Genomic DNA, 72,089 nt, shown 5'->3' on the forward strand with positions numbered 1-72,089 from the left:
AATATTTCGGCTTCTAGCAGTGTGTGGGACTTGTTCTATTAGTCCATCTATACTAACCTTCATCAGGTTGCAAATTCAATATAATTTTTTTCTGCATCTAGCTCTGAAAAAATATTTCAGCTTGTAGCAGTGTGTGGGACTTGTTCTATTAGTCCATCTATACTAACCTCCATCATGTTGCAAATTCAATATAATTTTTTTCTGCATCTTGCGCTGAAAAAATATTTAGGCTTCTAGCAGTGTGTGGGACTTGTTCTATTAGTCCATCTATACTGACCTCCATCAGGTTGCAAATTCAATATAATCTTTTTCTGCATCTAGCTCTGAAAAAATATTTAGGCTTCTAGCAGTGTGTGGGACTTGTTCTATTAGTCCATCTATACTAACCTCCATCAGGTTGCAAATTCAATATAATTTTTTTCTGCATCTAGCTCTGAAAAAATATTTCGGCTTCTAGCTGTGTGTGGGACTTGTTCTATTAGTCCATCTATACTAACCTCCATCAGGTTGCAAATTCAATATAATTTTTTTCTGCATCCAGCTCTGAAAAAATATTTCGGCTTCTAGCAGTGTGTGGCACATGTTCTATTAGTCCATCTATACTAACCTCCATCAGGTTGCAAATTCAATATAATTTTTTTCTGCATCTAACGCTGAAAAAATATTTAAGCTTGTAGCAGTTTGTGGGACTTGTTCTATTAGTCCATCTATACTGACCTCCATCAGGTTGCAAATTCAATATATTTTTTTCTGCATCTAGCTCTGAAAAAATATTTCGGCATCTAGCAGTTTGTGTGACTTATTCTATTAGTCTATCTATACTAACCTCCATCAGGTTGCAAATTCAATATAATTTTTTTCTGCATCTAGCTCTGAAAAAATATTTCAGCTTGTAGCAGTGTGTGGGACTTGTTCTATTAGTCCATCTATACTGACCTCCATCACGTTGCAAATTCAATATAATTTTTTTCTGCATCGAGCTCTGAAAAAATATTTAAGCTTCTAGCAGTGTGTGTGACTTATTCTATTAGTCTATCTATACTAACCTCCATCAGGTTGCATATTCAATATAATTTTTTTCTGCATCTAGGTCTGAAGAAATATTTCGTCTTCTAGCAGTGTGTGGTACTTGTTCTATTAGTCCATCTATACTAACCTCCATCAGGTTGCAAATTCAATATAATTTTTTTCTGCATCTTGCGCTGAAAAAATATATCAGCTTGTAGCAGTGAGTGGGACTTGTTCTATTAGTCCATCTATACTAACCTCCATCAGGTTGCAAATTCAATATAATTTTTTACTGCATCTAGCTCTGAAAAAATATTTAGGCTTCTAGTAGTGTGTGTGACTTGTTCTATTAGTCCATCTATACTGACCTCCATCAGGTTGCAAATTCAATATAATTTTTTTCTGCATCTAGCTCTGAAAAAATATTTCAGCTTGTAGCAGTGTGTGGGACTTGTTCTATTAGTCCATCTATACTGACCTCCATCAGGTTGCAAATTCAATATAATTTTTTTCTGCATCTAGCACTGAAAAAATATTTCGGCTTCTAGCAGTGTGTGGGACTTGTTCTATTAGTATATCTATACTAACCTCCATCAGGTTGCAAATTCAATATAATTTTTTTCTGCATCTAGCTCTGAAAAAATATTTCAGCTTGTAGCAGTGTGTGGGACTTGTTCTATTAGTCCATCTATACTGACCTCCATCAGGTTGCAAATTCAATATAATTTTTTTCTGCATCTAGCTCTGAAAAAATATTTCGGCTTCTAGCAGTGTGGTACTTGTTCTATTATTCCATCTATACTAACCTCCATCAGGTTGCAAATTCAATATAATTTTTTTCTGCATCTAGCGCTGAAAAAATATTTTAGCTTGTAGCAGTGTGTGGGACTTGTTCTATTAGTCCATCTATACTGACCTCCATCAGGTTGCAAATTCAATATATTTTTTTCTGCATCTAGCTCTGAAAAAATATTTCGGCATCTAGCAGTGTGTGTGACTTATTCTATTAGTCTATCTATACTAACCTCCATCAGGTTGCAAATTCAATATAATTTTTTTCTGCATCTAGCTCTGAAAAAATATTTCAGCTTGTAGCAGTGTGTGGGACTTGTTCTATTAGTCCATCTATACTGACCTCCATCAGGTTGCATATTCAATATAATTTTTTTCTGCATCTAGGTTTGAAGAAATATTTTGGCTTCTAGCAATGTGTGGTACTTGTTCTATTAGTCCATCTATACTAACCTACATCAGGTTGCAAATTCAATATAATTTTTTTCTGCATCTTGCGCTGAAAAAATATATCAGCTTGTAGCAGTGAGTGGGAATTCTTCTTTGAGTCCATCTATACTAACCTCCATCAGGTTGCAAATTCAATATAATTTTTTTCTGCATCTAGCTCTGAAAAAATATTTCGGCTTCTAGCAGTGTGTGGGACTTGTTCTATTAGTATATCTATACTAACCTCCATCAGGTTGCAAATTCAATATAATTTTTTTCTGCATGTAGCTCTGAAAAAATATTTCAGCTGGTAGCAGTGTGTTGGACTTGCTCTATTAGTCCATCTATACTGACCTCCATCAGGTTGCAAATTCAATATAATTTTTTTCTGCATCTAGCTCTGAAAAAATATTTCGGCTTCTAGCAGTGTGTGGGACTTGTTCTATTAGTCCATCTATACTAACCTTCATCAGGTTGCAAATTCAATATAATTTTTTTCTGCATCTAGCTCTGAAAAAATATTTCAGCTTGTAGCAGTGTGTGGGACTTGTTCTATTAGTCCATCTATACTAACCTCCATCATGTTGCAAATTCAATATAATTTTTTTCTGCATCTTGCGCTGAAAAAATATTTAGGCTTCTAGCAGTGTGTGGGACTTGTTCTATTAGTCCATCTATACTGACCTCCATCAGGTTGCAAATTCAATATAATCTTTTTCTGCATCTAGCTCTGAAAAAATATTTAGGCTTCTAGCAGTGTGTGGGACTTGTTCTATTAGTCCATCTATACTAACCTCCATCAGGTTGCAAATTCAATATAATTTTTTTCTGCATCTAGCTCTGAAAAAATATTTCGGCTTCTAGCTGTGTGTGGGACTTGTTCTATTAGTCCATCTATACTAACCTCCATCAGGTTGCAAATTCAATATAATTTTTTTCTGCATCCAGCTCTGAAAAAATATTTCGGCTTCTAGCAGTGTGTGGCACATGTTCTATTAGTCCATCTATACTAACCTCCATCAGGTTGCAAATTCAATATAATTTTTTTCTGCATCTAACGCTGAAAAAATATTTAAGCTTGTAGCAGTTTGTGGGACTTGTTCTATTAGTCCATCTATACTGACCTCCATCAGGTTGCAAATTCAATATATTTTTTTCTGCATCTAGCTCTGAAAAAATATTTCGGCATCTAGCAGTTTGTGTGACTTATTCTATTAGTCTATCTATACTAACCTCCATCAGGTTGCAAATTCAATATAATTTTTTTCTGCATCTAGCTCTGAAAAAATATTTCAGCTTGTAGCAGTGTGTGGGACTTGTTCTATTAGTCCATCTATACTGACCTCCATCACGTTGCAAATTCAATATAATTTTTTTCTGCATCGAGCTCTGAAAAAATATTTAAGCTTCTAGCAGTGTGTGTGACTTATTCTATTAGTCTATCTATACTAACCTCCATCAGGTTGCATATTCAATATAATTTTTTTCTGCATCTAGGTCTGAAGAAATATTTCGTCTTCTAGCAGTGTGTGGTACTTGTTCTATTAGTCCATCTATACTAACCTCCATCAGGTTGCAAATTCAATATAATTTTTTTCTGCATCTTGCGCTGAAAAAATATATCAGCTTGTAGCAGTGAGTGGGACTTGTTCTATTAGTCCATCTATACTAACCTCCATCAGGTTGCAAATTCAATATAATTTTTTACTGCATCTAGCTCTGAAAAAATATTTAGGCTTCTAGTAGTGTGTGTGACTTGTTCTATTAGTCCATCTATACTGACCTCCATCAGGTTGCAAATTCAATATAATTTTTTTCTGCATCTAGCTCTGAAAAAATATTTCAGCTTGTAGCAGTGTGTGGGACTTGTTCTATTAGTCCATCTATACTGACCTCCATCAGGTTGCAAATTCAATATAATTTTTTTCTGCATCTAGCACTGAAAAAATATTTCGGCTTCTAGCAGTGTGTGGGACTTGTTCTATTAGTATATCTATACTAACCTCCATCAGGTTGCAAATTCAATATAATTTTTTTCTGCATGTAGCTCTGAAAAAATTTTTCAGCTGGTAGCAGTGTGTTGGACTTGCTTTATTAGTCCATCTATACTGACCTCCATCAGGTTGCAAATTCAATATAATTTTTTTCTGCATCTAGCTCTGAAAAAATATTTCGGCTTCTAGCAGTGTGTGGGTCTTGTTCTATTAGTCCATCTATACTGACCTCCATCAGGTTGCAAATTCAATATAATTTTTTTCTGCATCTAGCTCTGAAAAAATATTTCAGCTTGTAGCAGTGTTTGGGACTTGTTCTATTAGTGCATCTATACTAACCTCCATCAGGTTGCAAATTCAATATAATTTTTTTCTGCATCTAGCTCTGAAAAAATATTTAGGCTTCTAGCAGTGTGTGGGACTTGTTCTATTAGTCCATCTATACTGACCTCCATCAGGTTGCAAATTCAGTATAATCTTTTTCTGCATCTATCTCTGAAAAAATATTTAGGCTTCTAGCAGTGTGTGGGACTTGTTCTATTAGTCTATCTATACTAACCTCCATCAGGTTGCAAATTCAATATAATTTTTTTCTGCATCTAGCTTTAAAAAAATATTTCGGCTTCTAGCTGTGTGTGGGACTTGTTCTATTAGTCCATCTATACTAACCTCCATCAGGTTGCAAATTCAATATAATTTTTTTCTGCATCTAGCTCTGAAAAAATATTTCGGCTTCTAGCAGTGTGTGGGAATTGTTCTATTAGTCCATCTATACTAACCTCCATCAGGTTGCAAATTCAATATAATTTTTTTCTGCATCTAACGCTGAAAAAATATTTAAGCTTGTAGCAGTTTGTGGGAATTGTTCTATTAGTCCATCTATACTGACCTCCATCAGGTTGCAAATTCAATATATTTTTTTCTGCATCTAGCTCTGAAAAAATATTTCGGCATCTAGCAGTTTGTGTGACTTATTCTATTAGTCTATCTATACTAACCTCCATCATATTGCAAATTCAATATAATTTTTTTCTGCATCTAGCTCTGAAAAAATATTTCAGCTTGTAGCAGTGTGTGGGACTTGTTCTATTAGTCCATCTATACTGACCTCCATCACGTTGCAAATTCAATATAATTTTTTTCTGCATCGAGCTCTGAAAAAATATTTAAGCTTCTAGCAGTGTGTGTGACTTATTCTATTAGTCTATCTATACTAACCTCCATCAGGTTGCATATTCAATATAATTTTTTTCTGCATCTAGGTCTGAAGAAATATTTCGTCTTCTAGCAGTGTGTGGTACTTGTTCTATTAGTCCATCTATACTAACCTCCATCAGGTTGCAAATTCAATATAATTTTTTTCTGCATCTTGCGCTGAAAAAATATATCAGCTTGTAGCAGTGAGTGGGACTTGTTCTATTAGTCCATCTATACTAACCTCCATCAGGTTGCAAATTCAATATAATTTTTTACTGCATCTATCTCTGAAAAAATATTTAGGCTTCTAGTAGTGTGTGTGACTTGTTCTATTAGTCCATCTATACTGACCTCCATCAGGTTGCAAATTCAATATAATTTTTTTCTGCATCTAGCTCTGAAAAAATATTTCAGCTTGTAGCAGTGTGTGGGACTTGTTCTATTAGTCCATCTATACTGACCTCCATCAGGTTGCAAATTCAATATAATTTTTTTCTGCATCTAGCACTGAAAAAATATTTCGGCTTCTAGCAGTGTGTGGGACTTGTTCTATTAGTATATCTATACTAACCTCCATCAGGTTGCAAATTCAATATAATTTTTTTCTGCATGTAGCTCTGAAAAAATTTTTCAGCTGGTAGCAGTGTGTTGGACTTGCTTTATTAGTCCATCTATACTGACCTCCATCAGGTTGCAAATTCAATATAATTTTTTTCTGCATCTAGCTCTGAAAAAATATTTCGGCTTCTAGCAGTGTGTGGGTCTTGTTCTATTAGTCCATCTATACTAACCTTCATCAGGTTGCAAATTCAATATAATTTTTTTCTGCATCTAGCTCTGAAAAAATATTTCAGCTTGTAGCAGTGTTTGGGACTTGTTCTATTAGTGCATCTATACTAACCTCCATCAGGTTGCAAATTCAATATAATTTTTTTCTGCATCTAGCTCTGAAAAAATATTTAGGCTTCTAGCAGTGTGTGGGACTTGTTCTATTAGTCCATCTATACTGACCTCCATCAGGTTGCAAATTCAGTATAATCTTTTTCTGCATCTATCTCTGAAAAAATATTTAGGCTTCTAGCAGTGTGTGGGACTTGTTCTATTAGTCTATCTATACTAACCTCCATCAGGTTGCAAATTCAATATAATTTTTTTCTGCATCTAGCTTTAAAAAAATATTTCGGCTTCTAGCTGTGTGTGGGACTTGTTCTATTAGTCCATCTATACTAACCTCCATCAGGTTGCAAATTCAATATAATTTTTTTCTGCATCTAGCTCTGAAAAAATATTTCGGCTTCTAGCAGTGTGTGGGAATTGTTCTATTAGTCCATCTATACTAACCTCCATCAGGTTGCAAATTCAATATAATTTTTTTCTGCATCTAACGCTGAAAAAATATTTAAGCTTGTAGCAGTTTGTGGGACTTGTTCTATTAGTCCATCTATACTGACCTCCATCAGGTTGCAAATTCAATATATTTTTTTCTGCATCTAGCTCTGAAAAAATATTTCGGCATCTAGCAGTTTGTGTGACTTATTCTATTAGTCTATCTATACTAACCTCCATCAGGTTGCAAATTCAATATAATTTTTTTCTGCATCTAGCTCTGAAAAAATATTTCAGCTTGTAGCAGTGTGTGGGACTTGTTCTATTAGTCCATCTATACTGACCTCCATCACGTTGCAAATTCAATATAATTTTTTTCTGCATCGAGCTCTGAAAAAATATTTAAGCTTCTAGCAGTGTGTGTGACTTATTCTATTAGTCTATCTATACTAACCTCCATCAGGTTGCATATTCAATATAATTTTTTTCTGCATCTAGGTCTGAAGAAATATTTCGTCTTCTAGCAGTGTGTGGTACTTGTTCTATTAGTCCATCTATACTAACCTCCATCAGGTTGCAAATTCAATATAATTTTTTTCTGCATCTTGCGCTGAAAAAATATATCAGCTTGTAGCAGTGAGTGGGACTTGTTCTATTAGTCCATCTATACTAACCTCCATCAGGTTGCAAATTCAATATAATTTTTTACTGCATCTATCTCTGAAAAAATATTTAGGCTTCTAGTAGTGTGTGTGACTTGTTCTATTAGTCCATCTATACTGACCTCCATCAGGTTGCAAATTCAATATAATTTTTTTCTGCATCTAGCTCTGAAAAAATATTTCAGCTTGTAGCAGTGTGTGGGACTTGTTCTATTAGTCCATCTATACTGACCTCCATCAGGTTGCAAATTCAATATAATTTTTTTCTGCATCTAGCACTGAAAAAATATTTCGGCTTCTAGCAGTGTGTGGGACTTGTTCTATTAGTATATCTATACTAACCTCCATCAGGTTGCAAATTCAATATAATTTTTTTCTGCATGTAGCTCTGAAAAAATTTTTCAGCTGGTAGCAGTGTGTTGGACTTGCTTTATTAGTCCATCTATACTGACCTCCATCAGGTTGCAAATTCAATATAATTTTTTTCTGCATCTAGCTCTGAAAAAATATTTCGGCTTCTAGCAGTGTGTGGGTCTTGTTCTATTAGTCCATCTATACTAACCTTCATCAGGTTGCAAATTCAATATAATTTTTTTCTGCATCTAGCTCTGAAAAAATATTTCAGCTTGTAGCAGTGTTTGGGACTTGTTCTATTAGTCCATCTATACTAACCTCCATCAGGTTGCAAATTCAATATAATTTTTTTCTGCATCTAGCTCTGAAAAAATATTTAGGCTTCTAGCAGTGTGTGGGACTTGTTCTATTAGTCCATCTATACTGACCTCCATCAGGTTGCAAATTCAGTATAATCTTTTTCTGCATCTATCTCTGAAAAAATATTTAGGCTTCTAGCAGTGTGTGGGACTTGTTCTATTAGTCTATCTATACTAACCTCCATCAGGTTGCAAATTCAATATAATTTTTTTCTGCATCTAGCTTTAAAAAAATATTTCGGCTTCTAGCTGTGTGTGGGACTTGTTCTATTAGTCCATCTATACTAACCTCCATCAGGTTGCAAATTCAATATAATTTTTTTCTGCATCTAGCTCTGAAAAAATATTTCGGCTTCTAGCAGTGTGTGGGACTTGTTCTATTAGTCCATCTATACTAACCTCCATCAGGTTGCAAATTCAATATAATTTTTTTCTGCATCTAGCGCTGAAAAAATATTTTAGCTTGTAGCAGTGTGTGGGACTTGTTCTATTAGTCCATCTAAACTGACCTCCATCAGGTTGCAAATTCAATGTATTTTTTTCTGCATCTAGCTCTGAAAAAATATTTCGGCATCTAGCAGTGTGTGTGACTTATTCTATTAGTCTATCTATACTAACCTCCATCAGGTTGCAAATTCAATATAATTTTTTTCTGCATATAGCTCTGAAAAAATATTTCAGCTTGTAGCAGTGTGTGGGACTTGTTCTATTAGTCCATCTATACTGACCTCCATCACGTTGCAAATTCAATATAATTTTTTTCTGCATCGAGCTCTGAAAAAATATTTAAGCTTCTAGCAGTGTGTGTGACTTATTCTATTAGTCTATCTATACTAACCTCCATCAGGTTGCAAATTCAATATAATTTTTTTCTGCATCTAGCTCTGAATAAATTTTTCAGCTTGTAGCAGTGTGTGGGACTTGTTCTATTAGTCCATCTATACTGACCTCCATCAGGTTGCAAATTCAATATAATTTTTTTCTGCATCTAGCTCTGAAAAAATATTTCGGCTTCTAGCAGTGTGTGGTACTTGTTCTATTATTCCATCTATACTAACCTCCATCAGGTTGCAAATTCAATATAATTTTTTTCTGCATCTAGCGCTGAAAAAATATTTTAGCTTGTAGCAGTGTGTGGGACTTGTTCTATTAGTCCATCTATACTGACCTCCATCAGGTTGCAAATTCAATATATTTTTTTCTGCATCTAGCTCTGAAAAAATATTTCGGCATCTAGCAGTGTGTGTGACTTATTCTATTAGTCTATCTATACTAACCTCCATCAGGTTGCAAATTCAATATAATTTTTTTCTGCATCTAGCTCTGAAAAAATATTTCAGCTTGTAGCAGTGTGTGGGACTTGTTCTATTAGTCCATCTATACTGACCTCCATCAGGTTGCATATTCAATATAATTTTTTTCTGCATCTAGGTTTGAAGAAATATTTTGGCTTCTAGCAATGTGTGGTACTTGTTCTATTAGTCCATCTATACTAACCTACATCAGGTTGCAAATTCAATATAATTTTTTTCTGCATCTTGCGCTGAAAAAATATATCAGCTTGTAGCAGTGAGTGGGAATTCTTCTATGAGTCCATCTATACTAACCTCCATCAGGTTGCAAATTCAATATAATTTTTTTCTGCATCTAGCTCTGAAAAAATATTTCGGCTTCTAGCAGTGTGTGGGACTTGTTCTATTAGTATATCTATACTAACCTCCATCAGGTTGCAAATTCAATATAATTTTTTTCTGCATGTAGCTCTGAAAAAATATTTCAGCTGGTAGCAGTGTGCTGGACTTGCTCTATTAGTCCATCTATACTGACCTCCATCAGGTTGCAAATTCAATATAATTTTTTTCTGCATCTAGCTCTGAAAAAATATTTCGGCTTCTAGCAGTGTGTGGGACTTGTTCTATTAGTCCATCTATACTAACCTTCATCAGGTTGCAAATTCAATATAATTTTTTTCTGCATCTAGCTCTGAAAATATATTTCAGCTTGTAGCAGTGTGTGGGACTTGTTCTATTTGTCCATCTATACTAACCTCCATCATGTTGCAAATTCAATATAATTTTTTTCTGCATCTTGCGCTGAAAAAATATTTAGGCTTCTAGCAGTGTGTGGGACTTGTTCTATTAGTCCATCTATACTGACCTCCATCAGGTTGCAAATTCAATATAATCTTTTTCTGCATCTAGCTCTGAAAAAATATTTAGGCTTCTAGCAGTGTGTGGGACTTGTTCTATTAGTCCATCTATACTAACCTCCATCAGGTTGCAAATTCAATATAATTTTTTTCTGCATCTAGCTCTGAAAAAATATTTCGGCTTCTAGCTGTGTGTGGGACTTGTTCTATTAGTCCATCTATACTAACCTCCATCAGGTTGCAAATTCAATATAATTTTTTTCTGCATCCAGCTCTGAAAAAATATTTCGGCTTCTAGCAGTGTGTGGGACTTGTTCTATTAGTCCATCTATACTAACCTCCATCAGGTTGCAAATTCAATATCATTTTTTTCTGCATCTAACGCTGAAAAAATATTTAAGCTTATAGCAGTTTGTGGGACTTGTTCTATTAGTCCATCTATACTGACCTCCATCAGGTTGCAAATTCAATATATTTTTTTCTGCATCTAGCTCTGAAAAAATATTTCGGCATCTAGCAGTTTGTGTGACTTATTCTATTAGTCTATCTATACTAACCTCCATCAGGTTGCAAATTCAATATAATTTTTTTCTGCATCTAGCTCTGAAAAAATATTTCAGCTTGTAGCAGTGTGTGGGACTTGTTCTATTAGTCCATCTATACTGACCTCCATCACGTTGCAAATTCAATATAATTTTTTTCTGCATCGAGCTCTGAAAAAATATTTAAGCTTCTAGCAGTGTGTGTGACTTATTCTATTAGTCTATCTATACTAACCTCCATCAGGTTGCATATTCAATATAATTTTTTTCTGCATCTAGCTCTGAAAAAATATTTCAGCTTGTAGCAGTGTGTGGGACTTGTTCTATTAGTCCATCTATACTGACCTCCATCAGGTTGCAAATTCAATATAATTTTTTTCTGCATCTAGGTCTGAAGAAATATTTCGTCTTCTAGCAGTGTGTGGTACTTGTTCTATTAGTCCATCTATACTAACCTCCATCAGGTTGCAAATTCAATATAATTTTTTTCTGCATCTTGCGCTGAAAAAATATATCAGCTTGTAGCAGTGAGTGGGACTTGTTCTATTAGTCCATCTATACTAACCTCCAACAGGTTGCAAATTCAATATAATTTTTTACTGCATCTAGCTCTGAAAAAATATTTAGGCTTCTAGTAGTGTGTGTGACTTGTTCTATTAGTCCATCTATACTGACCTCCATCAGGTTGCAAATTCAATATAATTTTTTTCTGCATCTAGCTCTGAAAAAATATTTCAGCTTGTAGCAGTGTGTGGGACTTGTTCTATTAGTCCATCTATACTAACCTCCATCATGTTGCAAATTCAATATAATTTTTTTCTGCATTTAGCTCTGAAAAAATATTTAGGCTTCTAGCAGTGTGTGGGACTTGTTCTATTAGTCCATCTATACTGACCTCCATCAGGTTGCAAATTCAATATAATTTTTTTCTGCATCTAGCTCTGAAAAAATATTTCAGCTTGTAGCAGTGTGTGGGACTTGTTCTATTAGTCCATCTATACTAACCTCCATCAGGTTGCAAATTCAATATAATTTTTTTCTGCATCTAGCTCTGAAAAAATATTTCGGCTTCTAGCAGTGTGTGGGACTTGTTCTATTAGTCCATTTATACTAACCTCCATCAGGTTGAAAATTCAATATAATTTTTTTCAGCATCTAGCTCTGAAAAAATATTTAGGCTTCTAGTAGTGTGTGTGACTTGTTCTATTAGTCCATCTATACTGACCTCCATCAGGTTGCAAATTCAATATAATTTTTTTCTGCATCTAGCTCTGAAAAAATATTTCGGCTTCTATCAGTGTGTGGGACTTGTTCTATTAGTATATCTATACTAACCTCCATCAGGTTGCAAATTCAATATAATTTTTTTCTGCATGTAGCTCTGAAAAAATATTTCAGCTTGTAGCAGTGTGTGGGACTTGCTCTATTAGTCCATCTATACTGACCTCCATCAGGTTGCAAATTCAATATAATCTTTTTCTGCATCTATCTCTGAAAAAATATTTAGGCTTCTAGCAGTGTGTGGAACTTGTTCTATTAGTCCATCTATACTAACCTCCATCAGGTTGCAAATTCAATATAATTTTTTTCTGCATCTAGCTCTGAAAAAATATTTCGGCTTCTAGCTGTGTGTGGGACTTGTTCTATTAGTCCATCTCTACTAACCTCCATCAGGTTGCAAATTCAATATAATTTTTTTCTGCATCCAGCTCTGAAAAAATATTTCGGCTTCTAGCAGTGTGTGGGACTTGTTCTATTAGTCCATCTATACTAACCTCCATCAGGTTGCAAATTCAATATAATTTTTTTCTGCATCTAGCGCTGAAAAAATATTTCAGCTTGTAGCAGTGTGTGGGACTTGTTCTATTAGTCCATCTATACTGACCTCCATCAGGTTGCAAATTCAATATATTTTTTTCTGCATCTAGCTCTGAAAAAATATTTCGGCATCTAGCAGTGTGTGTGACTTATTCTATTAGTCTATCTATACTAACCTCCATCAGGTTGCAAATTCAATATAATTTTTTTCTGCATCTAGCTCTGAAAAAATATTTCAGCTTGTAGCAGTGTGTGGGACTTGTTCTATTAGTCCATCTATACTGATCTCCATCACGTTGCAAATTCAATATAATTTTTTTCTGCATCGAGCTCTGAAAAAATATTTAAGCTTCTAGCAGTGTGTGACTTATTCTATTAGTCTATCTATACTAACCTCCATCAGGTTGCAAATTCAATATAATTTTTTTCTGCACCTAGCTCTGAAAAAATATTTCAGCTTGTAGCAGTGTGTGGGACTTGTTCTATTAGTCCATCTATACTGACCTCCATCAGGTTGCAAATTCAATATAATTTTTTTCTGCATCTAGGTCTGAAGAAATATTTCGTCTTCTAGCAGTGTGTGGTACTTGTTCTATTAGTCCATCTATACTAACCTCCATCAGGTTGCAAATTCAATATAATTTTTTCTGCATCTTGCTCTGAAAAAATATATCAGCTTGTAGCAGTGAGTGGGACTTGTTCTATTAGTCCATCTATACTAACCTCCATCAGGTTGCAAATTCAATATAATTTTTTACTGCATCTAGCTCTGAAAAAATATTTACACTTCTAGTAGTGTGTGTGACTTGTTCTATTAGTCCATCTATACTGACCTCCATCAGTTTGCAAATTCAATATAATTTTTTTCTGCATCTAGCTCTGAAAAAATATTTAGGCTTCTAGCAGTGTGTGGGACTTGTTCTATTAGTCCATCTATACTGACCTCCATCAGGTTGCAAATTCAATATAATTTTTTTCTGCATCTAGCTCTGAAAAAATATTTCAGCTTGTAGCAGTGTGTGGGACTTGTTCTATTAGTCCATCTATACTAACCTCCATCAGGTTGCAAATTCAATATAATTTTTTTCTCCATCTAGCTCTGAAAAAATATTTCGGCTTCTAGCAGTGTGTGGGACTTGTTCTATTAGTCCATCTATACTAACCTCCATTAGGTTGCAAATTCAATATAATTTTTTTCTGCATCTAGCTCTAAAAAAATATTTCGGCTTCTAGCTGTGTGTGGGACTTGTTCTATTAGTCCATCTATACTAACCTCCATCAGGTTGCAAATTCAATATAATTTTTTTCTCCATCTAGCTCTGAAAAAATATTTCGGCTTCTAGCAGTGTGTGGGACTTGTTCTATTAGTCCATCTATACTAACCTCCATCAGGTTGCAAATTCAATATAATTTTTTTCAGCATCTAGCTCTAAAAAAATATTTCGGCTTCTAGCTGTGTGTGGGACTTGTTCTATTAGTCCATCTATACTAACCTCCATCAGGTTGCAAATTCAATATAATTTTTTTCTGCATCTTGCTCTAAAAAAATATTACAGCTTATAGCAGTGTGTGGGACTTGTTCTATTAGTCCATCTATACTAACCTCCATCAGGTTGCAAATTCAATATAATTTTTTTCTGCTTCTAGCTCTGAAAAAATATTACAGCTTATAGCAGTGTGTGGGACTTGTTCTATTAGTCCATCTATACTGACCTCCATCAGGTTGCAAATTCAATATAATTTTTTTCTGCATCTAGCTCTGAAAAAATATTTAGGATTCTAGCAGTGTGTGGCACTTGTTCTATTAGTCCATCTATACTAACCTGCATCAGGTTGCAAATTCAATATAATTTTTTTCTGCATCTAGCTCTGAAAAAATATTTCGGCTTCTAGCTGTGTGTAGGACTTGTTCTATTAGTCCATCTATACTAACCTCCATCAGGTTGCAAATTCAATATAATGTTTTTCTGCATCTAGCTCTAAAAAAATATTTCAGCTTATAGCAGTGTGTGGGACTTGTTCTATTAGTCCATCTATACTGACCTCCATCAGGTTGCAAATTCAATATAATTTTTTTCTGCATCTAGCTCTGAAAAAATATTTCTGCTTCCAGCAGTGTGTGGGATTTGTTCTATTAGTCCATCTATACTAACCTCCATCAGGTTTCAAATTCAATATGACTTTTTTCTGCATCTAGCTCTGAAAAAATATTTCAGCTTGTAGCAGTGTGTTGGACTTGTTCTATTAGTCCATCTATACTGACCTCCATCAGATTGCAAATTCAATATAATTTTTTTCTGCATCTAGCTCTGAAAAAATATTTTGGCTTCTAGCAGTGTGTGGGACTTGTTCTATTAGTCCATCTATACTAACCTCCATCAGGTTGCAAATTCAATATAATTTTTTTCTGCATGTAGCTCTGAAAATATATTTCAGCTTGCAGCAGTGAGTTGGACTTATTCTATTATTCCATCTATACTGACCTCCATCAGGTTGCAAATTCAATATAATTTTTTCTGCATCTAGCTCTGAAAAAATATTTCAGCTTCTAGCAGTGTGTGGGACTTGTTCTATTAGTCCATCTATACCAGACTTGGGCAAAATGCGGCCCGCGGGCCACATTCGGCCCTCTGGCTGTTCCAGTCCGGCCTGTGGACCAAGACTGCCAAGGGGCTGATAACAGTGGCCCACGGGCCGCACTATGCCCTTCCCAGCTCACACACTTGCCGTCACTGCCCGCCGTCACTGCCCGCCCACACGCCGTCACCGCTGTCTCAATCCGCGGTCTCAATCCGCTGTGAATGCATTGGTGGAGGAGGGGCGGCTACCTCGCTCTTCCATCAATCAGCATTAGAAACAGCTGACGCGATGGCGTCAGCCTGTGCACTGCGGAGAGTCAGTGCTTCTCAGACAGGAGCGCCAGGGGAACAGGGAGTGAGGTAAGTATATGCTGGACCTACGGGGGGCTTTAATGATGGACACAGGGGGGGCACTCTCATACTGGACGAAGGGGGGGCTTTAATGCTGGACACAGGGGGGGTACTCTCAGGCTGAACACAGGGGGGCTCTCATGCTGGACACAGGGAGGCTCTCATGCTGGACACAGTGGGGGGCTCTCATGCTGGACACAGGGGGGCTCTCTCATGCTGGACACAGAGGGGCTCTCATGCTGGACACAGGAGGGGCTGTCATGCTGGACACAGGGGGGGCTGTCATGCTGGACACTGGGGAGGGCTGTCAGGCTGGACACTGGGGAGGGCTGTCATGCTGGAGACACTGGGGGGCTCTCATGCTGGACAATAAGGAGGGCTGTCATGCTGGACACAGGGGTGCTCTCATACTGGAAACTGGGGGGCTTTAATGCTGGGCACTGGGAGGCTTTAATGCTGGACACTAAGGAGGGCTGTCATACTGGAAACTAGGGAGGGCTGTCATGCTGGACACTGGGGAGGGCTGTCATGCTGGACACTGGGGAGGCTCTTGGGCTCTCATACTGGACATGAGGGGGCTGTGTGAGGCTCATGCTGGACATGAGGGGGCTGTGTGGGGCTAATGCTGGACACGGGAGGGATGTGTGGGGCTCATGCTGGCCATGGGGGGGCTGTGTGGGGCTCATGCTGGACATGGGGGGGCTGTGTGGGGCTCATGCTGGACACAGTGGGGCTGTGTGGGGATCATGCTGGACACGGGTTGGCTGTGTGGAGCTCATGCTGAACACGGGCGGGGCTGTGTGGGGCTCATGCTGAACATGGGGGGGCTGTGTGGGGCTCATGCTGGCCTTGTGGGGCTGTGTGGGACTCATAATGGACATGGGGGGCTGTGTAGGGCTCATGCTGTATATAGAGAGGCTGTGTGGGGGCTCAAGCTGTATATAGGGGGATGTCAGCACACTTAATTCTGCTCAATATTAAGTTACACAATTCATATTTATGTAATCATTAATAATAATAATTAGAATTAATATGTTAATATTAATATTGAGCAGAATTAATTTCAGCCTATTGGTTCGGCCCTCCCCAACAGTCACAGTCTCTCATGTGGCCCCTCGGGAAAATTAATTGCCCACTCCTGATCTATACTAACCTCCATCAGGTTGCAAATTCAATATAATTTTTTTCTGCATCTAGCTCTGAAAAAATATTTCAGCTTGTAGCAGTGTGTGGGACTTGTTCTATTAGTCCATCTATACTGACCTCCATCACGTAGCAAATTCAATATAATTTTTTTCTGCATCGAGCTCTGAAAAAATATTTAAGCTTCTAGCAGTGTGTGGGACTTGTTCTATTAGTCCATCTATACTAACCTCCATCAGGTTGCAAATTCAATATAATTTTTTTCTGCATGTGGCTCTGAAAAAATATTTCAGCTTGTAGCACTGTGTGGGACTTGTTCTATTAGTCCATCTATACTGACCTCCATCAGGTTGCAAATTCAATATAATTTTTTTCTGCATCTAGCTCTGAAGAAATATTTAAGCTTCTAGCAGTGTGTGGGACTTGTTCTATTAGTCCATCTATACTAACCTCCATCAGGTTGCAAATTCAATATAATTTTTTCTGCATCTTGCGCTGAAAAAATATTTCAGCTTGTAGCAGAGAGTGGGACTTGTTCTATTAGTCCATCTACACTAACCTCCATCAGGTTGCAAATTCAATATAATTTTTTACTGCATCTAGCTCTGAAAAAATATTTAGGCTTCTAGTAGTGTGTGTGACTTGTTCTATTAGTCCATCTATACTGACCTCCATCAGGTTGCAAATTAAAATATTTTTTTTCTGCATCTAGCTCTGAAAAAATATTTCGGCTTCTAGCAGTGTGTGGGACTTGTTCTATTAGTCCATCTATACTAACCTTCATCAGGTTGCAAATTCAATATAATTTTTTTCTGCATCTAGCTCTGAAAAAAAATTTCAGCTTGTAGCAGTGTGTGGGACTTGTTCTATTAGTCCATCTATACTAACCTCCATCAGGTTGCAAATTCAATATAATTTTTTTCTGCATCTAGCTCTGAAAAAATATTTAGGCTTCTTGCAGTGTGTGGGACTTGTTCTATTAGTCCATCTATACTGACCTCCATCAGGTTGCAAATTCAATATAATCTTTTTCTGCATCTATCTCTGAAAAAATATTTAGGCTTCTAGCAGTGTGTGGGACTTGTTCTATTAGTCCATCTATACTAACCTCCATCAGGTTGCAAATTCAATATAATTTTTTTCTGCATCTAGCTCTGAAAAAATATTTCGGCTTCTAGCTGTGTGTGGGACTTGTTCTATTAGTCCATCTATACTAACCTCCATCAGGTTGCAAATTCAATATAATTTTTTTCTGCATCTAGCTCTGAAAAAATATTTCAGCTTCTAGCAGTGTGTGGGACTTGTTCTATTAGTCCATCTATACTGACCTCCATCAGGTTGCAAATTCAATATAATTTTTTTCTGCATCTAGCTCTGAAAAAATATTTTGGCTTCTAGAAGTGTGTGGGACTTGTTCTATTAGTCCATCTATACTAACCTCCATCAGGTTGCAAATTCAATATAATTTTTTTCTGCATCTAGCGCTGAAAAAATATTTCAGCTTGTAGCAGTGTGTGGGACTTGTGCTATTAGTCCATCTATACTAACCTCCATCAGGTTGCAAATTCAATATAATTTTTTTCTGCATGTAGCTTTGAAAAAATATTTCAGCATGTAGCAGTGTGTGGGACTTGTCCAATTAGTCCATCTATACTGACCTCCATCAGGTTGCAAATTCAATATATTTTTTTCTGCATCTAGCTCTGAAAAAATATTTCGGCGTCTAGCAGTGTGTGTGACTTATTCTATTAGTCTATCTATGCTAACCTCCATCAGGTTGCAAATACAATATAATTTTTTTCTGCATCTAGCGCTGAAAAAATATTTCAGCTTCTAGCAGTGTGTGGGACTTGTTCTATTAGTATATCTATACTAACCTCCATCAGGTTGCAAATTCAATATAATTTTTTTCTGCATGTAGCTCTGAAAAAATATTTCAGCTGGTAGCAGTGTGTTGGACTTGCTCTATTAGTCCATCTATACTGACCTCCATCAGGTTGCAAATTCAATATAATTTTTTTCTGCATCTAGCTCTGAAAAAATATTTCGGCTTCTAGCAGTGTGTGGGACTTGTTCTATTAGTCCATCTATACTAACCTTCATCAGGTTGCAAATTCAATATAATTTTTTTCTGCATCTAGCTCTGAAAAAATATTTCAGCTTGTAGCAGTGTGTGGGACTTGTTCTATTAGTCCATCTATACTAACCTCCATCATGTTGCAAATTCAATATAATTTTTTTCTGCATCTTGCGCTGAAAAAATATTTAGGCTTCTAGCAGTGTGTGGGACTTGTTCTATTAGTCCATCTATACTGACCTCCATCAGGTTGCAAATTCAATATAATCTTTTTCTGCATCTAGCTCTGAAAAAATATTTAGGCTTCTAGCAGTGTGTGGGACTTGTTCTATTAGTCCATCTATACTAACCTCCATCAGGTTGCAAATTCAATATAATTTTTTTCTGCATCTAGCTCTGAAAAAATATTTCGGCTTCTAGCTGTGTGTGGGACTTGTTCTATTAGTCCATCTATACTAACCTCCATCAGGTTGCAAATTCAATATAATTTTTTTCTGCATCCAGCTCTGAAAAAATATTTCGGCTTCTAGCAGTGTGTGGGACTTGTTCTATTAGTCCATCTATACTGACCTCCATCAGGTTGCAAATTCAATATCATTTTTTTCTGCATCTAACGCTGAAAAAATATTTAAGCTTGTAGCAGTTTGTGGGACTTGTTCTATTAGTCCATCTATACTGACCTCCATCAGGTTGCAAATTCAATATATTTTTTTCTGCATCTAGCTCTGAAAAAATATTTCGGCATCTAGCAGTTTGTGTGACTTATTCTATTAGTCTATCTATACTAACCTCCATCAGGTTGCAAATTCAATATAATTTTTTTCTGCATCTAGCTCTGAAAAAATATTTCAGCTTGTAGCAGTGTGTGGGACTTGTTCTATTAGTCCATCTATACTGACCTCCATCACGTTGCAAATTCAATATAATTTTTTTCTGCATCGAGCTCTGAAAAAATATTTAAGCTTCTAGCAGTGTGTGTGACTTATTCTATTAGTCTATCTATACTAACCTCCATCAGGTTGCATATTCAATATATATTTTTTCTGCATCTAGCTCTGAAAAAATATTTCAGCTTGTAGCAGTGTGTGGGACTTGTTCTATTAGTCCATCTATACTGACCTCCATCAGGTTGCAAATTCAATATAATTTTTTTCTGCATCTAGGTCTGAAGAAATATTTCGTCTTCTAGCAGTGTGTGGTACTTGTTCTATTAGTCCATCTATACTAACCTCCATCAGGTTGCAAATTCAATATAATTTTTTTCTGCATCTTGCGCTGAAAAAATATATCAGCTTGTAGCAGTGAGTGGGACTTGTTCTATTAGTCCATCTATACTAACCTCCATCAGGTTGCAAATTCAATATAATTTTTTACTGCATCTAGCTCTGAAAAAATATTTAGGCTTCTAGTAGTGTGTGTGACTTGTTCTATTAGTCCATCTATACTGACCTCCATCAGGTTGCAAATTCAATATAATTTTTTTCTGCATCTAGCTCTGAAAAAATATTTCAGCTTGTAGCAGTGTGTGGGACTTGTTCTATTAGTCCATCTATACTAACCTCCATCATGTTGCAAATTCAATATAATTTTTTTCTGCATTTAGCTCTGAAAAAATATTTAGGCTTCTAGCAGTGTGTGGGACTTGTTCTATTAGTCCATCTATACTGACCTCCATCAGGTTGCAAATTCAATATAATTTTTTTCTGCATCTAGCTCTGAAAAAATATTTCAGCTTGTAGCAGTGTGTGGGACTTGTTCTATTAGTCCATCTATACTAACCTCCATCAGGTTGCAAATTCAATATAATTTTTTTCTGCATCTAGCTCTGAAAAAATATTTCGGCTTCTAGCAGTGTGTGGGACTTGTTCTATTAGTCCATTTATACTAACCTCCATCAGGTTGAAAATTCAATATAATTTTTTTCAGCATCTAGCTCTGAAAAAATATTTAGGCTTCTAGTAGTGTGTGTGACTTGTTCTATTAGTCCATCTATACTGACCTCCATCAGGTTGCAAATTCAATATAATTTTTTTCTGCATCTAGCTCTGAAAAAATATTTCGGCTTCTATCAGTGTGTGGGACTTGTTCTATTAGTATATCTATACTAACCTCCATCAGGTTGCAAATTCAATATAATTTTTTTCTGCATGTAGCTCTGAAAAAATATTTCAGCTTGTAGCAGTGTGTGGGACTTGCTCTATTAGTCCATCTATACTGACCTCCATCAGGTTGCAAATTCAATATAATCTTTTTCTGCATCTATCTCTGAAAAAATATTTAGGCTTCTAGCAGTGTGTGGAACTTGTTCTATTAGTCCATCTATACTAACCTCCATCAGGTTGCAAATTCAATATAATTTTTTTCTGCATCTAGCTCTGAAAAAATATTTCGGCTTCTAGCTGTGTGTGGGACTTGTTCTATTAGTCCATCTCTACTAACCTCCATCAGGTTGCAAATTCAATATAATTTTTTTCTGCATCCAGCTCTGAAAAATTTTTCGGCTTCTAGCAGTGTGTGGGACTTGTTCTATTAGTCCATCTATACTAACCTCCATCAGGTTGCAAATTCAATATAATTTTTTTCTGCATCTAGCGCTGAACAAATATTTCAGCTTGTAGCAGTGTGTGGGACTTGTTCTATTAGTCCATCTATACTGACCTCCATCAGGTTGCAAATTCAATATATTTTTTTCTGCATCTAGCTCTGAAAAAATATTTCGGCATCTAGCAGTGTGTGTGACTTATTCTATTAGTCTATCTATACTAACCTCCATCAGGTTGCAAATTCAATATAATTTTTTTCTGCATCTAGCTCTGAAAAAATATTTCAGCTTGTAGCAGTGTGTGGGACTTGTTCTATTAGTCCATCTATACTGATCTCCATCACGTTGCAAATTCAATATAATTTTTTTCTGCATCGAGCTCTGAAAAAATATTTAAGCTTCTAGCAGTGTGTGACTTATTCTATTAGTCTATCTATACTAACCTCCATCAGGTTGCAAATTCAATATAATTTTTTTCTGCACCTAGCTCTGAAAAAATATTTCAGCTTGTAGCAGTGTGTGGGACTTGTTCTATTAGTCCATCTATACTGACCTCCATCAGGTTGCAAATTCAATATAATTTTTTTCTGCATCTAGGTCTGAAGAAATATTTCGTCTTCTAGCAGTGTGTGGTACTTGTTCTATTAGTCCATCTATACTAACCTCCATCAGGTTGCAAATTCAATATAATTTTTTCTGCATCTTGCTCTGAAAAAATATATCAGCTTGTAGCAGTGAGTGGGACTTGTTCTATTAGTCCATCTATACTAACCTCCATCAGGTTGCAAATTCAATATAATTTTTTACTGCATCTAGCTCTGAAAAAATATTTAGGCTTCTAGTAGTGTGTGTGACTTGTTCTATTAGTCCATCTATACTGACCTCCATCAGTTTGCAAATTCAATATAATTTTTTTCTGCATCTAGCTCTGAAAAAATATTTAGGCTTCTAGCAGTGTGTGGGACTTGTTCTATTAGTCCATCTATACTGACCTCCATCAGGTTGCAAATTCAATATAATTTTTTTCTGCATCTAGCTCTGAAAAAATATTTCAGCTTGTAGCAGTGTGTGGGACTTGTTCTATTAGTCCATCTATACTAACCTCCATCAGGTTGCAAATTCAATATAATTTTTTTCTCCATCTAGCTCTGAAAAAATATTTCGGCTTCTAGCAGTGTGTGGGACTTGTTCTATTAGTCCATCTATACTAACCTCCATTAGGTTGCAAATTCAATATAATTTTTTTCAGCATCTAGCTCTAAAAAAATATTTCGGCTTCTAGCTGTGTGTGGGACTTGTTCTATTAGTCCATCTATACTAACCTCCATCAGGTTGCAAATTCAATATAATTTTTTTCTCCATCTAGCTCTGAAAAAATATTTCGGCTTCTAGCAGTGTGTGGGACTTGTTCTATTAGTCCATCTATACTAACCTCCATCAGGTTGCAAATTCAATATAATTTTTTTCAGCATCTAGCTCTAAAAAAATATTTCGGCTTCTAGCTGTGTGTGGGACTTGTTCTATTAGTCCATCTATACTAACCTCCATCAGGTTGCAAATTCAATATAATTTTTTTCTGCATCTTGCTCTAAAAAAATATTACAGCTTATAGCAGTGTGTGGGACTTGTTCTATTAGTCCATCTATACTAACCTCCATCAGGTTGCAAATTCAATATAATTTTTTTCTGCTTCTAGCTCTGAAAAAATATTACAGCTTATAGCAGTGTGTGGGACTTGTTCTATTAGTCCATCTATACTGACCTCCATCAGGTTGCAAATTCAATATAATTTTTTTCTGCATCTAGCTCTGAAAAAATATTTAGGATTCTAGCAGTGTGTGGCACTTGTTCTATTAGTCCATCTATACTAACCTGCATCAGGTTGCAAATTCAATATAATTTTTTTCTGCATCTAGCTCTGAAAAAATATTTCGGCTTCTAGCTGTGTGTAGGACTTGTTCTATTAGTCCATCTATACTAACCTCCATCAGGTTGCAAATTCAATATAATGTTTTTCTGCATCTAGCTCTGAAAAAATATTTCAGCTTATAGCAGTGTGTGGGACTTGTTCTATTAGTCCATCTATACTGACCTCCATCAGGTTGCAAATTCAATATAATTTTTTTCTGCATCTAGCTCTGAAAAAATATTTCTGCTTCCAGCAGTGTGTGGGATTTGTTCTATTAGTCCATCTATACTAACCTCCATCAGGTTGCAAATTCAATATAATGTTTTTCTGCATCTAGCTCTGAAAAAATATTTCAGCTTATAGCAGTGTGTGGGACTTGTTCTATTAGTCCATCTATACTGACCTCCATCAGGTTGCAAATTCAATATAATTTTTTTCTGCATCTAGCTCTGAAAAAATATTTCTGCTTCCAGCAGTGTGTGGGATTTGTTCTATTAGTCCATCTATACTAACCTCCATCAGGTTGCAAATTCAATATGACTTTTTTCTGCATCTAGCTCTGAAAAAATATTTCAGCTTGTAGCAGTGTGTTGGACTTGTTCTATTAGTCCATCTATACTGACCTCCATCAGATTGCAAATTCAATATAATTTTTTTCTGCATCTAGCTCTGAAAAAATATTTTGGCTTCTAGCAGTGTGTGGGACTTGTTCTATTAGTCCATCTATACTAACCTCCATCAGGTTGCAAATTCAATATAATTTTTTTCTGCATGTAGCTCTGAAAATATATTTCAGCTTGCAGCAGTGAGTTGGACTTATTCTATTATTCCATCTATACTGACCTCCATCAGGTTGCAAATTCAATATAATTTTTTTCTGCATCTAGCTCTGAAAAAATATTTCAGCTTCTAGCAGTGTGTGGGACTTGTTCTATTAGTCCATCTATACCAGACTTGGGCAAAATGCGGCCCGCGGGCCACATTCGGCCCTCTGGCTGTTCCAGTCCGGCCTGTGGACCAAGACTGCCAAGGGGCTGATAACAGTGGCCCACGGGCCGCACTATGCCCTTCCCAGCTCACACACATGCCGTCACTGCCCGCCGTCACTGCCCGCCCACACGCCGTCACCGCTGTCTCAATCCGCGGTCTCAATCCGCTGTGAATGCATTGGTGGAGGAGGGGCGGCTACCTCGCTCTTCCATCAATCAGCATTAGAAACAGCTGACGCGATGGCGTCAGCCTGTGCACTGCGGAGAGTCAGTGCTTCTCAGACAGGAGCGCCAGGGGAACAGGGAGTGAGGTAAGTATATGCTGGACCTACGGGGGGCTTTAATGATGGACACAGGGGGGGCACTCTCATACTGGACGAAGGGGGGGCTTTAATGCTGGACACAGGGGGGGGTACTCTCAGGCTGAACACAGGGGGGCTCTCATGCTGGACACAGGGAGGCTCTCATGCCGGACACAGTGGGGGGCTCTCATGCTGGACACAGGGGGGCTCTCTCATGCTGGACACAGAGGGGCTCTCATGCTGGACACAGGAGGGGCTGTCATGCTGGACACAGGGGGGGCTGTCATGCTGGACACTGGGGAGGGCTGTCAGGCTGGACACTGGGGAGGGCTGTCATGCTGGAGACACTGGGGGGCTCTCATGCTGGACAATAAGGAGGGCTGTCATGCTGGACACAGGGGTGCTCTCATACTGGAAACTGGGGGGCTTTAATGCTGGGCACTGGGAGGCTTTAATGCTGGACACTAAGGAGGGCTGTCATACTGGAAACTAGGGAGGGCTGTCATGCTGGACACTGGGGAGGGCTGTCATGCTGGACACTGGGGAGGCTCTTGGGCTCTCATACTGGACATGAGGGGGCTGTGTGAGGCTCATGCTGGACATGAGGGGGCTGTGTGGGGCTAATGCTGGACACGGGAGGGATGTGTGGGGCTCATGCTGGCCATGGGGGGGCTGTGTGGGGCTCATGCTGGACATGGGGGGGCTGTGTGGGGCTCATGCTGGACACAGTGGGGCTGTGTGGGGATCATGCTGGACACGGGTTGGCTGTGTGGAGCTCATGCTGAACACGGGCGGGGCTGTGTGGGGCTCATGCTGAACATGGGGGGGCTGTGTGGGGCTCATGCTGGCCTTGTGGGGCTGTGTGGGACTCATAATGGACATGGGGGGCTGTGTAGGGCTCATGCTGTATATAGAGAGGCTGTGTGGGGGCTCAAGCTGTATATAGGGGGATGTCAGCACACTTAATTCTGCTCAATATTAAGTTACACAATTCATATTTATGTAATCATTAATAATAATAATTAGAATTAATATGTTAATATTAATATTGAGCAGAATTAATTTCAGCCTATTGGTTCGGCCCTCCCCAACAGTCACAGTCTCTCATGTGGCCCCTCGGGAAAATTAATTGCCCACTCCTGATCTATACTAACCTCCATCAGGTTGCAAATTCAATATAATTTTTTTCTGCATCTAGCTCTGAAAAAATATTTCAGCTTGTAGCAGTGTGTGGGACTTGTTCTATTAGTCCATCTATACTGACCTCCATCACGTAGCAAATTCAATATAATTTTTTTCTGCATCGAGCTCTGAAAAAATATTTAAGCTTCTAGCAGTGTGTGGGACTTGTTCTATTAGTCCATCTATACTAACCTCCATCAGGTTGCAAATTCAATATAATTTTTTTCTGCATGTAGCTCTGAAAAAATATTTCAGCTTGTAGCACTGTGTGGGACTTGTTCTATTAGTCCATCTATACTGACCTCCATCAGGTTGCAAATTCAATATAATTTTTTTCTGCATCTAGCTCTGAAGAAATATTTAAGCTTCTAGCAGTGTGTGGGACTTGTTCTATTAGTCCATCTATACTAACCTCCATCAGGTTGCAAATTCAATATAATTTTTTCTGCATCTTGCGCTGAAAAAATATTTCAGCTTGTAGCAGAGAGTGGGACTTGTTCTATTAGTCCATCTACACTAACCTCCATCAGGTTGCAAATTCAATATAATTTTTTACTGCATCTAGCTCTGAAAAAATATTTAGGCTTCTAGTAGTGTGTGTGACTTGTTCTATTAGTCCATCTATACTGACCTCCATCAGGTTGCAAATTCAAATATTTTTTTTCTGCATCTAGCTCTGAAAAAATATTTCGGCTTCTAGCAGTGTGTGGGACTTGTTCTATTAGTCCATCTATACTAACCTTCATCAGGTTGCAAATTCAATATAATTTTTTTCTGCATCTAGCTCTGAAAAAAAATTTCAGCTTGTAGCAGTGTGTGGGACTTGTTCTATTAGTCCATCTATACTAACCTCCATCAGGTTGCAAATTCAATATAATTTTTTTCTGCATCTAGCTCTGAAAAAATATTTAGGCTTCTTGCAGTGTGTGGGACTTGTTCTATTAGTCCATCTATACTAACCTCCATCAGGTTGCAAATTCAATATAATTTTTTTCTGCATCTAGCTCTGAAAAAATATTTCGGCTTCTAGCTGTGTGTGGGACTTGTTCTATTAGTCCATCTATACTAACCTCCATCAGGTTGCAAATTCAATATAATTTTTTTCTGCATCTAGCTCTGAAAAAATATTTCAGCTTATAGCAGTGTGTGGGACTTGTTCTATTAGTCCATCTATACTGACCTCCATCAGGTTGCAAATTCAATATAATTTTTTTCTGCATCTAGCTCTGAAAAAATATTTTGGCTTCTAGAAGTGTGTGGGACTTGTTCTATTAGTCCATCTATACTAACCTCCATCAGGTTGCAAATTCAATATAATTTTTTTCTGCATCTAGCGCTGAAAAAATATTTCAGCTTGTAGCAGTGTGTGGGACTTGTGCTATTAGTCCATCTATACTAACCTCCATCAGGTTGCAAATTCAATATAATTTTTTTCTGCATGTAGCTTTGAAAAAATATTTCAGCATGTAGCAGTGTGTGGGACTTGTCCAATTAGTCCATCTATACTGACCTCCATCAGGTTGCAAATTCAATATATTTTTTTCTGCATCTAGCTCTGAAAAAATATTTCGGCTTCTAGCAGTGTGTGGGACTTGTTCTATTAGTATATCTATACTAACCTCCATCAGGTTGCAAATTCAATATAATTTTTTTCTGCATGTAGCTCTGAAAAAGTATTTCAGCTGGTAGCAGTGTGTTGGACTTGCTCTATTAGTTCATCTATACTGACCTCCATCAGGTTGCAAATTCAATATAATTTTTTTCTGCATCTAGCTCTGAAAAAATATTTCGGCTTCTAGCAGTGTGTGGGACTTGTTCTATTAGTCCATCTATACTAACCTTCATCAGGTTGCAAATTCAATATAATTTTTTTCTGCATCTAGCTCTGAAAAAATAGTTCAGCTTGTAGCAGTGTGTGGGACTTGGTCTATTAGTCCATCTATACTAACCTCCATCAGGTTGCAAATTCAATATAATTTTTTTCTGCATCTAGCTCTGAAAAAATATTTAGGCTTCTAGCAGTGTGTGGAACTTGATCTATTAGTCCATCTATACTGACCTCCATCAGGTTGCAAATTCAATATAATTTTTTTCTGCATCTAGCTCTGAAAAAATATTTCAGCTTCTAGCAGTGTGTGGGACTTGTTCTATTAGTCCATCTATACTAACCTCCATCAGGTTGCAAATTCAATATAATTTTTTTCTGCATCTAGCTCTGAAAAAATATTTCAGCTTATAGCAGTGTGTGGGACTTGTTCTATTAGTCCATCTATACTGACCTCCATCAGGTTGCAAATTCAATGTAATTTTTTTCCGTATCTAGCTCTGAAAAAATATTTCGGCTTCTAGCAGTGTGTGGTACTTGTTCTATTAGTCCATCTATACTAACCTCCATCAGGTTGCAAATTCAATATAATTTTTTTCTGCATCTAGCGCTGAAAAAATATTTCAGCTTGTAGCAGTGTGTGGGACTTGTTCTATTAGTCCATCTATACTAACCTCTATCAGGTTGCAAATTCAATATAATTTTTTTCTGCATCTAGCTCTGAAAAAATATTTATACTTCAAGCAGTGTGTGGGACTTGTTCTATTAGTCCATCTATACTAACCTCCATCAGGTTGCAAATTCAATATAATTTTTTTCTGCATGTAGCTTTGAAAAAATATTTCAGCTTGTAGCAGTGTGTGGGACTTGTACTATTAGTCCATCTATACTAACCTCCATCAGGTTGCAAATTCAATATAATTTTTTTCTGCATGTAGCTCTGAAAAAATATTTCAGCTGGTAGCAGTGTGTTGGACTTGCTCTATTAGTCCATCTATACTGACTTCCATCAGGTTGCAAATTCAATATAATTTTTTTCTGCATCTAGCTCTGAAAAAATATTTTGGCTTCTAGCAGTGTGTGGGACTTGTTCTATTAGTCCATCTATACTAACCTTCATCAGGTTGCAAATTAAATATAATTTTTTTCTGCATCTAGCTCTGAAAAAATATTTCAGCTTGTAGCAGTGTGTGGGACTTGTTCTAATAGTCCATCTATACTGACCTCCATCAGGTTGCAAATTCAATATCATTTTTTTCTGCATCTAGCTCTGAAAAAATATTTCAGCTTGTAGCAGTGTGTGGGACTTGTTCTATTAGTCCATCTATACTAACCTCCATCAGGTTGCAAATTCAATATAATTTTTTTCTGCATCTAGCTCTGAAAAAATATTTAGGCTTCTAGCAGTGTGTGGGACTTGTTCTCTTAGTCCATCTATACTAACCTCCATCAGGTTGCAAATTCAAAATAATTTTTTTCTGCATCTAGCTCTGAAAAAATATTTCGGCTTCTAGCTGTGTGTGGGACTTGTTCTATTAGTCCATCTATACTAACCTCCATCAGGTTGCAAATTCAATATAATTTTTTTCTGCATCTAGCTCTGAAAAAATATTTCAGCTTATAGCAGTGTGTGGGACTTGTTCTATTAGTCCATCTATACTGACCTCCATCAGGTTGCAAATTCAATATAATTTTTTTCTGCATCTAGCTCTGAAAAAATATTTTGGCTTCTAGAAGTGTGTGGGACTTGTTCTATTAGTCCATCTATACTAACCTCCATCAGGTTGCAAATTCAATATAATTTTTTTCTGCATCTAGCGCTGAAAAAATATTTCAGCTTGTAGCAGTGTGTGGGACTTGTTCTATTAGTCCATCTATACTAACCTCCATCAGGTTGCAAATTCAATATAATTTTTTTCTGCATCTAGCTCTGAAAAAATATTTTGGCTTCTAGCTGTGTGTGGGACTTGTTCTATTAGTCCATCTATACTAACCTCCATCAGGTTGCAAATTCAATATAATTTTTTTCTGCATCTAGCTCTGAAAAAATATTTCAGCTTATAGCAGTGTGTGGGACTTGTTCTATTAGTCCATCTATACTGACCTCCATCAGGTTGCAAATTCAATATAATTTTTTTCTGCATCTAGCTCTGAAAAAATATTTTGGCTTCTAGAAGTGTGTGGGACTTGTTCTATTAGTCCATCTATACTAACCTCCATCAGGTTGCAAATTCAATATAATTTTTTTCTGCATCTAGCGCTGAAAAAATATTTCAGCTTGTAGCAGTGTGTGGGACTTGTTCTATTAGTCCATCTATACTAACCTCCATCAGGTTGCAAATTCAATATAATTTTTTTCTGCATGTAGCTTTGAAAAAATATTTCAGCATGTAGCAGTGTGTGGGACTTGTCCAATTAGTCCATCTATACTAACCTCCATCAGGTTGCAAATTCAATATAAATTTTTTCTGCATCTAGCTCTGAAAAAATATTTCAGCTTGTAACAGTGTGTGGGACTTGTTCTATTAGTCCATCTATACTAACCTCCATCAGGTTGCAAATTCAATATAATTTTTTTCTGCATCTAGCTCTGAAAAAATATATTGGCTTCTAGCAGTGTGTGGGACTTGTTCTATTAGTCCATCTATACTAATCTCCATCAGGTTGCAAATTAAATATAATTTTTTTCTGCATGTAGCTTTGAAAAAATATTTCAGCTTGTAGCAGTGTGTGGGACTTGTTCTATTATTCCATCTATATTGACCTCCATCAGGTTGCAAATTCAATATCATTTTATTCTGCATGTAGCTCTGAAAAAATATTTCAGCTTGTAGCAGTGTGTGGGACTTGTTCTATTATTCCATCTATACTGACCTCCATCAGGTTGCAAATTCAATATAATTTTTTTCTGCATCTAGCTCTTAAAAAATATTTCGGCTTCTAGCAGTGTGTGGGACTTGTTCTATTAGTCCATCTATACTAACGTCCATCAGGCTGCAAATTCAATATAATTTTTTTCTGCATCTAGCGCTGAAAAATATTTCAGCTTGTAGCAGTGTGTGGGACTTGTTCTATTAGTCCATCTATACTAACCTCCATCAGGTTGCAAATTCAATATAATTTTTTTCTGCATCTAGCTCTGAAAAAATATTTAGGCTTCTAGCAGTGTGTGGGACTTGTTCTATTAGTCCATCTATACTAACCTCCATCAGGTTGCAAATTCAATATAATTTTTTTCTGCATCTAGCTCTGAAAAAATATTTCAGCTTCTAGCAGTGTGTGGGACTTGTACTATTAGTCCATCTATACTAACCTCCATCAGGTTGCAAATTCAATATAATTTCTTCTGCATCTAGCTCTGAAAAAATATTTCAGCTTATAGCAGTGTGTGGGACTTGTTCTATTAGTCCATCTATACTAACCTCCATCAGGTTGCAAATTCAATATAATTTTTTTCTGCATCTAACGCTGAAAAAATATTTCAGCTTGTAGCAGTGTGTGGGACTTGTTCTATTAGTCCATCTATACTAACCTCCATCAGGTTGCAAATTCAATATAATTTTTTTCTGCATCTAGCTCTGAAAAAATATTTAGGCTTCAAGCAGTGTGTGGGACTTGTTCTATTATTCCATCTATACTAACCTCCATCAGGTTGCAAATTTAATATAATTTTTTTCTGCATGTAGCTTTGAAAAAATATTTCAGCTTGTAGCAGTGTGTGGGACTTGTTCTATAAGTCCATCTATACTGACCTCCATCAGGTTGCAAATTCAATATATTTTTTTCTGCATCTAGCTCTGAAAAAATATTTCAGCTTGTAGCAGTGTGTGGGACTTGTTCTATTAGTCCATCTATGCTAACCTCCATCAGGTTGCAAATTCAATATAATTTTTTTCTGCATCTAGCTCTGAAAAAATATTTCGGCTTCTAGCAGTGTGTGGGACTTGTTCAATTAGACCATCTATACTAACCTCCATCAGGTTGCAAATTAAATATAAGTTTTTTCTGCATGTAGCTTTGAAAAAATATTTCAGCTTGTAGCAGTGTGTGGGACTTGTTCTATTATTCCAGCTATACTGACCTCCATAAGGTTGCAAATTCAATATAATTTTTTTCTGCATGTAGCTCTGAAAAAATATTTCAGCTTGCAGCAGTGTGTGGGACTTGTTCTATTAGTCCATCTATACTGACCTCCATCAGGTTGCAAATTCAATATAATTTTTTTCTGCATCTAGCTCTTAAAAAATATTTTGGCTTCTAGCAGTGTGTGGGACTTGTTCTATTAGTCCATCTATACTAACCTCCATCAGGTTGCAAATTCAATATAATTGTTTTCTGCATCTAGCGCTGAAAAATATTTCAGCTTGTAGCAGTGTGTGGGACTTGTTCTATTAGTCTATCTATACTAACCTCCATCAGGTTGCAAATTCAATATAATTTTTTTCTGCATCTAGCTCTGAAAAAATATTAAGGCTTCTAGCAGTGTGTGGGACTTGTTCTATTAGTCCATCTATACTAACCTCCATCAGGTTGCAAATTCAATATAATTTTTTTCTGCATCTAGCTCTGAAAAAATATTTCAGCTTATAGCAGTGTGTGGGACTTGTTCTATTAGTCCATCTATACTAACCTCCATCAGGTTGCAAATTCAATATAATTTTTTCTGCATCTAGCTCTGAAAAAATATTTCGGCTTCTAGCAGTGTGTGGGACTTGTTCTATTAGTCCATCTATACTAACCTCCATCAGGTTGCAAATTCAATAGAATTTTTTTCGGCATCTAACGCTGAAAAAATATTTCAGCTTGTAGCAGTGTGTGGGACTTGTTCTATTAGTCCATCTATACTAACCTCCATCAGGTTGCAAATTCAATTTAATTTTTTTCTGCATCTAGCTCTGAAAAAATATTTAGGCTTCAAGCAGTGTGTGGGACTTGTTCTATTAGTCCATCTATACTAACCTCCATCAGGTTGCAAATTCAATATAATTTTTTTCTGCATGTAGCTTTGAAAAAATATTTCAGCTTGTAGCAGTGTGTGGGACTTGTTCTATTAGTCCATCTATACTGACCTCTATCAGGTTGCAAATTCAATATAATTTTTATCTGCATCTTGCTCTGAAAAAAATATTTCAGGTTGCAGCAGTGTGTTTGACTTGTTCTATTAGTCCATCTATACTGACCTCCATCAGGTTGCAAATTCAATATATTTTTTTCTGCATCTAGCTCTGAAAAAATATTTCGGCTTCTAGCAGTGTGTGGGACTTGTTCTATTAGTCCATCTATACTAACCTCCATCAGGTTGCAAATTCAATATAATTTTTTTCTGCATCTAGCTCTGAAAACATATTTCGGCTTCTAGCAGTGTGTGGGACTTGTTCTACTAGTCCATCTATACTAACCTCCATCAGGTTGCAAATTAAATATATTTTTTTCTGCATGTAGCTTTGAAAAAATATTTCAGCTTGTAGCAGTGTGTGGGACTTGTTCTATTAGTCCATCTTTACTAACCTCCATCAGGTTGCAAATTCAATATATTTTTTTCTGCATCTAGCTCTGAAAAAATATTTCGGCTTCTAGCAGTGTGTGGGACTTGTTCTATTAGTCCATCTATACTAACCTCCATCAGGTTGCAAATTCAATATAATTTTTTTCTGTATGTAGCTCTGAAAAAATATTTCAGCTTGTAGCAGTATGTGGGACTTTTTCTATTAGTCCATCTATACTGACCTCCATCAGGTTGCAAATTCAATATATTTTTTTTCTGCATCTTGATCTGAAAAAATATTTCGGCTTCTAGCAGTGTGTGGGACTTGTTCTATTAGTTCATCTATACTAACCTCCATCAGGTTGCAAATTCAATATAATTTTTTTCTGCATCTAACGCTGAAAAAATATTTCAGCTTGTAGCAGTGTGTGGGACTTGTTCTATTAGTCCATCTATACTAACCTCCATCAGGTTGCAAATTCAATTTAATTTTTTTCTGCATCTAGCTCTGAAAAAATATTTAGGCTTCAAGCAAAGTGTGGGACTTGTTCTATTAGTCCATCTATACTAACCTCCATCAGGTTGCAAATTCAATATAATTTTTTTCTGCATGTAGCTTTGAAAAAATATTTCAGCTTGTAGCAGTGTGTGGGACTTGTTCTATTAGTCCATCTATACTGACCTCCATCAGGTTGCAAATTCAATATAATTTTTATCTGCATCTTGCTCTGAGAAAATATTTCAGCTTGTAGCAGTGTGTTTGACTTGTTCTATTAGTCCATCTATACTGACCTCCATCAGGTTGCAAATTCAATATATTTTTTTCTGCATCTAGCTTTGAAAAAATATTTCGGCTTCTAGCAGTGTGTGGGACTTGTTCTATTAGTCTATCTATACTAACCTACATCAGGTTGCAAATTCAATATAATTTTTTTCTGCATCTAGCTCTGAAAAAATATTTCGGCTTCTAGCAGTGTGTGGGACTTGTTCTATTAGTCCATCTATACTAACCTCCATCAGGTTGCAAATTAAATATATTTTTTTCTGCATGTAGCTTTGAAAAAATATTTCAGCTTGTAGCAGTGTGTGGGACTTGTTCTATTAGTCCATCTATACTAACCTCCATCAGGTTGCAAATTCAATATAATTTTTTCTGCATCTAGCTCTGAAAAAATATTTTGGCTTCTAGCAGTGTGTGGGACTTGTTCTATTAGTCCATCTATACTAACCTCCATCAGGTTGCAAATTCAATATAATTTTTTTCTGCATCTAGCTCTGAAAAAATATTTCAGCTTATAGCAGTGTGTGGGACTTGTTCTATTAGTCCATCTATACTGACCTCCATCAGGTTGCAAATTCAATATATTTTTTTTCTGCATCTAGATCTGAAAAATATTTCGGCTTCTAGAATTGTGTGGGACTTGTTCTATTAGTCTGTCTATACTAACCTCCATCAGGTTGCAAATTCAATATAATTTTTTTCTGCATGTAGCTTTGAAAAAATATTTCAGCTTGTAGCAGTGTGTGGGACTTGTTCTATTTGTCCATCTATACTGACCTCCATCAGGTTGCAAATTCAATATAATTTTTTTCTGCATCTATCCCAGCCAATACTTTTGGCCTAATACCACAGTTTGGCCACTCAGCTCTGCTGGTTCCCATCCATTGTTTTTTTGTGCAAACAACTCCAGAGTTGTGATTTATTTAACCACCAAAATGCGTGGAAAAAGGCCTGCTGCTGGTGGAAAGGGGAATAGGCGTGTTGGGAAGGGGAAAAAAGGTTGTGTCCGTGGGGTAGGTGTTAAATCAACAGTAACATCTGCAGAAGAAAGACTATCTTACAGCCAAACTAAAATGTCTACTTCTTTTAGCGGACAATGTGATAAGATCCCTTTTTTACGGCCACACCAATCGCTACAAATTCCAGATGAGGCACAAAAACAGCAGGTGCTTCAACGGATATCAAGTGCTCCTTTAAGTGGGCTCTCCTCCACCTCAACTTCAACATCACAAATACTCCTGTCCTCAGAGGTGTCACCCCAATCGCACTTGCTTCTTCACAGCTCCCAAGTCTCCAGCTGACCGTCTGAGTATGGGGTAGAAGAGATGGTTGAGTCTGCAGAGCTGTTTACTCATACTATAGGCTGGGAATCAGAGGTCGGCTCCAGAGCTTCTGTGAATCCAGACGAGGAAATGATCTGCACTGATGCCCAGAATCCTTATGAGTCGGATCCAGGACCAGACGCAGAAGGTTCTGACCATAATGTAGACCCTCTTTCCCAAACTGTAACTCCTGTTGGTGGAGACAATGAGGAAGACGATGATGAGACTCAAATACCTGATTGGAGTTTTTTGTCAGGGCAGGAACAGTTGGCTCTGAGGACGACGGGCGTGATAACACACAGGGTGATGATGATGAGGTTGGAGATCCCACTTACTGTCAACCCACAGTCAGCCAAGAGATGAGGTCAGCAGAGGAGGTGGAGGAGGATGCTAGTGACGACGAGGTCAGGTTGCGCCTTCCTGGACAGAGACGTAGTACTGGAAGCACGTCAACAACTGCATCCTCAAACACAACTCTGCCTCTGACCACAAGTCGCGATGGCTCTTCAGGTAGCATGGGTGCTAAGCCTTGCATAGCCTGGGCATTTTTTCAGATCGATAAAAATGACCCAACTCGTGTTATCTGTAACATTTGTCAGCAAAAGCTAAGTAGAGGCCAAAAAATACATAGTTTGAGTACTTCATGCATGAACCGGCACATGGACATGAAGCATAAGTTGCAGTGGGAAGCTCACTGTGCTACAATGCGGCCTAGCCGGCCGGGCCAACCACCTTCTGCCACATCTTGTGCATCCGCGGCCTCTTCATCCTCTGTGACTGGGGGGACAGCAGTCACACCTGTTTTGGGACGCAGACCTGCCACCTCTTTACCCGCAACAGCCAGCGTGATTGGCAGGTCATCATTTTCTTTGGAGGTGGTAACACCAGCTGGTGTTGAGTGCTGTCCGACATCGAGAGCACCACCTTTGGATCAAGGCAACCTAACATGTCCGCCTGCATCTTCCTCACAGACCGGCAGTTTGCCGGGGACACCCTTCTCAACCCCATCTAAGCACAACAGCCAGCCCTCGGTCCCTCAGATGTGGACAAGTAAAAGACCATTTCCTCCTAGCCATGAGAAAGCTAAGAGGTTGAATTTCACCATCTGCAAGCTCTTGGCTACAGAAATGCTGCCTTTCCGCCTGGTGGACACATAGGATTTTCGAGACCTTATGTCTGTCGCAGTGCCCCAGTACCAGATGCCCAGTCGGCACTACTTCTCAAAGAAAGGTGTGCCTGCACTCCACCAGCATGTCGCACACAACATCACCGCTTCTTTGAGAAACTTTCTGTGTGACAGGGTGAATTTCACCACAGACACTTGGACGAGTAGGCATGAACAGGGGCGTTACATGTCGCTGACTGGGCACTGGGTAACTATGGTGACAGCAGGACAAGGGGCTGCTGTCCAAGTCTTGCCGTCCCCACGAGTTGTGCGTCAATCCTCTTTATCTCAAAGTTCCTCCACTGCTTCTGCCTCCTCAACCTCCTCTCGGTCCTCCACCTGAACCCATAGCCTGTATCGTCATGCCACAAGCTTTCTAACTGCGCAGAAGGGATCCTGCACACCTCCTTACTATGCTGGCAGCAGGGCTCAACGTCATCAGGCGGTTTTTACTTTGAAATGTCTGGGAAATATGAGTCACACAGCTGAGGAGTTGTGGTCAGCTCTGGAGAACCAGTTTCATGAATGGTTGTCTCCACTGGACCTGAAACCAGGGAAGGCCGTGTGCGACAATGCTGAAAACCTGGGTGCGGCCCTTCGCCGGGGCAATGTCACACACGTGCCTTGTATGGCTCACGTGTTGAACCTGGTTGTCCAGCAATTTTTAGCCCACTATCCCGGACTAGATGGCCTTCTGCAGAGGGCACGGTCCCTGTGTGCTCACTTCCGCCATTCGCATCCCGCAGCTCAGCGACTTGCATCTCTACAGAAGTCGTTGGGCCTGCCACTTCACCGGCTAAAATGCGATGTGCCTATCCGGTGGAATTCAACTCTGCACATGTTGCAGCGACTGTGGCAGCACCGACAAGCCCTGGTGCAGTACGTTCTGACGTATAGCCTGGGCCAACGAGATCCAGAGGTGGGGCAAATCACGCTGGAGGAATGGTCTCAGATCAGGGACCTATGCACCCTTCTGCACAGTTTTGAAATGGCGACGAAGATGTTTAGTGCTGACGATGCCATTATCAGCATGACTATTCCGGTGATTTACATGCTGGAGCACATGTTAAACAGAATTTGGAGTCAGGTAGTGGCACAAGAGGAGGTGGAGGAAGTAGAGGAGGAGGAGTTGTATGCGGATGGGCTAACTGAGGAAGGTGCAGGAGCCCAGGAAGAAGTGGAGGACGAACTGATGGAAGACTCATCAGATGAGGGAGACCTTGATCACATTTCTGTTGTGCAAGGTTGGGGGGAGAGGACAGAGGAAGGAAGCATGATTGTTACCTTGCCACCAACACAACAGGGACTTGGTGCTCCTGGATGTGCAAGACACATGAGTGCCTTCTTGCTGAACTACCTGCAACATGACCCTCGAATTGTGAGAATTAGAAATAATCCTGACTACTGGGTTGCCACACTGTTAGATCCCCGGTACAAATGTAAATTTGCAGAAATTATTCCTGCCATAGAAATGGATGCACGCATGCAGGAGTATCAGCAGAGACTGTTGCAGAATCTTTTCCACAAAACACCAGTGGTGCACGTAGTGAATCTCACAGTTCCAACTTGCCAACCGTGGGACCGTCGAGTGTTTAGCACTCAAACCGTAACAAAAACACAGTATCTGCTGGTAACATCAATTTTGCGGATTCATTTCACCACTTTTTTAGACCATCCTTTGCAAGGCCACAGGAGACAAGAAGTCTGACACATAGTCAACGCCTAGAGACGATGGTACAGGAGTATCTCCAAGTAAACATCGAAGCCATGACTGTGTCACTAGACCCTTGCTCTTTTTGGGCTTCCAATCTGGATAAATGGCCGGAGCTCACCACTTACGCCTTGGAGATCTTGTCATGCCCCGCAGCCAGCGTTCTGTCTGAACATGTGTTCAGCGCTGCTGGTGGTGTGCTGACAGATAAGCGCACGCGGCTCTCCACTGAAAATGTAGACAGACTCACGTTCATAAAGATGAACAAATCATGGATCCGAAACGACTTCTCTACCCCTGTGTCATCCTGGGGAGAGTAAAAGCTTGATGATTTGTTAAAATCACCTCACCAACCATTTTAAGCTTTAAAATTACTAATCATGTTTATCTGTATCTTGGCTGGAAAATAATTTGGGCTTTGTAGCAGTGTGCAGTACTGATTCTTTTAGGCCATCTATACTAAGCTCCACCAGATTTAAAATTACTAATCATGTTTATCTGTATCTTGGCTGGAAAATAATTTGGGCTTTGTAGCAGTGAGCTGTACTGATTCTATTAGGCCATCTATACTAAGCTCCACCAGCTTTCAAATTAATAATAATTTTTAGCTGCATCTAGCCCGGAAAATAATTTTGGGTCTCCTAGATGCGCAAGACACATTAGTGCCTTCTTGCTGCACTACCTGCAACATGACCCTCAGATTGTCAGAATTCAAAGTAATCCTGACTACTGGGTTGCCACACTCTTAGATCCCCCACACTCTTCGATCAACATTTTCATTTCAATAAAGAACAAAAAAATGGTCGTTTTTGAAATTATAAGCATTAGCAGGTTATTAGAAACTGAAATCAAACAGTTTTCAACTCAAAACTTTATTCTAGGTGATGTTACATCTGCACATAGGACCCCTTGTTCGAAAGGAGCTTCTGAACTGTCTCGTCCATTGAATTTGTCAGGTTTTGGATGGTTTCTGCTTCAATTGTTTTGCATGAGGACAGAATACCCTCCCAGAGCTGTTGCTTAGATGTGAACTGCCTCCCGCCATCATAGACATTTCTTTTGATGATGCTCCAGAGGTTCTGAATGGGGTTGAGGTCAGGGGAGCATGGGGGTCACACCATAAGTTTGTCCCCTTTTATGCCCATATCAGCCAGAGATGCAGATGTGTTATGTGCAGCATGAGACGGTGCATTATCATGCATGAAAATGATCTTGCTGTGGAATACACGATTCTTCTTCTTGAACCATGGCAGGAAGTGCTGTTTGAGAAACTCCACATACATTATGGAGTTCATCTTTACCCCTTCAGGGATCCTAAATGGGCCAACAATCTCTCTCCCCATGATTCCAGTCCAAAACATTACTCCACCTCCTCCTTGTTGGCGCTGTAGCCGTGTTTGCGTGGGGTGTCCATCAACCAGCCATCCTCCACTCCATCCATCTGGACCATCGAGCGTTGCACGGCACTCATCGGTGAACAAAACAGTTTTGAAGTCAGTCTTCATGCATTGTTTGGCCCACTGGAGCCGTTTCTGCTTGTGTACAGAGGAGGTCGACAGGATGGCTTACGCACAGCTGCAAACCTCTGAAGGACTCTGCATCTTGTTGTTCGGGGAACGTTGGAGGCACCAGCAGCTTCAAAAACTTGTCTGCTGCTATGACAAGGCTTTTTTGCCGCTGCTCTTTTAACCTGACGTAATTGCCTGTAGGAAAGAGTCCTCAATTTTACCTTATCAGCACGCACACATGTGTACTGTGAATCAGATACATACTTCTTGATTGTGCGATGATCAGGATGAAGTGTCTTGGCAATGTTGATTGTAGTCATGCCTTGACCAAAACACTCCACAATTTGTTGCTTCTCAGCAGCCGACACATCCTTTTTCTTTCCCATTTTGGCAGAAAATGTAGGTTGCTTAATAATGTGGGACAGCCTTCTTAAGTAGTCTTGCCTTTCATTGGACACACCTGCCAAACTAATTAGCACAGGTGTCTGCAATTGCTTACAGTGATATAAAGAGCCCTGACACACATCACCATCAATGAGTTTAACTGACAAACAAACAAATTCTTCCCTTATCACTCCTAAACACTTTTTGCATAATAATTTGGAACACAGTGTACATGTGCTTTTCCACAAAACACCAGTGGTTCACGTATTGAATCTTACAGTTCTAACTTGCCAACCGTGGTTTGTATGGAGTTGTTCAATAAAGGGCCCAAAATTAAGATAACATAGACGGGAGAGGTCTCTATGAATAGGAATTCCTAAGTATTTGATACCCTGTGAGGGCCAGGCAAAGGGAAAGTTGGACTGGATGGAATCCTGTATGGATTTGGGGAGGGAGACATCGAGGGCCTCAGACTTCGCTGCATTGATTTTAAAATTTGACCATGTAACAAAGTGATCTATTTCAGCCATAACAGCAGGGATGGATATATGTGATTGAGTGATATATACTAGGACATCATCAGCAAATGCAGAGCACTTGTACTCGGTGCCTCCCACCTCAATCCACCTAATATTGGGGTTATGGCGAATTGATGAGAGCAAGTGCTCCGTCACTAGAATGTATAAGAGAGGGGACAGAGGACATCCCTGCGTTGTCCCATTGGTGATTATGAAAGGTGATGAAAATGTTCTGACGCGCCCCCTGGGCCTTGGGACACCCGGAGCCGGACCCTTTTTGGTGGATGCTGGTGGTTGTAGTCTCCGTGGCGGCGACCCGGTTCCGTGGCTCAGGGCGGTCAAACCAGTGGCGGAACTATTTATGTGGTTTTGATGTTTAAATGTCTGACTACGCCACCCGTGGATTACGGTCAGAGTGAACCGGCGCTGCAGGGCAGACCGCTGAGGCTAGTGTTGTGGGTGCAGCAAAGCGTAGTATAACTCCCCACGGGAAGAGTATAGCCTCAGGGCAGTGTATGCGGAGGATGGGGGTGATGGTGCAGGGCAGCAGCAGTAAGTTAGTGATGCAGTCCAGGGCCTTTACTCACAGTTCTTATTATCCAGACCACTTCTGCAGGTAACGGCTGCCCACGTCGTGCTGTGCTCACCAGGTGAGGGGCTCAGACAACTCCCAGATAACTTTGGAGCGCTTCACAGGACCCCCTTTGTGTGTCCTTTGTCTGGCCTTTCTTACCAACGCTTCTGTCCGGCTGCCTTGGGCCTCCTCTTGGTAAACTTGGCGCCAGTTTCCCTGACCCTATGTGGTGCCTTCCTATCGGGTGTAGAGAGGTGCTGCGCCACATAAAATGTCACAGCCTCCGGTTTCTAGCTGAGGGTCGTTTCCCGCCTCCACTAGTTTCGGGGACCGGTCTCCCCCTTTGGCGTGACCCCTCCACGCAGGTGGATTTGGGCGTGCGGTGGCGACTCACCCGTCCGCACCCCTGGGATCCCTTCGTTCCTCTTTCCTGGAGCCTTCTCCGCTCCTCTTCCTTCCTTCTCCCTCTTCCAGGCCTGGGCCTCTGTTACTAGGCCCACCTCCGGAGCAGAGCTCATGCAGAGCCCCTGCTCCCTGTCACTTCTGCTCAGACTTCTCTGCACTGAACTAAGATGGTGCCCACCTTTGATACTCCCTTCCCAATGCACCCAGGAACTGCTTCCTCCCTGCTCCTGCACTACAGGGTTCCCCTTCCTCGGTGCTCACTCCCCCCACTCCAGCCAGGGACAGGGACTGTCGTGCCCATCTCAGGGGCATATTGGTCGCCCTGACCCACGGCAATGTGGTGTAATGCATGCAGGTGTCGGGGTCCTGATCCACACTCCATCCTTACCTGAGAGTGAGATATCACACCTCTGGGTGAGGTGCAATACCTCTGTAGCAACCGAGCCCTCGGGGTGCTACAGTTCCATTTATCTTCAGCCTAGGTGACGTATTGCGATACAGGGCCGTGATTTTGGCTATAAAAGGGTCGCCTAGACCCCTACCCCAAGCTTTTTAAGAGAATAATATATGGCGTGCCAGGAGACTCTATGGAATGCTTTCTCAGCATCCAACGAGAGTATCTAATTACAAATTTTTAACTGCATCTAGCCCAGGAAATACTTTGTGCCTAGTAGCAGTGTCTGCTAGTCAGCGGATTATCCCAGCTGTTAAGCAAGCTACACCACCTGTAGTTTGGACACTTAATTTTTTCAAAGGAAATGCTTCGGGACCCCGGGATACTCAGTGAAGAGCATCAGGAGGCACCCCAAGCATAGGGGTTGGAACTGGCGGTAGGACGCCTTGCGGTGGACCGCCGAGCTCGATCCTTATAAAAGCTTTTTAACTGCAGCAGCTTTAGTGGACGCTACTGGAGCTGGAATTAAGCGGCTGCTGGCATGAGACTTGCCCTCCAATAGATCCTTGTAAAAGGATTTAAAGTGTATTCATTCAAATTAGAGAGACAATTTAAAATAAAAAGCTTAGACCTGCCTCCACCACAGGGGGGCTCGCTCGACCCACCAGCGGACAGGCAACAGTATTGGGAGAGGGGGGCTGGCCGTCAGGGTCCACCACAGCTCTGGCACAAAGCCGACGACATGGAGGTCGCATGGGCAGGAACGGACTGGCCGTGTCGGCTTCGCACTTTTTTGGTTTTAGAAGAGCATGACATGCCTATATCTGTGTCTCCCCCTCCTTTTAATCCTCCACCTCTTTTCTTTTCGCATGACTATATGTACTTGTCACTTTTCCATGTGTTAGTTGTGTCTTCTGAGCAGTTTGTCAGCTTTTGGACACCTTTGAAAGTGTTTTCTATGTGTTTCTATGTGTTTTTGTTTGCCTGCCATTGGTTTTAACAGTGTTCGAAGGTGTTCGACGAACAGTTCGACGAACAGTTCGGCGAACATATGGGTGTTCGACGAACCGAACCGAACTCAAACACTACAGGGGTGGCTCAACACTAATAAAAAGTCAGTGGAAGGAGAGTGACACATTGCCCGGAACTAGAGCAAGGACAGGTGAAGAAACAATTTTAATAAGTGCCGTAACTAACCATTGGGCTGTGGAGGCCTGTTTTTTTGCCACTGACATAATTCCTGTATGGTTAGTCTACACTTGCATATGATAAGGCTATAATGATAGAAAATACTGCTGCTAAATATAGGAGGTCTCAATATTACAGTGTTGAGTTGACCTCTCTACAGAAAGTTAAATTTTCTATCTTTGCAAAAGTTGTTAAAGGGGTTGTCCACTATTGGACAACTTCTGCTTAATGCCATTTGTGCCCCACAGAACATAAAAACATTCCATACTCACCTACCAAGTGGCGGCATTCTATCAATGCCGACGCTGCTATTCCCAGGGTGTCATGTGAGATTGTTGTGTCACATGACTGCTGCAGCCAATCAGTGGTCACTGATCAGCTACAGACATTACTATTTCATTAGAGCTGCAGCAGTCACATGACATAACAATGTCACATGACCACGCTGGGAATAACAGCTCCAACATCACTAGGATGACGCCACTGCGGGAGGTGAGTATAGATAGTTTTTGTTTTCTATGGGGTCCTGAAATGTTTAGGCAGCATTTGTTCTGTAGTTGACAACTTCTTTAAAATCCAATATAGGGTCATGCAGAATTTTATGATGATCCACCATCCTTAATAACATTATTAATATTAAGTGGAATATTACTTTCTTCTACGAGGATAAACTTGGCTTGGACAATGAAACATGAGTTGCTCCCGACCAACTTTATTATTGATGTGTTGTCTATGAGGTTAGAACGTCTGCCTGCAATTTGTTGAAACAAATCCAATAATCCCCTGAAGGTGTGATTATAGAAATGATGACTGTGATCAATTACACCAGATGGTCCTCCCTAATTCAATAAGTAAAAGCTTATTAGTATTATATTCTAGATATTGAGATATTGAGTAGATTGCTCTCCTTAGAATACCTGTTTACAACCAGTATAGAGTAGTTATGTACCAATGATCATACTAACATAATATACGGTAGGTGCCTATTGCAAAAAGCAAAATAGCATTGGTATCTGCTTCTCTTTTAAAAGAACACTAAATATAGTAAATATAAAAAGTATAAAATCCAGCAATTCTTCACTTAAAGGGAACCTGTCAATAGTCCAATCTGCAAATATCATGTTATAGAGCAGGGGGAGCTTAGCAGATTGATATATAGTTTTGTGAGTAAATATTCAGGATATCCTATCTTTTAACTCCTTCACACCTGAGCCTGTTTTCATATTCCTGACCAGGTCAAACTTTACAATTTATACCAGTGTCACTTTATGAAGTAATAACTATGGAACGCTTAAACCTATCCCTGTCATTCTGAGATTGTTGTTTCGTGACATGTTGTACTTTATGGAAGTGGTAAATTTAAGTAAATATTTTTTGCAATTATTTGTGAAAATATCAGAATTTTGGTAAAAATTTTGCAGTTTTCAAACTTCACATTTTTATGCTCTTAAACCAGACAGTTATATCCCACAAAATAGTTAATAAATAAAATTTCCCACATGTCTACTTTACATCAGCATCATTTAACTTTTCTTTAATAGGAAGTTAGAAGGGTTAAAAGTTTATCAGAAATTTCTCATTTTTCCCCAAAAATTTACAAAACTATTTTTTTTAGGGACCACATCACATATGAAGTGAATTTGGCGGGCCTATATAGAAAATACCTAAAACTGAATACCATTTTCAAAACTGCACCCTTCAAAGTGCTCAAAACCACATTCAAGAAGTTTATTAACCCCTGAGGTACTTCACAGGAATTAAAGCAATTTGGAAGAAAAAAATTAAATTTTTTATTTTTTCTACAAAAATGTTACTTTAGCTCCATATTTGCCATTTGCGCAAAGGTAACAGGAGAAAATAAACCATACAGTTTGTTGTGAAATTTCTCCTGAGTACGCTGATACCCCATATGTGGTGGAAAACTACTGTTTGGGCACACGGCAGATCTCGGAAGAGATGGAGCACCATTTGACTTTTGGAGTGCAAAATTGTCTAGAATCAATAGAGAACGCCATGTTGCGTTAGAAGAGCACCTGATGTGCCTAAATAGTGGAAACTCTGCACAAGTGACCCCATTTAGGAAACTACACCCCTCAAGGAATTTATTTAGCGCTATTGCGAGCACCTTGAACCCACAGGTGCTTCACAGAATTTTTATTACCTTGAGCCGTGAAAATGAAAAAAATACATTTTACCCACAAAAAATGTTGCTTTTGCCCCAAACTTTTCATTTTCACAAGGGTAACAGGAGAAAATGGACTATACAATTTCTCACTGGAGAGTGCAACAACATGTTTCCAATATTAATTTGGCCGATCAGGACTTGACGAAGGGCAGAGCAATCTCCTCTGTAGCTCTGCACTTTCTTCATTTCTATTCTAGTAGTCCAAAAAACTTGCGTGTGACGGGCTTACAGAAAATGAGACCCAACTCATGCAAATCAGATTACACTAGTGATCTATTGAGATCAGAATCCAGGTGGATCTTTTCCTTGATTCGGTGGCCCCCAGGGGTATAAGTGAGGATTTTTCATTCACTGGCTATTTGGCCTAATATCTTACTCATATAGTATTTCTCACTTAATTGGTACCCTGTATAGTTCTGTATGCGGTTCCTCTGCTCCCTGTGACTGGCTTGTGCATTTCCGTCCGTCTCTCTTTAACCAATGATTTCTTACATATCTTTCTGTACTGCTCTCTCTAGTAGTGGAAAAATGGTAAGTATGATTAGTTGCGAGCATCTCTTCAGATGCACGCATGCAGCTGTATGTACAGCTGTATTCTTTATACATGTCCGCATCTATTCTGCTTTGCCATCCTTGTGGTGGTTTCTATATACATTTGGGTGGTCCTGTTTGTCATTTGATTGACTGTTGTCTGTTGGTCTAATGTTGTCTGTTATTTGTTGTCTGTGTATTATTTGTTTAGTGTTTGTCTATGTGTACATATGGTGGGATGCAGCTTTTTATTGGACCACACACTATTGTCTTTCTGATCTGGTCCTCTCTTATCCTATTAGTGCATTTTTGCAGCTAGCACTTTACTTGATTCCTCCTCCATCGGTATTTTTTGTAGCGGAAGCGCTACCTCTGGTTTTTGCGTTCCACTACAAGTTGGAACGCAAGCTTTTCCCTCTGTTACGATTGCGCGATGGGGGTATTCTGCTTGAGACATATGATGACACAAGGGGGGCGTTTCCACTAACCGGACATGACGTATTGTCTCCTTCCGATTGCTTTCCACCGTGCGACTTAGGTGGAACGCATCTGAAACAGGAAGCAGCTGCTTGGCATTCCATGCGGACGCAGAAATCATATGAGGCCATGGACCCTCACCTGAAAAGAGTCACATCAAATCGGACACAGTACTTAAAACCATGTGTGCCCACTTACAATCTACCCCTGACGAAGCTGCGGTCTAGCAGCGCAACGCGTAGGGTCTTCAGTGCCGGCAAGTAACTATCCCAATTCATTCCCTTAACACATTTCTACTCATGACATGGTTACTCAGGGAGACCTGGTTCAGCGAGACTCGGGAGGAACGGAGTGTTATTTGACTCCTGGAGTGCAGAGTTTCCTTGAATAGTTTGCGGACTCCTTTTACAGAGCCCCTAAGTACTAGAAGAATAGAATCCTCCCTCAAGTGACCCCATTTTAGAAATTATACCCCTTTGGGAATTTATCTACAGGTGTTGTGACGATTTGACTCCACAAGTATTTTCCAGAAATAAGCAGGACTGGATGTTGCTGAGTGAAAATTGCAAATCTGCTATTGTAGAGCCCAGTACGTTGTAATGCCAAGTACATTATGACCAGCTCGTGCTTCTGGAGACATGCACCTGTAAATGAAGCGGGCTCTCATCACTACAGAAATGCCAAACATGTGGATGCTAAATGTGGTTTAGGCACACTGCTCAGAAGGGAGATATTTGGATTTGGAGCGCATAATTTGCGGAATTTCCTTTTGGGGATGGGGGGGCCATTTCATTTTTCTGGAGCCTTTGTGTTACTAGTAATGTGGAAGCCGGCATATTTCTGTTAACAGATGACTGACCTGAGTTGGGACTTGCTTTTTTTGTAGATTGAGTTGAAACTTTTATTGGGAACATTTTACACTGTGTGCCGAATTATTAGGCAAGTTGTATTTTAGAGGATTAATTTTATTATTGATCAACAACTATGTTCTCAATCAACCGAAAAGACTCATAAATATCCAAGCTTAATATTTTTGGAAGTTGGAGTGTTTTTTTTTTAGATTTGGCTATCTTAGGAGGATATCTGTTTATGCAGGTAACTATTACTGTGCAGAATTATTAGGCAACTTAATAAAAACCAAATATAATCCCTTCTCACTTGTTTATTTTCACCAGGTAAACCAATATCAGTGCACAAAATGTAGAAATAAACATTTCTGACATGCAAAAACAAAAACAAAAAAAATTAGTGATCAATATAGCAACCTTTCTTTATGATGACACTCAACAGCCTTCCATTCATAGATTCTGTCAGTTGCTTGATCTGTTTTCGATCAACATTGCGTGCAGCAGTCACCACAGCCTCCCAGGCACTGTTCCGAGAGGTGTACTGTTTTCCCTCCCTGTAGATCTCACATTTTATGATGGACCACAGGTTCTCTATGGGGTTCAGATCAGGTGAACAAGGCGGCCATGTCATTATTTTTTCTTCTTTTAGACCTTTACTGGCTAGCCACGCTGTGAAGTAGTTGGATGCATGTGATGGAGCATTGTCATGCATGAAAATCATGTTTTTCTTGAACGATACCGACTTCTTCCTTACCACTGCTTGAAGAAGTTGTCTTCCAGAAACTAGCAGTAGGTCTGGGAGTTGAGCTTCACTCCATCCTCAACCCTAAAAGGTCCCACAAGTTCATCTTTGATGATACCAGCCCATACCAGTACCCCACCTCCACCTTGCTGGCGTCTGAGTCGGAGTGGAGCTCTCTGCCCTTTATTGATCCAGGTTCTGGCCCATCAAGAGTCACTCTCATTTCATCAGTCCATAAAACCTTTGAAAAATCAGTCTTAAGATATTTCTTGACCCATTCTTGACGTTTTATCTTAAGTTTCTTGTTCAAAGGTGGTCGTTTTTCAGCCTTGCTTACCTTGGCCATGTCCCTGCGTATCGCACACCTTGTGCGTTTTGATACTCCAGTAATGTTGCAGCTCTGAAATATGGCAAAACTGGTGGCGAATGGGATCCAATTAATATAATGAGGCAGAATTGCTCTGGACTACATCTGGTCTCTGTTCAGTGGTGTCCTTTTCAGAAGCACACAAAACTGTGGCCGATCTGCTGTTTTATGCACACTTAAAAAGAAGGGAACTTTCCCAAGGCGCTCTCGGTGACGACATTGAGGTGAACAGAGTTAATTGGTTATGAAACCCGCTCTCGTAATTGACAGCACCACAAGGCACTGAGCTGTGCTAGCACACACAGCTCAGTGTTTCTGCTGCTTGACACGCCAGCGTTCAGTCTGCCAAGCTGATGTAGCAGACTTGGACGCGCTGTGAGACAAATGGATTATTATCTGCACATCAGAGAGGTGAGGAATATGGTTGTTTATTTTTTAAACCCTTACAGGGGACAAGGGCATCTGGAGGAATATCTTCATGTCAGGGACAGGTGATTATTATGTTGCTTTATTTCATTTTTTTTACAGGAGACATGGACTTCAATGGATTGGGTGTACAGGTGAGTATAAGTGTTTTTTTATTTTTAAATAAAGGAGTCTGTGTAATTATTTCAAATAAAATAATTTTTTCTGGGTGTGTTTTTTATTTACAATATGATTATGGGGATAGTAATGGGGACTTCTAATTGGCGCCTCTCCATTACTAACACATGGGTTTGATGTCAGCTGCCAATACAAAGCTGACATCAACCCCACAACTATTATCCCACTTGCCACCACCACAGGACAAATGGGAAGAGCGGAGGCTAAACGCCAGAATTGGCACATCTTAAGGATGAGGAAGTTAAGATGGATCCAGCTCAACACACCAGGCAATTAATTAAAATTCAACAATCTTTACTGGCAAATACTTTTAAAAACTTGTAGAAAAGACAAAAAATGGACATCTCAGACGACAAAGCATATATTATGCCAGTGCCAGTATTCAAGAGTTTTTCACTCGAAACGCGTATGGTATATTTATACACACCGCCCCATAATATATGCTTTGTCGTTTTTGAGGGGGTCCCCCATTTTAATAACCAGTAAAGGCTAAGTATACAGCTGTGAGCTGATATTAAAAGCCTGGGAAGCTCCATATGTATTACCCCCATCCCATGCTATAAACATCTGCCCCCATCTGTCTACTTTCCCTCTGCTGGTTAATAAAATTACAGGGGATCCTACTCCATTTTTTAAGAAATGTATTAATTTATTGCTAAAATACATGTACAGTAAACTAAAAAGTCACTGCACTAATTATACATGTCACTGACAGATTTCTATCTATCTATTCTATGTATATATCTATTCTCTCAATTCTATAATGTCGGGTCCCGCTGTGATTTTACTGTATGTGGCTGATGAACTGTCGGGCTTTCAAGGAGATGGCTGTGTAAAAATCAGATAGCACTCGCATGGTCTGAGTGGGGTCCGATTTTTTTCTCACACCCATTGACTTGCATTGGCGAGTCTTGTCCGATATACTTGGGAAATCGCAGCATGCCGCAATTTTTTTCTCAGTCTGATCTCGATACAAGCTGAGAAAAAAATCGTAGATGAGCAGGGACTCATAGAATAAAATTAGTCAGTTGTCCATTTTTCTCGCAGATGAGTATGAGCCCTAACTCTGATATACAGGTGCTTCTCACAAAATTAGAATATCATCAAAAAGTTTATTTATTTCAGTTCTTCAATACAAAAAGTGAAACTCATATATTATATAGAGTCATTACAGAGTGATCTGTTTTAAGTATTTATTTCTGTTAATGTTGATGATTATGGCTTACAGCCAATGAAAACACAAAAGTTATTATCTCAGTAAATTAGAATACTTTATAACAACAGTTTGAAAAATGTTTTTAAAATCCAAAATGTTGGCTTACTGAAATGTATGTTCAGTAAATGCACTCAATACTTGGTCGGAGCTCCTTTTGCATCAATTACTGCATCAATGCGGCGTGGCATGGAGGCAATCAGCCTGTGGCACTGCTGAGGTGTTATGGAAGCCCAGGTTGCTTTGATAGCAGCCTTCAGCTCGTCTGCATTGTTGGGTCTAGTGTCTCTCATCTTCCTCTTGACAATACCCCATAGATTCTCTATGAGGTTAAGGTTAGGCGAGTTTTATGGCCAATCAAGCACAGTACTGTTGTTTTTATGCCAGGTATTAGTACTTTTTGCAGTGTGGACAGGTGCCAAGTCCTGCTGGAGAATGAAATTTCCATCTCCAAAAGCTTGTCGGCAGAGGGAAGCATGAAGTGCTCTAAAATTTCCTGGTAGACGGCTGCGCTGACTTTGGTCTTGATAAAACACAGTGGACCTACACCAGCAGATGACATGGCTCCCCAAACCATCACCGATTGTGGAAACTTCACACTAGACCTCAAGCAGCTTGGATTGTGGCCTCTCCACTCTTCCTCCAGACTCTGGGACCTTGATTTCCAAATGAAATGCAAAATTTACTTTCATCTGAAAACAACACCTTGGACCACTGAGCAACAGTCCATGTCTTTTTCTCCTTGGCCCAGGTAAGACGCTTCTGGCGTTGTCTATTGGTCATGAGTGGCTTGACACAAGGAATGCGACACTTGTAGCCCATGTCCTGGATACGTCTGTGTGTGGTGGCTCTTGAAGCAATGACTCCAGCAGCAGTCCACTCCTTGTGAATATCCCTCAAATTTTTGAGTGCCCTTTTCTTAGTAATCCTTTCAAGACTGCGGTTATCCCGGTAGCTTGTGCACCCTTTTCTACCACACTTGTTCCTTCCACTCAACTTTCCATTAATATGCTTGAATACAGCACTCTGTGAAAAGCCAGCTTCTTTAGCAATGACCTTTTGTGGCTTACCCTCTTTGTGGAGTGTGTCAATGACTGCCTTCTGGATATCTGTCACGTCAGCAGTCTTCCCCATGATTGTGGAGCCTACTGAAACACACTAAGGGACCTTTTTAAACACTTCGGAAGTCTTTGCAGGTGTTTTTTGTTAATTATTCTAATTTACTGAGATAATGACTTTTGTATATTCATTGGCTGTAAGCCATAATCATCAACATTAACAGAAATAAACACTTGAAATAGATCACTCTGTTTGTAATGACTCTATGTAATATATGAGTTTCACTTTTTGAATTGAAGAACTGAAATAAAATAACTTTTTGATGATATTCTAATTTTGTGAGAAGCACCTGTAAAATACCTGCGCCATCTTAAAAAAGGCTACCAGAATCATAGCAAAACTACTAGTTTCAATACTGGATCAATGTGAATTAAGGTGTGAGATGCTCCAGAGACATTTATCAAATGGAAAAGATGATAAAGAAAAAGATTAAATAAGATAAATTAAAGTGTAGTAAATAAATAAGGGCAGTAGTTTTAGAAAGGACAATTAAAAGGTAAGTATTCTTATACAGGCTCCAATCAATAGTCACCAAAGTATATTACAAAAGAGTAAATGGATATGGTAAAATTCTAATCAAATGTATAAATATATAAAGTGTGATATAAATCCTATGTGCACCAACAATTGGTTAATCTTTCCAGAACCGCAGGGTAAAAGTCTAACCAAGTCTGATGGATCAGGGCAAAGTTAATTCTAGAGGAACAGAGGAGGGGCAGGTGTTGACACCATGTTCATAGCCCACACTCCATAACTTGTCCGCGGACTTAACGGCCTATGGAAATAACCCAGACTAATGTATAAGATAATCTTATAAATGCTAGCTCTCCATTTAGAGAAGTTTATAATAATGTGGTAACTTATGGTAAGACAAGTTCTGAACAAATAATTTGTGCATTATTGATTATATAAATGCAAATTTCTACCCATCTATAAACCCGTATGGATGTAACATATGTCAAATTAAGGAAAAATGGAATCTGAATAAACAGAAAACAGCATCACAGCATCAATTCTTCTAGATACAATTGCAAACAGTTTAAGGAAATCGCCAGGTTGTTCCAAACATTTTGGAGAACTAACCACAATCTTCTGTAGATGAACGCTTCTGCAAAACCTTCTGTCTCTTTGTCTTGTCGCAGACAGATTCAATAATGTTGAGATCAGGGCTCTGTTGGGATCATATGATCACTTCCAGGACTCCTTGTTCTTCTTTTCACTGAAGATAGTTCTTAAAGGGAATCTAACTGTAGAATCAACCCCCTTAAGCCGTTTATATGAACATGTAGGTCCTGTAATTGAAGCATTCCTAAATGCAGGCCAAGTTAATATTTTTATACCTAAGCAATTTAATGATAAGTCCTTTGTCCATTTCATTATGACTACTAGTAAAGTCTCGGTTCTGTGCAACTTGTTTCATGACGGCAACATCAACATCAAGCCAATGGACAAGGATGGTGCTGTTGTCGTCTTGTCACACATCACCGAAATCAAAAGAAAACGTATAGTCATTTTGGCCTGTGGTCCTTTGGATGCAGACCCTACATTCTACTAATGCTAGATTCTTGATGGATCTAGTTGATAAATCATTGGCTGAGAAAATTATTGATTGTTTTCTTCATGACTTTATTTTGTTAAACACTCCAGTTCTCTACATTTTACATAAGATACAGAATTCCTTAAGCTAACCACCAGGGTAACCCTTCATGTCTGAGGTGGGCTCTATCTTTGACAATATAGGGTCTTTTTTGTCAATGTTCTCGGCTCTCAGGCTAGGGACATACGATTTTTCATATAAGACACTACAGATTTTATCTGCAAATTAAATGAAGTCTCTATAGAAGGTGACGTAATTTTGGCATAATTTGATGATGTCTCTTTATACACATCTATTGATCAACAAAGGGGCTTACAGGCTACTTAGGAAAAATTATCATGCACAACATATTCCCCTAGTAGTGTAGATTTTTTGATCAATCTACTTAAATTCATACTCTGTATTAGCTATTGATCACTAGAAACTTTAGATTAACATGAAGGATATGGGTGTGCCGAACCATCTGATCAGTCTCATTAGGGACCTTTACATCAACCAAGAAGCAACACTCCGAACGGAACACGGCATGGTTCAAAGTAGAGCGAGACATCAGACAAGACTGCATCTTGTTACCATTTCTCTTTAATTTATATGCAGAAGTTAATTTCAGGAAGGCTGGACTAGCCGAAAAAGAAAAAGGAATCAAAATTGCTGGATGAATCATTAACAATCTTAAATACGCAGACGATACAACATTGATAGCAACCAGCGTAGATGGAATAAAGGACTTATTGCGCAGTGTCAAGATGGAATGCTCGAACATGGGAATGCTATTCAATATAAAGAAGACAAAGATATTGACTATTATCAAGCACAACCAGAACATATTTGAGATGGATGGTGACAAACTGGAAGTTGTAAAGGACTTCAACCTACTCGGATCAATGATCATTCAAGATGCAGCTACGACCTAGGAAGTCAATAGAAGAATATCTATGGGCAAATCAACAATGAAGTTATTGGACAAAGACTTCAAACTGAGAAACATTTCATTGGTGATGAAGACACGACTCGTACACAGTCTGTTTTTTTTCTGTGATAACATATGGATGCGAATCTGGACGATAAAGTAATAAGGCAGAAGAATTGACACCCTCAAAATGTGGTGCTGAAGAAAGATATTATCATACCATGGATGGTAAGAAGAACAAACAAATAAAGCCAGACATGTCACACAAAGCAAGGATAACCAAGCTACATCTTGCCTACTTTGGATTCATCATACGAATTAAAGCAATTGCTGGAGAAGGACATTATGGTCGGAAGAATGAAAGGTTCAAAGTGAAGAGGAAGACCATGAACCCAATGGCTTGATACAATCAAGATAACGGTGGAAAAGACCATGGTGGACCTATCTAGGTTTGCACAAGATCAATCTTCTTACAGATCGTTCATCCATCAAGTCGCAATGGCTATAGATCGAGCCAAGGACTGTTAAATAATAATAAATAATTAGCTATTTCCTTTTTGGAGATAGCTATTAACAATAATTGCAAGGTACCTGTGTATGTGAACATAGTCATAGTGGTCCTAAAGGAGGACTTTTCTTTGTATATCTACAGTACCACTTTGGGCATGTTCTGAAGTGGTGGTATTACATAGATGATATCTTCCTCCTTTGTACAAGTGTATCTGTTGAATTATCTGATTTCCATACTTATTTTAACATATTGCATCCATTCCAGATATTAAATTCACTTTAGTAAATCTTAATGTTTTGATTGTATTGAAGACAATTAGTTACACACTACATTATTTTTTAAACCAGCTCACAGTAATAATCTTATCCAGTTTGATAGTGAACGTAACATCCAAAACGTCTGCTTTCTGCACTCCCATTTAGTCAATTGTCTACAAAGAAAATTATGCACCGATTTGTCTTTCTGAGATGTCTGAAATGTATTCTTTACAAAGATGCAGATAGAGTTAAATCTCACTCTTTCTATGTGTCTTATATTAGGCAATTGTTTGAAAAATGTGCCAGAATTGAATAAAACCTGCCATTATTTTTTATGGATATACTGCAAAATCAGTGCCTGGGTTGTATGCACTAATGTGGGTCCACTTAAAGCACCAATCAACTAACAATTACTGGCAGGCAGAGAAAGGTTGCTACCTTTAGTAACTACATCAAACTGTTCATTGATGCTTAGTGGTAAAATTACACCCATTTAACTGCAAGGTTTTTTATATTAATCTTTACTTACTTTGTAATTCTGATCACATTATATATTTCCTTACTTTGTAACTTATGGTATATCTGGGAGATGGCATGGGGCCTTAAAGGGAATCTGTAGGCAGGTTGTTGTTATGTATTCAGAAAACAGCATGGTATAGAGGCAGAGACCCTTATTCGAGTGATGTGTCACATACTAGGCTGTGGGATGCTGTTTTAATACAATCCATGATTTATCAGCGGAGATCATCACTACAGGACTATTTGTCTTGTGCCACCTAATCCAACCATACCACCACCACTGATTAGCAGTTTTCTGTTAATATACAGTGTACACAGAAAGCTGCCAATCAGTGGTGTGGGCGGGGTTATGCATAGTTCAGCATTCAGAGCTCTTCTGGATTTTCAGCAGAGAAAACTTTGACTCTATCATAACTGCTGCACCCAGTAAACTAAGTGATACATTGCTAGAATCAGTGTCTCAGCCCCAACACTGTGCTGCTGTCAGATCACATAACTAATATCTGCTGACAGATTCCATTTTAGACCTGTGTCAACCATTACTGATATACCATACAAAAGTCTTTCCCATACCTGAACATTTTGTTAAACCTGGCCCTACTGAATGGCTAATGAGGTTTAGAATTAGTGATTGGGTCCTTTACTTAGATGAGGTAGTAATGGGGAAGATTAACTCAAGTAAAAAAGAGTTACAATGGATTATTAAACAGAATACACTTCAACCCATGGATCTTAATGCTGATCATGCAGTTGCAGTGATCATGAGCTATATAGGAATTGATTGGGCAGTATTTATTCATTGTAATGGATCCTCTGTCCATGTCATTAAATTTGTAAACAATGAATTTAAAGGTTGATCCATCTATGTGTATTGACTGCATCTTTGCACCTTTTCCTATCTGTGGCCAAATTGTGCTGATCAGGGCTACAGATATAGATTTTTTGTATATTTTCTAGTAATATAAGAAATAGTTTGTTCTCCACTAAGAATTTCTGTTGCCCCCTTGGCCGTCACTATAGGGTGTCTTAGGGGCTTCAGGGAGAGTCATCGCTGAGCGGGGGCGCCATTGCGCAGGAAAATAGGGTGCCAACCTCCGCGACAAGGAAGGGTGAGATAGGACCCTAATAGGGTGAGGCACTACCCACTCCTTTTATTTTTATTGTGCACTGATAATGTGGTTTGTTGTTTTATTGCAGCCAATATTTTAATATATATATTAAAGGTTATATTTTAGAATTTGTCATGAAGAGGTACGATTTCTGTGAATTCTTGCAGCACTGTTTCACTTGCATGTGGCTTCCATCTAGCCTTTGGGGTGTGTGGCTAGTTTCTGCTGTGTTCTGCAGAGATTAGGTTCCCTGGCCTATTCTGTACCAGCAGGGTCTATAATTGACAGCGCCTCCGACCATTCCTCGCCAAAACATGGTTCCTACCCTTTTCACGTTTACGATTTCCTCAGTTTTCCGCTTCCGCTTACCAACCCGTCTAGCTTTCTCATCCTGCCTTGACTCTCTGCTATTGACCTCGGCTTCATTTACTGATCCTGTACTGCCTGCCTCGACCTTGGACCCCCTGATTATGCTTCTGTTTCACCCCTTTGTACCTCATACCATGCCTCTGACCTTCCGGTCAGCTGCTGTAGACCCGGGGACTGCCTTGGAATGGCAAAGTCTATCCTCACCATCAGAGGCTGTAGCGAATACCCGGTAGTCACTTAGTTATGCCCCTCCTAGGTAAGCCCGGCCCGTGGCGCAGTGGGTCCACACTCACCGGTATTACACTCTCATTCCTTATAGTGTAGTGTTGGAGCTTAAACAGTGTTTTTATAGTGCAGATTTTTATCTCTTTTTTTATTAAATTTTTTTTCAGAGGTGTATTTGAACACTTATATGAACTGAATCTGATGACTTACCTGCGAGGACCTTGAATATCCCGTGTACAATCCTGCATCAAGTGCATTGCAATTTCTTTGCAATTATTGTGTTATTTTTTCTTTCTATGTTTATTTACATTCCATTTTTCCTTTATTGGAATTAAGTTAGATCCATAGGTTTTTATAGATGGCTGGAGGCATGCATTTTGGACTAATTTGTTCATAACTTGCCTTTCAACAAGTCACTACATTATTATAAATTTTCCTTTTTTGAAGAGCTTGCTGTTATTGATTATTGTATATGTTAGTCTGGGTTAATTATATAAGCTGTTGTTTCCACTGATGGGTTATGGAGTTGTGCATTACCCTGTGATTCTAGCCAAAATTTCCCCATTGTTTGTTGTACATAGAGTTTATGACCCTATATATGACCCTTTATATATTTGAGAATTTGCCCCTAAATGAACCATATTGTTGAGGTCTGCAACTAAGAACTAAGGAATAGGAGGGAAAAGCTATCCTGGCACTGAGACTCTGCTTAAACCCTACGCTGGGATGGGTGCCCTATTCCTTGTGAATAGCCCCACCGACGATCCTGCACTGAACTCAAACGAAGACCTGAAGGAAGGGGAAAGGGTGTCCCTAAAAGATCTAAAGACTGGGAGCAAAAACAGGTGACCTCCTAAAAGATAAGTTAGTTGCAGAAACAAAGATAAAAGGAAACCAAAATGGTGGAACAAGAAGTCCGAGGATACCAATTGTACTAAGCACAAAGAACTAACAAGGCAACTTAGCCAGAGCACAAGCATAACAACACTGATGTCCAGCGAGGAATGGGAGAAGGGTCTCAGAATGTCATTGGTGAAATTTTGAAAAAATGCAGGAGCGTTAGTAAGCCCAAAAGGCATCACCAAACACTCAAAATGACCTTCCGGGGTGTTAAAAGCTGTGTTCCATTCATCTCCGTCTTTCACCCACAGCAAACTATATGCCACACGAAGGTCAATCTTAGAAAACCATTTAGCTCAGGTCAATTGGTTAAACAAATCCGGAATAAGTGGTAATGGGTAAGGATTGAGCACAGTGATCTTATTAATCTCCTGAAAATCCAGACATGGCCTAAGACCCCCATCCTTCTTTTTGACAAAAAAGAACCCAACCGCCACAGGAGACTTAGAGGGTCTTATGTGACCTGCAGCTAAACTAGTCTGAAGGTATTCTTTTAAAGCCTCCCTCTCTGGAATAGTCAGATTAAACAACCAACTTTTTGGGAGGTTAGCATCAGGGACGAACTCAACAGCGCAATCATAATCTCTATGAGGCGGTAAAGCTTTCGACTCCACCTCCGAAAAAACCCTCCAAAAATCCTGAATGGGTTCCCCCTTCACAACACCCGCAATGTGAACATTACAACACTTACCATAACACCCCTGACACCAGGATCTTATGGAACCAGACGACCAGTCCAGCAAAGGATTATGCACTTTTAACCAGGGCAATCCCAGGACGACCGGGGAAGGCAATTTAGCAAGTACAAATAAGTCAATTTGCTCCTGATGTTCCATATTCACAGTAAGCGAAAACCCAGTGACCTTTCGAAGAATGCACCCATGCTCCAGGGGAGTATTATCAATCGCCACCACAGGAAAAGGAGACGACAAAGATTCAGAACCGAACTTATACTTTTCAAGAAATTGTTGATCAATCAAATTAAGTGCAGTACCACAATCCACCATTACCTGAAACTCAATCGAACGACCCTGACAGGTGGTATTACCAGGAAAAAACACCCCAGCAGAACGTAAAAACGCAATGCGAACGGGAATGTTATTTCTACTGACCATTTTTTTTTCTTTCCTTAAGCGAACCTCGCATTGCTTTAAAGAATGATCAGCCTTACCACAAAACAAGCAAAGTCCCTCAGAGAACCTCCTGTCCCTCTCCTTGAAACGGGATGACATTGCCCCTACCTGCATAGGTTCCCCAGTGTCGGCAGAATCATTGTGAGAAACAGAATCCAACAATATAGGAAATTTCTCCTCATTCTGTCTGGCCCTCAACCTTCTATCCACACGAATAGCTAACTGCATGGCAACTTGCAAAGTAGCAGGTGCAGGGAATGCAATGAGCAAATCTTTAACCCTTTCACTCAAGCCTGCCAGAAACTGAAACTTGAGTGCAGGGTCGTTCCACCTGACCTCTGCAGACCATCGTCTGAACAGGGTGCAATAACTCTCAGCATCAAGAGAACCCTGTTTGAGACCACTGAGCTCTGCCTCAGCTGATGTAACACGATCTGGATCATCATACAGCAAACCCATGGCAACAAAAAATGCCTCCACAGACCTCAAACAATGATCATCAGGAGACAAGGAAAACGCACAGATTTGAGGTTCTTTACGCCATAGAGACATAATAATCCCTACACCCTGTAGTTCACCCCAGAAGATCTAGGTCTGAGCCGAAAATACAACAAACAAGCATTTTTAAATGAAAAAAAATCCTCTCGTTTCCCCGAGAAACACTCAGGTAATCCTACCTTAGGTTTTTCATAGCATTCTGCAGGGTATTTACTCACATACTGCTGAAGACCGGCAACTTCCAGAGCCAACCCTTGCAAGCGTTGAGCAAGCTCCTGGATGGTACTCATACTGAAGAATACCCAGAAAGAGGAGAGGAGAAAAAAAAAATCTTTTTTTTTTTATTACTTTAAACGTGGCTGGAAATACTGTTGACGTTTGCAACTAAGGAATAGGAGGGAAAAGCTATCCCTGCACTGAGACTCTGCTTAAACCCTACGCTGGGATGGGTGCTCTATTCCCTGTGAATAGCCCCACCGACGATCCTGCACTGAACTCAAACGAAGACCTGAAGGAAGGGGAAAGGGTGTCACTAAAAGATCTAAGGACTGGGAGCAAAAACAGGTGACCTCCTAAAAGATAAGTTAGTTGCAGAAACGAAGATAAAAGGAAACAAAACTGGTGGAACAAGAAGTCCCAGGATACCAATTGTACTAAGCACAAAGAACTAACAAGGCAACCTAGCCAGAGCACAAGTGTAAAAACACTGATGTCCAGCGAGGAATGGGAGACAGGTGCTGAGTAATAAAGAGTGAGGAGATCACGTGACCAAGAAAACCAGCACCAGAGGAAAAGACTAGAAGCCAGCAAACCACAAAAAGATGGCTGAAAAGTAAAACAACATACATTCTAACACATATCCAATTACCTATTTGTAATATACTTTGGTGATTATCATTTGGAGCCTCTATTCTTTCTAGCGCTACAGTATTTTTACTGCACCTTAATTTATTTAATGTATTCTTTTTCTCTATCATATAGAGTATATTTACATTTTATTGATGGCACTATAGAACTTCACACCTTAATTCACATTAATCTGGTATCGGATCTAGTATTTAACACTATGATTCTGGCATCCCTTATTGGCACTAGTATGTTTTGTTGATGTTACACGCATGCAGATGCATGCCCTTGTTCATGAGTCACTTTCTCATTTACAGTATGACATTTTTAGATTGCACTCTTGTGTATCTCTGACCTCTTAACCTAGAACTATTTTTATCTACGTTATTGTGCACTGTTTCCACAATCCAGGGCACTGTACATGGTGGAACTTTTAAAATTCTATAAGGTCCTCCTATTGGAGAGGCTCCTTATTGTCATTAGTTGACACCAGTAAAAGTCATTGTCCTAAATTTATGGTAAAACAAAACCATTCTCTTAAACCATCTCGAGGGGAGATGTGTCACCCTCATATTGCACATAGAAGCATGACTTCATTTTAATTGTAAATGGAAAAAGAGCAAACACTCTATGTTGACCTCTTTGTTTTATGAACCCCCACACTGTGAACAGGTAATTTAAGTAAGTTATCTGATGAAAAGCAGACATGGAGTCTGTACACAAAGGAAGCAACACGTTATCGTTATGTAATAGAGAGCAGACATGGAGTCTGTACACAGAGGAAACAACAGGCTGCATGGTAATACTTTTCTCTCTTGTGTAAATAAGTCTTCCTTTTTTTGAAAGAACTACAAGCAGCGGGGACAGCGCCAGATACCATATATGAATATTAGAGAGACAAATGCTGGAAAGAACAAAAAGCGCAAATGGGGTCTTATCTGGGTTAAACAGTAATACAAGAACATGCACAGTTGTGCTCACCTGGTGTGGCTGTGTGCACACAACCACTGATAGAATTAAAGGCTTTTGCAGACCCACGGTGAAAAATGGAATAAACAGAACTAGACAAATCACGATATCGTGGTTTATACTGATGAAGAAGTTGTAAAACTTTGAAACGCATTGATGATTAAACTGCTTAAACTTCGATCTGCATCCCTTATTCTATCTCCAAGGCAGCACAGATTAACCCATTACTTCCAGCTATGAATATTGGAGTTTTTGTGACCGGTGTCACAGATCCTGTAGTTATTGGAGACATATTTTCGGCATTGTCGTGCAGTGGCAAACACAACTCATTTACTTGCATCGCTGTGTGGTCTGTGCATCAGTCCCAAGTTAACATCGGCAAGATGGATAACATTGTATGCCTCATATCTATAGAAAACTAAAATCTTGATAGGAAATATGGCATTAATATCTCCCACCTGGGACCTGCAGAGGTACAGATGTCCTTAAGATTGGGGATCTCATACTTTTTGGTACCTGAGCCACATCTCATTTACCGGCCCCCATCGGAGGTCACAAGGTGAGGTGGGTAGGAGACACTCTTACCTGGTAAAAGCGGATTCTGACTTAGAGCCATTATTCAGTACTGGAAGATACAACTCGCTGTAAGACTGCACCATTTCCTAATCGGAGTGTTCCCCATCGCAAGATCTGCACCATTCCTATGACAACAGGTCTAATAATTTTCTTTTGTTTATCCCTTTTATTTTTATATAACATGTATACTGTATTGTTTTGTCGCCTTTGTGATAACATCTTTTATTATTTTGTTTGTGACAGTAATATATTAATTAAACATAATAAATTATTATGGATGGCAATAATATACATTTTTTTCTATATTATTATTCTTACTTTGAGAGCCACATTCAACTCAGAGAAATGTTCGCGAGCCACATCCAGCCACAACCCAGCCCACAGCAGTGACATGCAGATCCCTACATTACTAGTATGATGATAGCCAAAGCTTTCCCACAGAAAGCACACTGAGACCATTTGCCCATATGGGCAGTACAATTACATCCAATGGTTCCCAACTCACCCTCATTTTGTATTTTCATATCAAGCACACATTCCACACTATCACATCCAGCTCTAAGCTCCCCTCTAACTAACAGTATCATCCTATCTCCAGCATACTATACTCATTTCTGGCCCTCTTCCACCCCACAAACACATGCACATCAAGATTTTCTTTTTTCCCGAAGGCTACTCATAAAAGTCATTATGAGTCTGAAGACTCATAGCTGGTTGCTAGACAAGGTGCTAGTGCATCAAGTTGGCAGACAGCCACAAGCCACACATCTTGGGCCTTGAGCCACATGTGGCTCCCAAGCCATGGGTTGGAGACCACTGATTTATATGATCACCTTTATATTCTTCCAAATACGAGTTGCCATTATGCATATCAGCAAATAAATCACAATTTTTTTGCATTTGCATCATCTGTAGTGCTACCTACTAGTGTTGAGCGAGCACTAAAATGCTCGGGTGCTCAAAGCTCGGGCCGAGCTCACCGTGATACTCGGGTGCTCGACCCGAGCAACCAGCCCAATGTTAGTCTATGGGAGACCTGAGCATTTTTGCGGCGACCCCCAGCAGTCTGTAGAAAGCCTAAAAAGTGCCCAAAACACTAGTGACAGTGCTCAAATGACATGGAGACAGCATGGGGATCACCCCAGGAAGCATTTCTGACCCCCAGGTCACTGCTGTCAACAACGTGGTCAGAGGAGGTATTAAGCCATTTTTACGGGCTCACAATAAAACGTTCAAAAACTAAACTGAAACTGCTTTCCTGTGAAATATGTTAAGGAACATCCTTTCCATGGTAAAGACTTCTGTATAAGGTAAAGTAAATGACCAAAAACAAAAATACTCCTCCACACCTTGGGCCATGTTCACAAGTAGCATTTTTTATGCGTTTTTGCACTTTTGTATTGCTTTCAACCATGACAAATGCATTCACCAGGAAATGTCATTTTAACATTTTACAACCTTATCTGGCCATGTGCTGTGTGACACATGTATACAGTGCTAAAAAGACATGGGAACAGCATGGGGAAGACCCCTGGAAGCATCTCTGACACCCAGGTCACTGCCTAAAAGTGTGCTCATCAGAAGTGATCCTTGCCGCATCAGAAGATGCAGACTTGCAACTATCCCCGTGCAAGTCCTTGTCCCAGGGCAGTGCCCAATTGTACCTCCCTCATTCCTTGCAATTCAAGCGCAAATATGCAGCCTGCCACCCACCCACCCCCATACTGCTTGCTTGCACTTGAAATTGGGCCTTTTAGGCATGTGGAGGCGGAATCTGGCCACCACGTCATGACTGCGAGGGAGGCCTGGTATCCATACTCAGTACTCAGCCAACCAGCGGCCGGGTGTCCACGCTTGGTCCCCAACCACCAGGGGGCGGTCGGGTGTCCATACTTGGTCCCCAGCCGCCCCGCGGCCGGGTGCCCACACACGGTCCCCAGCCACCTGGGGGCGGCCGGGTGTCCATAAACGGTCTCCAGCTGCCCCTATTTGAAGGACAGCCTAACCACAAACACAAGGACAAGTGAATGTGGCCAGGGATGGTCCATCTGACTGACGCCGTCACACTGGGTTAATATTGTGGAACCCGGGACACAGTTGGACACTGGGATGCAACACGTCCTCCAGGCATAGAGGATTGCGGGTCCTTGGTCAATCAGGCTTCAACACAAAGTTCAGAAGGTAGACAGCAGCAGTGATCGGCCTCCTACACAACAAGTAAATTATTCATGATCATGAGGCCAGCCATCTCCTTAGCTTTCTGTTCCTTGGAATGCAAGCGCATGTATATAGTAGTGGCTAGGACTGAGATATTCAGCGTTTTGGCGCATATCCTACCTCCTCCGAGGATTGCTGGATGTTTTCTTGCTACTATCCCAGTTCTATGACTCCCGTTAAAACAAAGCTTCAGGTGATGAATGGTGGATGAGGTGGTGGCAAAGGAGAAAGAGCAGGAGGAACAGGGACCATTCACATCAATATCAGGCCAGTCAACCACACATGTCTTGTAGGATATGTTTCTGTACCAAAAGGAGCGGTTCGGCTATACAGTTATAGGGCATACAGTGAGTGCAATGCCTACCAAAAATTTCGAGCCACTCCTATGCCCCTTGGAAGTGACATGGAGGTCAGAGGGCCTTAACTAAACCATTTTTTCCATTTATAACAACTGGGTGTCCTGTACACTGTGGGCCTAAGCAGTGAATGGAAGGCTTTCTAAAAATTATGAGGAACTGCAATGACCCTTGAAACAGACGTGGATTACAGTGTACTAAAAACCTTCTACCCATTATTGGGGAGTGGTTCTCCCTTAGTGTTCGCCTATGCATTGAAAAGCAAAAGCTGACTAAAATTAGGAGGAAATGCAATGCCCGTTGGAAGAGTTGTGGAGGTTAGAGTTAATTAAAAACAACATTTCAATGCCCCTAGGAAGAGCTGTGGAGTTCAGAGTGGTTTAACAAGATGTTTTTAATGCCCCCTGGAAGAGTGGTGGAGGTCACAGTGGCTTAACAAGACGGTTTTAATGCCCATTGGAAGAGTGGTGGAGGTCGCAGTGGAATAAAAAGACAATATCAATGCCCCTTGGAAGAGTGGTGGGGGTCACAGTAGCTTAACAAGACGGTTTTAATGCCCCTTGGAAAAGACGTGGAGGTCACAGTGGAATAAAAAGACAATATCAATGCCCCTTGGAAGAGTGGTGGAGGTCGCAGTAGCTTAACAAGACTATTTTAATGCCTCTTACAAGAACCATGCAGTACAGCATGATCAAAACATTATTCCCATTATTGGGGAGTGGGTCTCCCATAGTCATTGCCTATGCCTTCCAAGCAAAAGCTGCCAAAAATTAGGACGGAGGAACTTGCAATGCTGGCAAACAAGAGCCATGCAGTACAGCATATTCAAAACAGTATTCCCATTATTGGGGAGTGGGTCTCCCATAGTCTTTGCCTATGCCTTCCAAGCAAAAGCTGCCAAAAATTAGGATGGAGGAACTTGCAATGCTGGCAAACAAGAGCCATGCAGTACATCATATTCAAAACATTATTCCCATTACTGGGGAGTGGGACTCCCATAGTCTTTGCCTATGCCTTCCAAGCAAAAGCTGCCAAAAATTAGGACGGAGGAACTTGCAATGCTGGCAAACAAGAGCCATGCAGTACAGCATATTCAAAACATTATCCCCATTATTGGGGAGTGGGTCTCCCAAAGTCTTTTCCTATGCCTTCCAAGCAAAAGCTGCCAAAAATTAGGACGGAGGAAGTTGCAATGCTGGCAACACGGACTGCGGTCACCCTGGTGGTATAGTGGTGGTGGAGGCTGAGGATAAGGAGAAGAGCAAAATAGAGACGAAATGAGGAAGCATATACCCATGTGTGGGTGTGAAGTGGTGCATGGGAATACACCTCCCGAAATAACACAGTGGATTTGACTTTATGTTACTCTGCTGTCATTTGGTGGTGATGAGAAGTCTGGCCCAATCCAGCCCTTGTTCATTTTGATAAGGGTCAGCTTGTCAGCATTGTCAGTTGACAGGCGAGTGCGCTTATCAGTTATAATTCCCCCAGCGGCACTAAAAAAATATGCTCCGATAACACGCTAAACGGCAGGGCAGGCCAGGACCTCCAAGGCATACAGAGCGAGTTTATTCCAAGTGTCCAGCTTGGATACCCAATAATTAAAAGGCACAGAGGAATCACGGAGGACGCTGGTACTCCTTGTGAGAGTACCCCGCGCCTCAGGGCCTGTAAGCTGGGCGGGTCTCAGAAAACTGTCCCAAAATGTTGACAGTGTTCCCCTACCTCTGCTGGATTGGAGTTGCGTCTCTCTCGCCTGTATGCCTTGATTGGTCAACGAACTGTGACCTCTGCCACTAGCGTGTTCAGATGGGAATTTTTTTAACAGTTCTGCAGCAAGGGCCTTCTGGTACTGCCACATTTTTGTAGACTTCTCCACCTCAGGAATAAGAGAGAGAAAGTTCTCCTTGTAGCGGGGGTCTAAAAGTGTTACCAACCAGTAATGACTGTCATCCAACATTTTGACAACGCGAGGGTCACGGTTAAGGCAGCATAACATAAAGTCAGACATGCAGTGTGAGGTTTATCACCTAAGCTTATGAGTTTCAGCACAGCCTGTTGCCGTTTGGCTGAGGCAGTACTACTGTGCTTCCAGCTTGTAACTGATGTGGTGATATCTGAGATGGAGGCTAAACATGAGGAGGAGGAGGATGATGCACAGGAGCTGTACACTGTGGGGGCAACTCTGACTGACATAGGGCCCGCAATCCTCGGTGTGGGGAGGATGTAATCTGTCCCAAGGTCTGACTGGGTCCCGGCTTCCACTATGTTTACCCAGTGTGCCGTCAGGGAGATGTACTGTCCCTGGCCACAAGCACTTGTCCACGTGTCCGTTGTCAGGTGGACTCTCCCAGTAACTGCGTTGTTGAGTGCACGGCAGATGTTTTGGGATATGTGCTTGTGTAGTGCGGGGATGGCACACCGGGCAAAATAGCGTCGGCTGGGGACCGAGTACTGAGGGACGGCCACCGCCATAAGGTTGCAGAAGGATTCCGTCTCCACCAGCCTAAAAGGCAGCATTTCCAACACAAGCAGTAGTGAAATGTGCGAATTTAGGACTGTGGCCTGTGGGGCGTTGGCTGCGAATTTGCGCTTTCGCTCAAAGGTCTGGGATATGGACAATTGAATGCTGCGGTGGGACGTGGACGTGGACGTTGATGCTGTTTCTTGAGAAACTGCCATAACAAGTGAAGACTGAGAGGAGGGGGCATCTTTGCATGCAGTATGGACAGGGGATTGCCTTGCACGCACAACAGGGGGTTCTCTTACATGCACAACAGCGGAAGAAGCAGTGGTGACACCCGCTGACACTGGTCGTGGACCCTGGGGTTCGCCCCACAAAGTCGGGTGCTTTGCTGACATGTGCCTGATCATGCTGGTGGTGGTCAGGCTGGTAGTTTTGTCACCCCTGCTGATGCTGGCATGGCTGGTGGTACAAATGGCCTTTTTGGGGTTATCAGCAGAGTCTATAAAAAAATTCCAGACTCTGGAAGATCTACTGGTTGTACTGGCAACGTCCCTCGTGTTGGTGTTACGAGGAACAGTTGCCCGCCTTCTGTGTGCGGCCACCACACGGATTCTTCCTGCCTGTTGGGGTACTCTGCCTCCCTCCCCCTGTGTGCTGCTGGCCTCACTCTGCGTGTCCTCCTGCCACGTTGGGTCAGTTACTAGATCATCCACCACCTCCTCCTCTTCCATTTGCGCACCACGATCCTCCTCCTCACTTCCGGGCAATTGTGTCTTGTCATCGTCCACCTCTTGTGACAAATTGCCAGCGTCAACTTCCTGTGGCTGTGGCTGTTCAAATATTTGGGCATCACTACATGGGATCTCCACTTCCACCACTTCAAGCGGAGCAGGCGAGGAGCACAAATATGGAAATGGACCAGTGAACAGCTCTTCAGAGTGTCCAAGTGTGGGATCAGTTGCTGTCTGACGACACTCGGCATGGTGGGAGGAAGGAGCATCAGGGTGAGGAGGAGTATGCGGTCGAGACTCACGGCTACTAAAACTTGACCGTGTGGAAGACAGTCCAGAGGTGGTGGTGCCCAGGTAACTGGAAGTATTATCTGCTATCCAATTAATAACCTGTTCACACTGATCAGTTCGCAATACTGGTGTTGTAGTGTGCTTCCCTAGTAATTCGGTCAAGAAGTGGGAGCGAGAAGATGTGGCTGTTGGTTGTGGCACATTTTCACCTTGGCCACGGCCCCGTCCTCTACACGCACCATCACCAGAACGTCTAGTTCCACGTCCCTTGCCACGCGCCTTGCCCATTGTAAATTAAGTAAAATAGCTTACACTCGCACTATCAATGGAAAAAGGGTAATAAAAAGGAGATTAGAACTAGAGATGAGCGGTATTCGACTCGAACTGTTCGCCAATCTCAAATTCGAGCTGTTTTGAGCGGTGTTCGAGCCGTTCGGCGAACATGAACGATTTGAAAAAAATCCGGCTGTTCGAGGTTATGTTCGATAACTGTTCGTGCACCAAAATCATAACTGGATTTTTTCACAGTAATGCTGATAATCAATGTTAATACGCAGTTTGAGTGTACAGCGGGGCGGGGGGAGGGGCAGGGGATGGATCTCTGCATAAATAATGAAGATCTCCATTTTTTTCTCTCTTTCCCGCATTTACAGTGGGGAGGTGCAATCTGTCAGCCTATCAGCAGCGCACACACGGAGCGAACTGCTTTTTTTCACACAAGCAAGGGCATGTGTCATTGGCTGTGTATGTCACATGTCCTTGCCCTATAAGACCCAGCCATTTTCCGCGTCGCCACCATTTTCTCGCTGCTGCAGCTGCGTGTTAGACGGCACCGCTGTTGCTGTTTGCTCTATACTTTCTGTGTTAATTTCAAGCCAATTTTCTCAGAAATATACAGATAGCTTGGGAGTAGGGAATAGTTGTGATTGCAGTCCTTTTGAGGACTAGGTTACAGCATTTCCTACGACTTTTAGCAGGCAGGTCTGTGCTCTTAAATAGACAGCTTGGGAGTAGGGACTAGTTGTAATTGCAGTCCTTTTGAGGACTAGGTTACAGCATTTCCTAGGACTTTTTGCCAGGCAGGTCTGTGCCAGTGCTGTGCAAGTGTTTTTCAGAGCATTTGGCTAAATCTAGCTAAGCAAATCTTTTTGGCCTCTTGCAGTGTGTGTTAGTCAGTGGAGTAGCGTATCTGTGTTGCAAGCTACACCACCTGTGTATAGAATACAATTTTTTTTACTGCACCTAGCCAAGTAAAACCTTTTGGGCATAGCATCATTCTATTAGGCCATCTATACTAACCTCCACCAGCTGGCAAATTACTAATAATTTTTATCTGCATCTAGCTCGGAAAATAATTTTGGGCTTGTAGCAATGTGTGGGACTTATTCTATTAGTCCATCTATACTAAGCTCCACCAGCTTGCAAATTACAAATAATTTTTAGCTGCATCTAGCTCAGAAAATAATTTTGGGCATAGTAGCAGTGTGTGGTACTCATTCTATTAGGCCATCTATACAAAGCTCCACCAGCTTTGAAATTAATAATAATTTTTAGCTGCATCTTGCCTGTAAAATAATATTGGGCATATTAGCAGTGTGTGATACTCATTCTATTAGGCCATCTATACTAAGCTCCACCAGCTTTCAAATTACTAATAATTTTTAGCTGCATCTTGCCTGGAAAATAATTTTGGCCATAGTAGATGTGTGTGGTACTCATTGTATTTGGCCATCTATACCAAGCTCCACCAGCTTTGAAATTAATAATAATTTTTAGCTGCATCTTGCCTGTAAAATAATTTTGGGCATATTAGCAATGTGTGGTACTCATTCTATTAGGCCATCTATACTAAGCTCCACCAGCTTTCAAATTACTAATAATTTTTAGCTGCATCTTGCCTGGAAAATAATTTTGGGCATAGTAGCAGTGTGTGGTACTCATTGTATTGACATACGGTGCTGTTTGAAGCACACATTGGTTGTGCACCTACTATGGGCTATCTCCTCTGATACTGTCTGTGCCCTGATGAGCCCCATACTGAGGAGGGGGTGAAACTCGTAGGGACTATGTGGACGGGACCTCCTGTTGGGCATATGACTTTGGGACATTCTCTGATGGACTTTCTCTGGATAAACCTGAATGGATGTATCTATTGAAAACTTCCTTTTGTGAACCTTCTTTGGTTGAATGATCTCCATGGTCCTCTTGGAAGTATTGCCTGGAAAACATCACTTGTCACCCCAGAAGAAGCATCCCTTAGATAAGTCTATTTACATAATTTTTTGCAACTATTTTGATGGGATATGCTGCATAACTGCTGATGCCGGGATGTTATGAATGGACATTTCGTCATTTTTTCTGAGGGACATTTTGTCACTTTTTTTCTGAGGGACTTTCAAAAAACTGCTGCATAATTGTTGATGCTGGGACATTATTAATGGACATTTCGTCTCCTTTTTTTTTTTTTTCTTTTTTGAGGGGCTACTAAAATTGCAGACATTCATTGATAACCCTCTATTAGTGATTTACTATTTTCTTCATCGTACCATGACCTCATAGGAAGTAATATTGATGAGTATCAGTAGATGTCTTAGAAGAATCATTCTACATCAAGTTCACTCTGTATTATGTCTATTTATCTAAATTTATCTTTAATATCCTTATCAGTACTTTATGCCTTGAATTTCTCTAGCATTTGACTATAAATGAGTATCTCTTTTATTGTCCCACAAGGAGTATTGCCAATAAGTATTAGCTGATGCTTCAAAAAACGGGCTATTTATAATTGAGTCCATTTCTGATATTGTGTGTGATTGGCATCTTGCTATCTGTAACGGGCTATTAATAATTGAGTCCATTTCTGATATTGTATCTGATTGGCATCTTGCTACTTGAGGTCCCATAAGGAGTATTGCCAATAAGTACTAGCTGATACCTGAAAAAAACGGGCTATTTCTAATTGAGTCCATTTTCATTATTGTATGTGATTGGCATTCTGCCACTTGTAGCGGGCTATTTTTAATTGAGTCCATTTCTGTGATCTGACGTTTTGCAATTTTATATTAAGGCAATTTATTTCTTTATTTGTATATTTATCACTTGTCTGTTTATGGAGATATAGGGAGGGGTTAGATATACCCCCCGATGAGCGGGGACACCACTTGAATCCCTAGGGTGAATACATACTCGGTTATTAGGTGGGATACTATCTGCTACTGGGGATAACCTAGGGTAAATTTTGGATTGTGTTTATACATCCCTCCCCTTACAGGATTATTTGAATATATTAACATATATATCTCCTTTTTTGTGTTAACTCTGTTCCATGGGTACTATTGAGTACAATTTTTTTTAAAAATGATTCATTAAAGGTATTTTTTAAGGGTTTTTTTGTCTTTGGTTGCTTAGTTTTATACCCTGGTTTTCCAACTTTGTTGGTTGCTACTTTGTGTCTTCTTTACTCATTCTATTAGGCCATCTATACTAAGCTCCACCAGCTTTCAAATTACTAATAATTTTTAGCTGCATCTTGCCTGGAAAATAATTTTGGGCATAGTAGCAGTGTGTGGTACTCATTGTATTAGGCCATCTATACCAAGCTCCACCAGCTTTGAAATTAATAATAATTTGTAGCTGCATCTTGCCTGTAAAATAATTTTGGGCATATTAGCAGTGTGTGGTACTCATTCTACTAGGCCATCTATACGAAGCTCCACCAGCTTTCAAATTACTAATAATTTTTAGCTGCATTTTGCCTGGAAAATAATTTTGGGCATAGTAGCAGTGTGTGGTACTCATTGTATTAGGCCATCAATACCAAGCTCCACCAGTTCTGAAATTAATAATAATTTTTAGCTGCATCTTGCCTGTAAAATAATTTTGGGAATATTAGCAGTGTGTGGTACTCATTCTATTAGGCCATCTATACTAAGCTCCACCAGCTTTCAAATTACTAAAAATTTTTAGCTGCATCTTGCCTGGAAAATAATTTTGGGCATATTAGCAGTGTGTGGTACTCATTCTATTAGGCCATCTATACTAAGCTCCACCAGCTTTCAAATTACTAATAATTTTTAGCTGCATCTTGCCTGGAAAATAATTTTGGGCATAGTAGCAGTGTGTGGTACTCATTGTATTAGGCCATCTATACCAAGCTCCACCAGCTTTGAAATTAATATTAATTTTTAGCTGCATCTAGCCCAGAAAATTATTTTTCTTCCCAATAGTGGTAGCAATAGAACTATGGGGCGCGCGCCTGGCTAACAAAAATATACGCTTCATAACAAAAAAACACCAGCCTAGCGCACTGAATTAATAAGATGGCATCATCATCTCTCCCAGTGCTAGGCCTACTACGCCGGCTAGCATTCCTGTGCCTAAAACACAATGTATGGGTCCGCGCTAGCCACGATGCTGAGGGGTCTAAAGCTGCTGCTAATGCTTTATCACAATTCAATTGGCAGATTTTCACAGAGCTCCTCCCCAACGCCCACCCATCGGGCAATAGTTGCCCACCCTCCCTATGGGATCTAGTGGCGAATAGTTGATGCCATTAATCA

The sequence above is a fragment of the Phyllobates terribilis genome, unplaced genomic scaffold, assembly GCF_046119375.1.
Source record: "Phyllobates terribilis strain yellow unplaced genomic scaffold, ASM4611937v1 Scaffold_4__5_contigs__length_816908805, whole genome shotgun sequence".
Classification (NCBI taxonomy): domain Eukaryota; kingdom Metazoa; phylum Chordata; class Amphibia; order Anura; family Dendrobatidae; genus Phyllobates; species Phyllobates terribilis.